This window comes from Poecilia reticulata, chromosome 18 (genome assembly GCF_904066995.2).
Source record: "Poecilia reticulata chromosome 18, P_reticulata-male-v2, whole genome shotgun sequence".
NCBI classification, from domain to species: domain Eukaryota; kingdom Metazoa; phylum Chordata; class Actinopteri; order Cyprinodontiformes; family Poeciliidae; genus Poecilia; species Poecilia reticulata.
The window spans coordinates 12,244,299-12,316,387 of record NC_088847.1 but is presented as its reverse complement, the minus strand read 5'-3'; the positions used below and the strand labels follow the sequence as shown (position 1 = coordinate 12,316,387).

The following is a 72,089-nucleotide window of genomic DNA, read 5'->3' as shown; positions in this document are numbered from 1 at the left end:
TGCCACCATGGTGCCACCAGTAACAGGTTTATCAGTAAAGTATTCCTACATTGTAAAATCTCACCAGGAACAAATAGAGGCAAGCAAAGAATAAGAAAAGAGGGCAAGAGTAAGTCTAAAACTTCTTGGTGTTATCTAAGCAGCTATAGTTACATGGACACAGCTGAACTTTCATCCTGGAATGAAAATTCCTCCATCTTTTCTGTGAACATGAGCACAGAATTAACTGCAAAAACAAACAAACTTTCACATAAAGTCTTCGTTTTAAAGCCTGATAGATTTAGAGGTGAAGTTGCCTCCACTGGTAGCCGAGGTGATGAGGTTCATCAGCCATCTGTCCCGGCACTTTTAACGTTCCGGCTGTAAGCCTGTTATCAGTTTCTCCTTTTTTATATTATTGAACTGTTTACTTAGATTTATGAGTTCAAATATATCCCATCGGGTGTTAGGAAAAGGCTAATCCTTGAAACTAATGTTTTAAGTATATTCACAACATGAAAATTTATATTTTTTTGATCATCGCGTTAAAGCACGATCAAAATAAAACAAAGTAAAACTCCTTTGAAGTATTTTAGATGCTTTCAAATTCAAGACAAATTCCACATGTTCACTAGATTTAAACTGACGTGTGATCATTTGACCCTACAGTTGAGCCTAATCTAACAGTTAATATGTATTTTACTGTACATTGGACTTATTGTTACCCTTTCGCTGACCATCAGATTCATGCCATGAAAAAAAAAGAGATGGAAAGAGAAAATGACTGCAAACGCAGAAAGTTTTTTTTTTAACGTCAGAATATTTAAATGACATTAAACGAACCATTTGGTCATTCAAGTGAGACATCGTCTATGTGACTGTGGGCTTTGCAATAAATGCAACCATGTTTGCTCTACGCATTTAGAACATTGCAACAGTGAGTGCAACTTCAAAAAGCTTAATGGCTCTTTCATATTGGTGATCTATCGAAATGCTCGGTCAATTACCCAAGCTTGTAGGACAGCTGACAAGCAGCATTTTACATTTGCCCAAAACAACGCTGCGCTGGGTTTTATCGCACCACCAATGAGCTTCCACTGACCCCACTTTCCAAAGTGCAGCTCATCTTAATTGCCTGGAAAATTATCATCTGTGCCGAGAAACACGAGGCTCAGAGATTGTCCTAATTCATTCTGTCCCGGCTCCGTGACAACTCTGTCCAAGGCAAAAAGTGCCAAGCGAGAGTAAATGTTTGCTAATTAGTGCACTGTGCTACAGTCTCCTTAGAGTCGTCTTTGGCAACATTTCCTCTTCTTGAAATTGCCCAAAACATTAGGAGAGAAATGATCTCTAAAAAAAAACTCAAATAAATGTTAAGTATTTTCAGATAAGGCAACACAAGACGTGTCTTAACTATATATTTTTTTTCTAATTTTGAATTTTTAAAGGTCATTTTAGACATCTTCTCAACTGAGGTGAAACAAAAGATGTGTTCTCCTTTTCTAATTATCTTACTGTACATATTATATTAAGTTCATCATTCCATCATAAAAAATAATTTAAAAAAAAATGGTATAAAGAGTTAAATAAGAAAGTTTTACAAGGAAAGAGACATTATTTTTCACCTTCTTGGGAGCCTCTGCAAACATTAATCTTCTTCATTTTGATTTGATTTGTTTTGATTTATTCCAAACAGGTTTTTAAAAACAAGGCAAAAACAAAGCAATCAGCAGGACAGAGTTTCAGTTTGTTCAGTTTGCTCGATGGTTAGTAATGTAATCATTTGCCGGGAACCACTGATACCATTAGACCCGTGGAAAATTGGCATTGACTACATCTGCAAGAAAATCACTTCTGTGTCCAGATATGAAATTAATCAACATATAAAGACATCAAATCATTTGTCATGGATTCCACATCATTATATCTCATTAGAGAAAGACAACATGCTTCTGATTTGAGGATTTTTTTTTTCTCTAAAAAATGAGAGTTATTTGTGTATGGCTAATGAGATTAGCTCGCACCAACGTCCTAATTTTATGAGATTTACTGACTAAACATTAAGGCTGGATGAAAAAATTCCTTTAGCAATTAGCTTAATACCATGTATAGAAAACTCATCTTTTTAGAGTTCTGTATACAAACTTCATAATGAAATCAAAGGAAGGCCAGTATACGATGCACTAATAATGTGTCAGCACATTTCAAAGTTGCTAACAAATTGATTTGCAGGTCGTTGGCGGGACCAACTATTGCTCCAGTGCACACGCCTGTAATCCACTCGCCTTCAGAGAAACACTCTTGTTAGGAGCCTTTCAGCAACTTTGACTCTACATCGGATCGTTCTGTGCCTCATGGGACGAGAGTTTAACCCTTGTATATCGAAATTGGGTCCAACCAACCCCACACACGTAAAACTTGTATCATTTTCCATAGTCCTCTACGTTTGCCTCAGTCCTCGCACGCACAAGGGTTAAAGCATTTCCTCTGGACAGAGTCAAAAAAAAATCTCTGAATTAAATAGCTGTTGAGACGCAGGTAGGTGAAATCCATTTTATAGAATTTTCACAACTTTTGTGTGGATCTCCCCAAAGAGCTTTGTAGATAAGATTGTATAGGATTTCCCCCCCAACAAAACCTGAACTTTTTATGTTTTGCTGCCTGGCATACACCCTTCTAATTATTAAATAAGTATTTTAAAAGCCCTTCAGATGTGTCAGGTGTCATCTTAGTTTTGGTTACAGATAACTTAAAGTAGTGTATGTGCACCAACAGTGCAGACTATTACTACTACCATTTGCTATACACATAGGCACCAGGAACAAGTAATTACTACCGCATTGGGTTACAACTAGTTGCTTAAGGTTCTCAAATATTAACTTGGCTCTATGCAACGAACCGGAGAACAGATTGTAACATACTTCCAATGTCCGTCTGGTGCCACAAAAAAAAAAAAAAAAAAAAAAGCTAGTGTAACCCATTCCATTGTAAATATATTTGTCATTTCAAATAATCTTGGACGCTAATTTTCATGCAGCTCAAAGTCGATCACCAACATATGCTCCTAAATGAGCTGGAGACCACTAACAATCCTCCTGCAAACACCAAATGTAGCCAACTGGTGGCCACCTGCCCAACAAGTGGTCGCCCAACTCGTTTTAATCAATTTGCCAGCCACCTAATTAAAGACACGCTGCATTTCCACTCTATAATAATAGCTGGGATTTGATGATTTAAAAATCTTGACAAAATAATGCATCTGTTTGCTTAATGGCCTGAAAACTGTACACTAAGGGCCTTCAGCTTAGTGTTTCCCTAGTAAACATCTTTCTGCTAGGAATGAGTTTTAATCATTACACCAGCGCTTTAAATCTTAATGATCAAATCCACCACATTAAGAATGGGCAATTGGCTCTTTAGGGACATAAACGCTGTACAGTTGGAGGTTCATGAGTTAGAATTGGCCGGTCCCTACCGAAATCCGATTGAGAATCTGTGGCAAAAAACACGAAACGTGATCTTCTCAATCCGTTTGAGAGCTTAAGCTGCTTCGCAAAAAGGAATGGGCCGAACATTGAGCTTCAATATCCGGATGTGGAAAGTTTGGAGTTGCATACTACATTCAAAGTGAAAGTCCGTTTGACAAAAGTGTCGTCTCAGGGTATTGACTATATATGCTCATGATGATTGAGGTTTATTAAAGACAAGTAATTCCTTCCATATGCAAAATAAGAAAAGAAAAGGTTAGATTAATAATTTTAACTTGTTTGCCCACATTTATGATTTGAAGTATAAGACTTTAAAAGGGCAAACATGATGCATCGGTTCAACTTGGTATAAACATTTGACTGGTCGTTCACTATTTCTGCACTTGAACAATGTAGGCATAAATAAATGCTGAATGTTTTTTTATGCGTCTGTATGCTCACCGTTACTCAGTTTTAATTCACTTCCATTTACCTCATGTGGAGCCCAGCTCAATAAAGCTTGTAATTTCCCAACCGCCCACTGTCTCACGCCCGCCCCCCCCCTCTCCCTCCCACCACCACCCCCAACCACTCAGCGACAATAACCATCTACCAGGGGAGTGACGTTGGGGCGACCGATTGCAGGTCTGCTCAATAGGTCTGCCAGCAAATAGCTTTTTAATGCTTTGTACAATAGCCCAAAACAAAGCGGATTGTTGTCCATAGGCCATCTGAGGCCATTTAAGTGAATTTGATACATGGCTCACAGAGGTATCCAGGTGTCAAAGTCACAGAGGGAAGAAAAGAGGAACAGAGTTATGGTGGAGCAGAGCTTGTTTTAAGCACACGTGGTCTGCGGCTTGAATTGGCTTATCCAAGGGTAAGTGCGCAGGGAGTATTTATGCTGATGCAAAACCCTTCAACATTAGCTTGGCTAACACAGTTGGACCTTAATTAGTTTCATTGTCCAATTTTACTACACGAGACAAAGCATTCTCCCAGCATGTGCGAGATGCACGGGTAATAATTTGGTCTATCCGGAGAGAAAGGTTTTGCTCGCCGCATAAAACTTGCTTGTCAATTTGAAAGAAACCAAAATAAAAATAGACTTTTGTATTATAAAGCTTTGTCGCGAATAAACGTTGTTGAAAGATATCTCTAGGGGGTGTCAACCCTCCCTAAGATATGAATACTGTAAGATACAGTAAATGGATCAGAGTGTGGAAAAACTCCTGGAAATACAGCGCAATGAGAAAATGTCTAATTTTGCTTCACATCTAAATATTTCAGATTAACAAACACATTTTGAATGAATAATAAACAATTACTTTTTCACTTTGGGCCATACTCCAACTAATTCAGATTACTCCATTTTCATTCAGCAACATCAAATAACGTAGGGAATAGTATATAGTAATTTTATGTTTAAAGACCAAGGTTTGCATTGAAGTTTTGTTTGTGAGACCACATTAGTACAAAACTAATCAAAATAATCTCAAACTAGTTAAAATTTAGTACGTCTAAACTCCCAAAGAAAGCAGAAGTGAAAACAAAACGTTATTTTGAAAGCTATGCTTCATTAATTTACCGAATTTAAAATCAATAACCTTTGAGACAATTGATTCTTACGTCTATAAATTATGTTGCTTATTTGTTTCTTGCTAACAAATGAACATGCATCTAGTAAATGCAGGAACACTTTTTCCATCACTGGATCAATGGCTGCAGTGATGGATCTAATTTAGTAGCTTTGAATAGTAAGATGGCTCCTTCATGGCCGTTTGGCGGCTACAAAGTTTTACTGTGTTAAACACTTTTAATCCCAAAGCAACATAAATAATAACAGTAACTGTTTGTCACTACAAACGGTTTACTGCAGCCGACCAAGTGAGCAGGGAAAAGCTAAGTTCTGGAAAGCTAGTTTAGCTAGCATGTAGCTTTTACATGCTAGCTTAAAAAAATGTCATTTTTTAAGAAAATGACAAATTATAAACAGTGAGCTAAGGTAACATGCTGAAAGGCAGGCAGCCCAAGTTGTCAGAACATAATTCCACACGACACCAACACCGTATCAATGGTCAGGTCAACTTTATTAACAACGAAGGCTCGATTTTCAGCCATGAATTGTGGCTTGACCATCGGCCCAGACCCATCAACATCTGTTGCGTCTGTACAAAAACCGAGAGCCAGCCCTCGTGTAGGGTGCATCCAGGACTCCGCTCGAATATTAATTAAACCTTCCTAACTAATTGTGTGTTACTTTTTGCTGTCAACCAATTATGTTTTACACTCTTGGGGAGAAGCAAGAGCCCCCCTGCTCACTGTGAAATTCCAGCTGTCACTGAATTTCAATAAGCATGTATTTAATTAACATACCAGGCCACCAGAGCGTATCGGTATTTATTCCTCTTACAGACGAGACAGCAGCGGGTTCGTTCTTTGCGGCAGCTAAAGATGCCTGGGACGCGTTTGATTGAGGATCTATAAAACTTGTTTGTCTTTCAGATGCGGCAGTGAGCAGTGTGCTTAAAGCAACAGATCGCTTTAAAGTATCTGGCATGGTGACATTCTAAATAAACTTCCTCTTATAAGGAGCGGCGGTGCCCTGTGCTGCGAGCGCTGATTCAAATAGGATCAGTTGGTTGGAAGCGGATATTGATGGGAGTTTTGCTTTCTCCCCACCATTCGTTTGTTTCGGCATCAGTCGTGGGTTGTCCTTTTATCAAGCCCTAGTTCTGACTGCACAACAGAAATCATCCATCAACTAGATTTACCCCTGCTACTCTAATATCTAGCAGACAGTCTAATGCCATAACTCCACAGGCGACAAATGCATTTTAGAGAGAAGGGTGTGTGTGTGTGTGTGCGTGTGTGAGAGGGAGTGTACGCACTGATTTTTATTTTTATTTTTGGTGAGAGTGCTCACAGTAGCAAGGAGCATAAGGATGGGAGCGAGGCAAGTGGGGGGATTTAATAGTGACAGAGCGAGCTAAACTCAAACTCTAGCTGTCATGCCACAGGCAACTGGCCGAATTTTTTATTTTTTTTTTTCTCTCCCCATCTTGTCGGGTCAGCAGAAAAAGTGCACAAAGCAGCATCAATTGATTCATCCATGATATCAGGAGGAGGAGAAGGCCCATCTCTGTTCAGCAAGCCCTCCTCCCTTCCCTCCTTTTATTCCACCTGCCTCCTCAAAGCGCTGTCACACATAATGAGGCCAGAGCTGCAGAGACGGCGCGCGCCCCGCAGAAGCCAAGACGGGCTCTGCGGCACGAAAAGCAGCCGCTCAGGCACGGTGGGCCACAATGGAAGAGGGATACATATTTTAGCATAATGCTCCTCCGTTGTCTCCACCCTTCCCCGCCGCTTTCGCGGGCAACCCCGATGCTTCACGGAGCAAAAGAGGTGCGCATTGATTCAATGATGCGTCTACCGAGCCGGAGGTCCCCCGTGGCCTGCAAGGTCGCCGATCCAAATGATGTCACATGTGTCCCGGCTAATGGTTGCCCACAGGGAGAGGCTTTAGGGATAGTCGTCTTCCTGCTTAGGGCGCAGCGGGTCTGCTCAGAAGAAAATTCAAGGACTTTTTGTATGTCAGCAGGTAATATTAAAAAAAAAAAAAGAAAAAAGATTCCCTTCAAACATCTGAGGGGCAACAAAAATCTGGAAACTCGAATCGTTTTTCTCTCTCTCTCTAAACAAAAGGGGATCCGGTTCAATCTGGTGTGAATATGGAGACATGCTTGAATCTGTTTGCAGGATGAGACGGGATGTAGGTGGGTTTTTCCAGGCCCTGTGTTCAGGAACCAAGTTTACCATCAGCCAGCTGTTTAATAAATGCCCCCTTTTTTTAAATTTCACATATAACCAGCTCAGTTGGTAGAGGTTTCTGATGAAGGCATCAACTGAGGCCAGCAGACTGATGAGCACTCACCTGCCAGTGCCAACACTCCTTTAGCCCCCCCCAAAAAATTATTCCTCTAAGAAAAAGGTATTCATATTAATTGAACGTCTCCATATTTTGCCGTGTTACATTTATAACTTAAGTTTATTTCACTTGTTTATTGACTAACCCAATGTCCTTCTAGTAAGAAAAATATATTGTATAAATAAAAATCTGAAGACTTTTCGTGTACAATTGTATTTATCTACCTGAGTTAATACCTTATAGAACAAACTTTCACTTCATATATGGCTTCAAGTCTTTTGGGATACATCTCCACCAGCTTTGCACATAATGTTTCACCACTATTTCTAATTTAGATTTAGGTATGGATGTCCATCCATCCATCCATCCATCCATTTTCTTACACCCTTGTCCCTTAGTGGGGTCGGGAGGGTTTCTGGCGCCCATCTCCATCTAACGTTCCGGGCGAGAGGCGGGGTTCACCCTGGACAGGTCGCCAGCCTGTCGCAGGGCAACACAGAGACACACAGGACAAACAACCATGCACACACACACACTCACACCTAGGGACAATTTAGACAGACCAATTAACCTGACAGTCATGTTTTTGGACTGTGGGAGGAAACCGGAGTACCTGGAGAAAACCCACGCATGCACAGGGAGAACATGGAGACTCCATGCAGAAAGACCGGGGCTGGGAATTGAACCCAGAACCTTCTTGCTGCAAGGCAGCAACTCTACCCACTGTGGAGCTGTTGGTAAAGCTCTACAGTGCAGCCCGGTATGGATGTCGAATAGTATATTGTGCCTCATGAATACACTTTGATCTCAACCATTGCATTATAGCTCTGCCTGTACGGTTAGGGTAATTGTCCTGTTACAGTTTCTTCCTGATACTCCCCATGAAGTTGAAATTTGTGGTGTCATTCCTAACATAAACCTTACTTTAAACTTCTCCACAATCTTATCCGGGACCTTTCTGCTGCATTCCTTCATCTTCATATTTGTATTTGTTCACGAGTTATAAAAAAACAAAACAAAAAAAAAAAACCGTTTGAGGCCTTTAAAGGGCAGCTGGATTCACACAATAAAAATTCCCTCATTTTTGCACTCGATTTTATTCGAGTGGAGTTTCCCGCGTTCCCGTCTCCCCAACCTCTTCTCCGGGTTTATCCAGCGAGCTCAACGTAGATCTAAAAGGTTCATTTTAGTGACAAGTGTTATCATGTCAACCTAAGATAAGTAGGGAGATTGTAAAAGTGAAGTAATTACCAGAAACACGTGATTAGAATGTCATCTGGATGACAAGGGCTAATTAGCGCCGTCTCTTCTCGTCATCCCTGCACCGATGACAGTCCGTAATGGCAGGGGACCAAAACCCTGTTGTGAACTATGCCTACAATGGAACGCACAGATGAGATGGCCCTCTTACTAATTTGTGTCACTTCCCTCATAATAAGTTTTCAACAGACCTTATATTAAGCTCTATTCCCACAACGGCTCGCCTTTCCCTTGACCTTCCACTCCCTTTTTTTTTTCTTTTTTTTGTCAAACTTGCTTCAGTGAGCAATGAATCCGCGGCTCGGCGACAGCAGTGACAAAGTCACTTTATGTGTCTGCCAAAGAGCGCTGAAACTTTGCTTCTTAAGACGCCCGAGTTCAGACAAACGGCACAACGCAGCGATGAGCCACGGAGCACAGCCAGAGACACAGCGGGATGCTAGCTTTTTTTTTTTGTACACATGGAAAACTTTCTCAAACGAATTACGCTCGACTCCGCAGCAAAGCAAACAATGCAAAAATCAGTGATTTTCAGACAGCGCCGTCTGCAATCACTCGGAGCTTTCTACATGTTTCTTGTTTTACTTTTGTTTGCTGAAGTCTCGGTTAATATGTAGCTTATTCTTCAGCGGGGGATCTTTTGTGAGCTTCTCTCGGTCCCCATCTGTCTTTTTACAGTCAAACCTGCACAATATTTGGAATTGTGCAACTGTTTGTGTAACTTGATTAAAAATGATAGTCTGTTTTTATTTCAGGTGAAACTGTGTATAGTTGTTGGAACATGAGCACTGAATACTGAAATTGAAGGAAAAATGTGGTTAAACAGAGCCTGTTAGGATGTGAATAATACTGAAGTATTTAAAAAAAAAAAAAAAAAAAAACAAGGGAAGAAGCAAACGGTAGAAAAACATGTGCATATGTAAGCGAGACTAAAATAATTTGTTTACTACCGTTTTTCTGTTTGAAAAGTAGTAGGAAGAAGTGAACACTTAACACTTTTGTTAAGTGAGTTGTACAATATATGTCACATTAGAGGTGAGAAAAAGTTTTTTTTTTTTTTTTTTTAACTACACAAAACGTCTTTTGTGACCCGAGGACGCAAACAAGAATAAGTGCTTCAGAGAAAAGCGAGACAATGAACGGAACAGCGCAGCGCTCAATAACTCGACAAATCCCACAAAGAAAAGCGACGGTCTTTGGGTGTGTTTACCTGCAACAAGGAGATGCGTTTCTCCTGCAAAGCACTGCAACTCCACAAACCAGCAAGCTGTTCAGAAAACGGAGCTTCAACCAAACGGAGCTGTGAAGTCTGAAGGACATTCCAAGTGTATTCAATACAGAAGCCATACATGATGTGCTAAAACTGCCTGAACACGGCAGTCAAGGTGAAGCTTCCACCTGTTTCCAATTAAACTTGGCTCCAAATGGATTTTTTATTTTTTTTTTGGATAACTTTCACACCTGCTATGTCAAACATGATGTAAGTGTGTGGCAACACTGAGAGGTTAAGTTATAATAAAGTATTCGCGTCCCTTGAATGTCTTAATGTTTTTCAGGTTACAGCCGCAAACTTGTTTCGAGAGATTTTACATGACAGATCAAACACAAAGCAGTGCACGATTGTGAACTGGAAGAAAAATGTGACCTGGGAGACTTTTAGATCTCCATTTAAAACACACCTGAAGAAAAAATATTTAGGTCATCTGCAAGGATCTCTAGAATTTGAATATTTGATGAGGAGGTCATTCTTGGTCAGACTAACGGAAGCCGGGCTACGACTCAATCGGCGCCGCCGAACCCTCTGACCACCACCAACAGGCAGGGAGGGTGAAGTGTCTTGCCCAAGGAGACGAGTGACGGAGACGGGTGGAGTGGAGTGGAGTGGGGGTTTGTGAACCGGCAACTCACTAGTTGCAAGACGAACCCCTGCATCGTGAGTGATTGCTGCCCCCAAAAGGCTTCTGAAGATGGCTTGCACTGGACTTTAGTTGAGGTCATCAATGTGGAAGATGGCAAATAAAAAAAATTAAAAAAAATTTTAATGTAAAAAAAAAAAAAAAGGAAAAAAATTAAAATATATTGACGTTTTAGAAATTGCAATGTAAAAATAAAAAAAAACAATGCAAAAAAGTTTAAATTGTATAAAAAAGTTTGCTTTTTTTCTGTGAGAAGATTTGAACAAATCTTAAGGTCACATTAGATGGAAAACAAACATCCGTCTCTCCTTACATGTCTGCCTTAACACAACAAGAGCACAAACATTTCACTAACGAGACCTGCTGTCAGAAAGAGTTGCGGTGCATTGCAACAGGCGTTCTGTTTGTTAATTCCAGGAATTCTTTTTTTGTTTTTTGTTTTTTTCCAGGAGTGATCTGTGTGGTCATGTCAGATGACAGCAACATCTGTTCCCAATTTCGGCACGGCACCCCGCACATCACGGAACAGCAACGGCCCCCGAAAGTCGCACAAAGGAGTCAGTGAACTATTGTACACCGAGCAGCAAAACAATTAATTACAGCTGCTGTGGTATGATGTGTAAACGAAATAAATCCTCCGTCAAATTATCTTGGGATATTTCGGGCAACTGAACTGCGGAGAGGAGCGCCGAGCACCAGTAAGCAAGCGGGAGAGAGAGAGAAGGGGAGCCGGGGGGGGGGTTGGAGGGGATGCATTGATTAATTGCACTGATGTTGGCGGCATTCAAAAGAGAACGCAAAAGCATAAATAAAGAGCAGTGTAAACGTTTCATTGACGATACTCTGATCTTTTTTATTAGCAATTGCATAAAGGATCCGAAAAATCAGTTTGCGGAGATAAAATAAGTCCACAACAACGAGACAAATCGAGTCCTAGAGAATCATTGCCGAACCCCGCAGTTTCCCCCCATACCTCTCAGTGAAGCTTTATAGCTTGTTTTCCCACTTATTGCTTTTGTTTTAAAGCCTGCTTTTCTGTTTTAGTGAGCACGACTTGCTTTCACCGAGCCGTTTTCAGCCGCAGCAGGCAGCTGTTTTCAGCTAAGAAACTCTTAAAAAAAAAAAACAGAGCAACACCTGTTTAGCACAGAAGAAAAAATAAATAAATAAATAAATAAATAAATAAGGGACAAGTTTGTGAGAGTTCTGAAAGAGACGACTTACAAAAGGTACTTTCAAGTGAAAGTTTTGCAACCTGGTTTAGGGTTTGGAAGTTTTGAAAACCGAAGCTAGATCTAAAAGGTGACAGTATTGAGCTGGAATGTGCAAGTGTGCACATACGTGTAAATATAAAAGAGTGGAAATGGAATTTGTTACAAAAAAAGGGTTCAGCAGAGTAAACAGTCAGAAAAAATATTTTACAAGGAGCAAATGTGTTTTTTTCCTTTCTTTCATTTGTTTGAAAAGAATACCGTCAAATTCTTTACTGCATGTCAACAAACCATATTTCTCAAAATATAAATTAACTTCCGTCTTTCAGCACTTTCTAGTCGTCTGGACAGCCTCGCCGGAGTCAAGGGGAGCAGCGTCCACTCCAGGGTCCAGCTCAGTTCCTGGAGCACACAGCAGGCCCAGAACAACCCAAAGAACTAAAAGGCGTAAGCCAAAAAAAAAAACCCACCATGATGTTCCATCTCGTTTAAAATATGCATAAATATAGCTGTCCTTCACATTTAAACCTTAAATAATGAGAACATGTCCTCTGTAGGGCGATAGTGGAAAACTGACTGAATAACACAAGATTCAGGTTGTCATTTTTCTTTCTTCTACATAGATGCAGTCAAGCAAAAGAAAAACCGAGTGTTTCTTCCCACAGATGGGGCCCCTCACAGGCTCACATCCCAGAGGGCCACTGCAAGTAGCGTTTTGAGACGAGAGACGCTGGAATTTGTCCCCAGAGAAAAAGGTAGCTGGCAGCCCAGAGGACCAGCCGTACAGCACCAGCGCACTCCCTGGAGTGGAGGAAGTAAATGAAGAAACTATGCAATAGGTGCAACTTAATAAAGAGCATATTTACGACAAGTGGCTAAAAAAAGAAAAGGGACAAAAGGGATTGCTTGTCATCTATCATTTGGATGCGGTACAATTTGTGGAAGCTGACAAATTTGCCAAATCTCATAGGATCCTACGTTCTCCATTAGGAAAACAAGTTTCGTCTTCTTCATTGATATCTTTAGATGCCAGGTCAAGACCTAGTTTTGCTTGAAGCCTCATGTCAGATTGATGAATCTTAAAGCAGTCAAATAAAATCCATAAAGTTGTATGACCTACCTAGATGCAGTTTTCCACTGGTTTGTGCCCTAGGAGAGGAAAAAAAAAACACCCCAGGTACTTTAATCTCTCGCAGAATGCTGCCGAGTACTGGCAAAAAAATACTCACATTTAAAGAAAAGTGTTTTGGGAGTTAAAATAAAAACACAAAACAGATCATTCTACAAGAACTTAAATATAAGTGGACCGACAGGAAAATATATATATTCTGTCATTTAGCAAATGACAGGGTCAGTTATATTAAAAATTTTTATGTCAGAAGTTTTTATACTTGGCTTTTGGTAATATTCTACCAACTACAATTACAAAAAAAAAGGTTTGTGAAAAGAGTGCCACAACCTTTTCACAAAAGTCTGCTTGAAATTTGGCACATTTCTCCTGACTGAGCCGTTGTAACTCAGCCAACTTTTTAAGCTATCCCCTGTAGTTCGCAAGCCACTTTTCAGCTCCGCATGCAGATGTTGTATGGGACCCACATTAAAGTCGCAGTATACGACCTCTATGAAGAATGCGATTTGATTTTTTTTTTCGTATTTGTTGAAACTGTCACTATGTTGGGAGAGCATAGCATGAGACGGATGTGACTACTACAATTGTGGTGGGTTAAATATGAACCTTTTCTCCTAAAGTTATAAAACTTAGAACTAGAGACTTGTGCAGAAAATGCATTGTTGCTCCAGTTCGTATCTACAAAATGCCGACTGAAATACATTTGTCACGAGACCTCAAATCTAATTCCACAATTTGCAGTCATCGTCTTTTCCAATCCTCTCCGAGTTTCAGCCTTTATGACCAAGGCTAAATAGTAATGAAAAATAGTTTATTATCATAATAAAGGACAGAAATTACTTTTACGTTGAGGATTTTGCACCGTCTGACCTCATCAGCCACGACAATAAAGTAAGAGCTTGATAAGTTGCTTTTCATCTCTCCAGCCACCTTTTTCAGTCGAGTTCAAGGCCAGTAATATACGCGAATAAGCTGAGCGGCAGCTTCTCTCCAGTTACAGAAGCTTACAACAAAGTTTTTAATAAGACAAGAAATGTCCATTCAATCCGAATTTCCCATTATTTTAACATATGTATACAATTCCGATGTGTATGTGCAAATGAAGCAATAGACTAAACTAAGATATCCTGCAAATTAATGCACTTTGAATTCCTTGTTGCTGAGAATTTGCTCTACAGTTAAACTCGCCTTGCCTGTCAGAAGTGGAAGCAGGTCCTCTACTCAGTTGAGATCAAATGTAAATTTCTGGGCCAAAATGCAAAAATGATGCATGGACACGATCCACATAGCAGCATTATGCTGCGGGAGCCAAGGAAGTTGGTCAGAGTTGATTGTCAATAAGGATGAACGTAAAAAAAAACTGCTGATCCTAGTGGGGGAAGGGTGGAGACTGTCGTCGTGCATCTCTAAAAATGTATCCAGCTCATGCACCGCTCATGGCAGCAGCATGTAGAAAAAATGCTGCTATGCTAATTCTGATTTGTTCATTTTGTAGACTTTTGTTCATATTTTTATTTTTTTTTTAGTTGAGGCATTGCCTTTTTGGACAATTATTCCCTTTTGAAATATTTTTGCTCCAATTTTTTTTTTTTTTTACTTTTACACAGTTTCTGTGATGCATAACCATGGCAACAAGGTCTCTTTTTTTTTTTTACAACCAGGAGCAGGTGATTAGCATCTCAAAAGCTCAAGTAATACCTGAACTATGACCCCGAAACCCAGAGAAGTTGAAAAGGAGGCTTCATGGTGCAGAGACAGAGAGAGGAATGAAGTTCAAACTGTGTCCTGCATCGATCACAGCGATCAAGGCTCACACAGGCAGACTGAGGTGTAAAGTGAACGGCAAAAGCAAAGAGGAGTGAATTTGCAGCGCTTGCCAACAACTGATGATGTCACTCAGGACATGTGACCATGGAATAATGTCTTTGCTTGCCCAGATACAAACCATCACTGTGCCCAACAAATGTCATACAGCAATATTGTCTTTAGTCAGAGGCCTCTTCAAATTTGTTGCAACACCTGAGATTCCACCTGGCCACAGTGCCACCATCCATCTATTGTATTGGATGAAATTACCGTATTTTCCACACTATAAGGCGCACCAGATTATAAGGCGCACCTATTTTAATTATAAGAGTAGACGCTACAGTTTGGGTTGCCACCCGTACCGTATTGAACCTCTACAGGACGCGATTTGTTCCGTACTCTACAAATGTGGATGCGTAATAATTAAGAAGTGGTCCCCGAGTGCTTTATATAGTAGGCTGCCCCAGTCATTGTTTCACTCACGGTGTTGGTGTTGCGATATTGTGCCCAACTGCTTTCTGGGTAACCCAGACCAACCGAGACGCTGCCGCCACAGTCTCTGTCTCTCTTCACCTGAACCCCCCAGCTTTAAATGTAGTCGAAGCACCCCGGATGAATGTCTAAAACCACTTTGTTGACATAAAGAATGTCAACAAAACAGTCCGACTCGGGTCGGCGAGGAGAGCCTTCCGCGACTGGGCCGGGGCGTGGCCGGACGATGGTCACCCTTCTCCGTTCGTGCACAGCATGTTCGTGGAGAACGTGGTGCTAAATGACCTGTAGATGACCTGATTATCAGGTCGGTAGGTAAATAGGTCAGTCCAACCTTTTTAACAAACCAGCGTTCTGACAACTATCCCAGCATGCACTGCACGCTTCTTCTTCTACGGGGGAAAATTAAGGCAGCGGCTGCTTAACCTCTTGTGGCTCAATATTGGTCCATATATAAGGCGCACTGGATTATAAGGCGCACTGAGGAAATTGAAGGTTTTTAGCTGCGCCTTATAGTGCAGAAAATACGGTAATAAAGACTTTTATTGTGCCTTTGGTATAAAGAATTTTCAAATTGTATTAAAAATAAATTGGTCAATTAACTTCTCTTCTGTGTTTTTCAACGTCTTGACAGAACAGCTCGATTTAGAATGAGATTAAATTACACACGAAGATTACTACTTTTTACAAGTGAATTTTGTGAAGATAAATAGTGCATGCCTACGTTCCAGACTTTTTTTTTTTTTGTTTAGTAGAACATTTGCACAGCCACGTGTAGTTTTAATTCCTCCGTATAAAATTATGTGCTACTCAGTGCTGACCTATCGCATAAATCCATAGCGCCAAACTTTGAAATTTCTGATTGAAACACGACATGTGAGACACTCAAGGAACGGGGAATGCTGTTGCAGAGCGTAGTGTGCGATTGTCAATCCCAGTGAATATTTTGCGGTTGACATTCAAATTCCATGATGATTCTTGGGTAAGGGATGAGCTGCTTATTCTCCGAGCTCGACAGCATAACGCCCGGAGCCATTCGCTATGCAAACAAACTGTTGACATGGCCGCTCGACAAGGTGCCATTGGGAATTCCCCTTCAGCAACGCGCAGTGAGAGCTGGTATGATGGCAGCTTCGCCCCGTACCTTTAAAAATACACCCGAGCAGATAGACATCACAAAAAAAAAAACAGATTTCCCTGCAGGCCTGTCACAAGGCACCAACTCTGAATTTAAATAAAATAAAGTAAAATATAATGGAAAAAGGGAGGGGGAAAAAAACAAAAAAAAAAAAAAAAACGTGTCTGTGTGTTGACAGTGCTTCAACAGATATCGAAGGAAGGAGTGGATAATACCAAATGATGCTTGCTTGACATACCGTTGTCTGTCTGTCGTTGATAAAAGTTGCGAGTGCAGATATTTAAATACAAACCTGGGATGTTTGTTTCCTCCTATCGGGATAGCTGTCTGATCGGGATTTGCAGCTTGGAATCACATAAAATAAAAAAAAAGCAAAAAAAAAAAAAAAAAAAAACAAATCCGAGGGGGCCTTCAGTTCCCCACGAATTACAAGCAGCGCTACTTGCAGAGACGCAACAGATCACACGCTAATCCCCGTGCGCCGTCTATGCAAATCGCATGTCGCCGGGTTGATATCCATTATCCTGCTCGGCTCTGGCTGGACATGAAGCTGTCTTGTTGTTTACATCAACTCTGACTCAGAGGACTATCGGCTTTATGCAGCAACGCTGTGTGGGAGTGAAGGAGATACAGTAGCAAAGCCATGCAACTAAACCGGGGGCCTCAGTCAGACGTTACTGTAGTCGCGTCCTCGGCGATGCAGACGCTCGTATCGCGCCGCTGCGTTAATCGAAGCCGGGAAATCACTCGCACGCTCGTCTGCTGAAAACTCTCCGCCAAACCGTGCCGTTGGACGGTCCTCATCCTCACAGGGTTGTCAGTTCAAATATGTACATGTGAGCTGCCGAGGTCTGAAAGGAGACGCGTCAACAAATAGCACTCGACGAGTTTTGTTCTCGGCCCCGCAGGGACGCGGAGGATACTTTTAAAAGAGAAATGAAATGGATCAAATGCAGATGTTCATCTCCTCCGAGGCGTTATGGCTCAGAACTTTCTTCTCTCATGTCAAACACAATTTATTTCCACTTTGATGTGATTCACTCTCAGGAATGCAAGCAAGCTGGCCCTCATGTTAGCTATTGCAGAACTGTTTGTCGCCATTTTTGCACTAATGATATTTTTCACGTATATAGCCATAAAATACAGTGTTTTGTTTTTGATAAGAGTTTCAGTGCCTCTAATGATGACACACGAACATAAAACACAGCCATTATTAAATTACTGCTGCTTCAATAAGACGATAAAAGGCTTTTTAAAGCAGCAATAATGTCTGAGACATGTATTCATTGTGCTTTGACTCAGATACATAAACGGAGTGAAAAAGATCACAGGTGGAGAGTCTGAACACACCATTTAAAATCGATCACCTGCTGAATGTTGATTGGCTTCTTTTCAGAATGATTTATAACATATGAACATGTCAACACATAAATAGTTAAACTATTTCACACAAAAATATTACATTGCTTTGAGGAACCTTGGGATTTTCTCTCTCTCTCTTTTCCACATATTTCAAAACTTTAAGCATAGAATCTTTAGAAACCCCCATACAGCAGATTATTTTTTTAAAGCATATACGTCAGCTGAGTAAAAACAGCTTTTTTTGTTACTGTGCAAGAGTGTCGTGGCTCAGCAAGGTAAGCAAACAGAAAAACACATTTTTGCCACCAACACTGCAGTATCCTGTTTTACAGTAGTGTCAAGGCTCTACCCAGGCATAAACGAAACCGTTCTTGCGTGAAAAAAGGTTTCTCTGAGCCACACAGTAACCTCTGATACCGAGCAGGCGCCGAATTGCTTCACTGAATGCCAACTCATTCCTGTACTTACTGCAAGAGAAACAACTGCAATCAATTAGCTCACTGCGAAAGGAGAAATAAAAAAAAAAAAAAGAAGCTTTTTTACTTATGACATGCTTATAATATCATGACTAACTAATGTGAGATAATGGAAGAAATAGCAACAAGCTTGTCTACCAGGGAAGCATTGCTCATTGAATGTTATTTAAATGCAAGGGATTTTACTCGCGGCTGTTCATTCGGATTCGGTCGGTGTTTAGATGCTTCAGTAAAATGGAGATAAAAGTACCCACAGTTTGTCTCAGTTATGTTTTTGCTTTGTTGCATCCTCATCTGGTAAGCAACGGAAGCTTGTAATAATTTATTATATCCGAGTATGGATTTATGCCAAAGATAACCTGAGTGAATACAAAAAGCAATTTTTTTAAAATTATGATCACAGCTGTTAAGGGATATCTAAGCAACTTTGTCCATTGGAAAAATTAATTCCCCTTCCACCCTAATAACTAGTTGAGCCATCTTTGATAGCAACAGCTGCGACCAAATACTTTGGATGACTGGCTATCAGTCTTTTACGTCATTATAGAGGAATTGGCCAGCTCTTTATTGGAAAAAAAAAAAAAAAAAAAGTTTTATTTTAGCCACACTGGAAAGGATTCAAGAAGAAATGGTGTGAAAAAACTTGCCGTGACCCTTTTAGCACTATGCTAACATCTAGCATTTATGAAGAGCAGTGAAGACATATTTCTCACGATTTCTAGTATTGGTTGGACTTGAGATGCAGAGCGGTCGAAGAGGGAAGTAGTTGATGAAATGTTTAATGAAAAACTAAGGGAGGGAGTAACTTTCAAACCAGAACCAAGGCTCGTCACAGATAAACAAGGAAGTAAAAATGCAAACAGAAAAAGCAAAACAACCCAAACGCCCCCGGGATGAGACAGTATTAGCATCTATCGCCGCCTCCGGAATCATCGCTCCATGTGTGCAATTTGTCAGAGAGCCATTAGGTTTTAATCATATTTATGCGTTTATCTGTTTGTTTATTAAAATGATGACCTCGTAGCAGGAAACAAACTAAATCTGAATTAAATTTTCACTTCTCCTTTGCTGCTGTGAAATGGCCAATGAGTTTTGGTGCGACTTGGTGGCGTCAAAAGACGTGAGGGAAAATCCAGCTGTCGCATTGTAGAACTCGACAAAAAGTACTGGAAAACCCACTTTGGCACCGTATGTCGAAAATGTATAAAAAGTACGACCACGGAGGTCGTCGTTATCGCAACGTTCTGCAGCTGTCAAGCCTTCGTCAGCCTTCAGAGTGCAGCCTGTTATTAATCGCTAATGGATCAGTCATATCCTCCCGGTGAATCATGATGATTGGGTAAAAAAAAAAAAAGAAAAAAAGCTGCAGATCGATCAAACTGGCACCTCAATTACATGTTTGAGAAGTGTGATTTTACAACGTGATTGTCTTGTTCAACGTACGGCGCTCGTCAGGCAGTCGTAGCTGCAAATGAACACGGTTTCCTTTTGTGGAGAACTTCTGGTTCGCCGTAAATGCAACTGATGTTTATTTCGCTGGAGATGAGTTATTGGCATATTCGCAAATCCGAGCTTTCTCGGCCCTCATTTCCACAGCTCAGCTCTGCAGCTCGGCGATCAATCACTGGCAGCTCTTCTCCTTCCTCCTGCCGCTCGATGTTTATAGTGTGTGTGTGTGTGTGTGTGTGTGTGTGTGTGTGTGTGCGTGCGAGTCAGCCCACATTTTGAGGAATTAGGAACTCATATTATCTGGCCTGTCAACACATAGAAAATGTTTACTTGGCTTCTGCTTCAACACCTTGAGAAAGTGGTCAGCTCTATTAGAGCAGATCGCTAAATCCCGCGTCTGCAGTTTGGAAGTTTCCCTCGGAATGATAATTAGTAATGTGGAGGAATCTGCATGCTGATGGGAGAATCTTCATTGGGCTGTTTATTATCTCAGATGCATGGCTAGAGAAAAAAAAAAAAAAAACTGCGCTGGATGTCTGCTTTAAGTGAAAAGTGATGAAAAATGATGCAAGGATTTGGATTACTTTGCCTGATTCCGGAGACCGTTGGGGATTTCTCTGGGGAGGCTGATGAGAAGCTATGCTAAAATCTAATATAAAAACCCTCCAGTCTAACACCCATTTGCTCTAAAATTGCTGAATATGAATGAAAATCATTTGTAAGATTGCGTATCCCTCGGCCCCTTCCCACTTCTCTTCCTTCCAAATGGTCAGCATTTTTTCCTTAAGCATGTAAAATCTGACTAAGGACATAATTTGTCCTTCTGAGTCTACTTTCTTTCCAAAGGCAGCAGAAGGAGTTTTAATGCCTGGTTAGGCAGCGGAATTTCTCAAAAGATAGCCATAATGTTGGCGTAGGAGTGTGTCTTTTGTGTGAGCCGTCTTATGAACAGTTATTAATCTCCCTGGTCAATGGCAATATATTCTGTAATAATGAAGAAAGAAGCAAATATGCTTTCTGTTTAGGGAAACCGGCCAATCATTATTCTACACATGTGGCAGAAACGAGACCCGTCTGATCCAATAACTATACTAGATCAGATAGTGATGTCACTTTTTTATTTTTAGATGTCAGAGTGAAGCTATTGATCCATCCACCATTCCAGACTGTGTGATCCTTGTATTCCTAGAGGTCATACGTTGGCTGCTTTTGCTCTGGAAGTAGTTAAATGTTTCAGGTAATCAAGCTAGTTGGTTTGTATTTTTTTTTTTTTCCAGAATATTTTCCTATATTTACTGCATTTCAAACAGGGTTGGGCTGAGAGAGATGTGGGAAACAGAGCAAAAAGTTCAAAATGTTTGGACTTGTGCCTCGGACATCTTCGTCAAGAAAAGACTGCATCAGTACGGGGGGCCGCCGTTGTACCGCTACTCCTCGCGCCGCCCCAATGAAACAAATTTCAACATCAAAGATAATTGAGTAAATATGAAATGTACTTTTCAAATAATTACTTTATCTTGAGAAAAAAAAAAAGCTATCCAAACCAATCTTCCTCCATGTGACTCATAAGAAATCCTTTAAACAGAGCCAGTCTGACAACATGAAGTAAGCTAAACAAACCCCTTCTCTCTCTTCCGTATTCCCTGTCCAGTTACTGTTATATAAAGCCTACAAGTGCCTAAAAAAATCTTAGAAAAAGAAAAAAAAGAAAAGAGTTTTGATTTGAAAGAATTCCAAAGTGAAGATCTGCCAGAGCATCTCTGAAGGGCAAACCAAGGACAGAGAAGCAGGCGCCAGCAGTGAGGGCGATCCTCAAACAAGTGCCTTCACCCAGTGAGGGGATTAAGCCTCAGGCTCTGAGAATAAGAGTGGGGATTGAATTGTGTAGAACTTTTCAAAATACAATGAGGCCCCCCTCTTTCCTTTTTTTTTTTGTTTGTTCCCAATGCCTCAAATTGGACTGGGTGTGTGCAGGAGGGAAAAAACAAAGGCCATCGTGTTTGTGAAGAAGCTGTTTGCATGCAACTTGCCCTCCATCCACTGAGGTGCAAGTACTTGTATCAAGGGGTCCGGGGGGAGAGGGGTAGTCCTTACAGGGTTTCATTGATCTCAGTGGTTGCAGCACATACCTGAGAGCAAGAGCATCCCATAAGCAGAAGTGTAAAATCATCATACGTGAGTAACGAAGGCACTCCGTGGGGAAACGTTTCATTCCCTTTGAACAGATTGTCTGTAAAGATGGTGGATACCGAATCACCTTATTTTCAAGAAACAAATCTCACCACAGAAACAGATTAACAGCAGTCTCTCATATATATAAATTTTTTTTTCTCCCCCACTTGTTTCAGCCTCACACAGAGGAACCGTGAAACAGCACAATGTTCTAGGGAAAACCAAATGAACAGCTTGCCCAGGGAGACTTATAATATCATGGATCCTGAGTGCCTGCTCTCTGTGATGAGCCCTGAGAGAAGGCTTGACAAGAGAAAATGATGTGTTGTTCTCTGCTGGGATAACAGTCCGGGTCCCCCCGCAGACGATCGCGCGGCGGAAGATATGAAGTGCAGCACAAACCACAGGTTCTTTTAGCTCCTCTAGAGTCCACGAGGGAAGAGAAACTCCTAAAGCAAAGGAAATGAGTGACAGCGAGAGGCGAAAGCTGCTGTTGAGAGACCCTCAAGTACTGCGTGTGTGCATGTGTGTGTGTGCGTGTGTGTGCGTGCGTGCGTGCGTGCTCAATCACTCCGTCTACACATAAAAACTGTGGAGGAGAAAAAAGAAAAAAAAAAACACTTCAAAGCTTGACAGTTTCAATACCTACTTGGAATGAAGTACAGAAAATTAGTTCCTAAGTTGATTTTCTTTTTTTTTTCATATTTATATGAATATTTTGTTGGGGAGTAAAGTTTTTCTTGCCAGGAATGCTGGAGTTGAGGATTGCTGACATGCCGTAATGATATATATTCCTGAGTCACAACTAGGCCTGTCACGATAAATTTTGCTGGACGATTAATTGTCTAAACAAACGATAATAAACGATATTGTTTCAAGACCTTTTGACACTGATTTAATGGAAATGACTAATACATGCGATTTCTTGATAGATACACATTATTTTCAAAAGAACACGCAACACTGGAACTGATTAAATAAAACAACCAAAAACAAAAATAAAATGGATTCTGTCTCCATTAACAAAAAAACGCACTTGAATAAAAACTAAACAACATAAAGCCAAAGTGGAAATAAATACTGCATTCAACCAAAAGAGTGCAGATTATGAAGTCTGTAGACTATATTGCCCTTCAGTAATCACTAGATTTAAATAGAGAAAAAGGGCACATCCAACTACCTAATGCAATAGTTCACACTACACCATGTTTTGCCCCTTATGACAATCTTAGATCGTTGGCCGATCTAACCGATCATCCTGTAGTGTGTGGTGTGTTACGGTAGATCGTCGTGGCCCCTCCGATCTAAATCAGGGATTTCCCCCGACTGGGAGCTTAACGCTAAATGTGACGGGTAGCCAATCAGAAAGCGCGGATTCTTCTCTGCTTTCTGAGGGAAATTATGAGGGGAACCCCTCATAATTTGTTGTTGCGTGTTGCGCAGCTGACACGGCGCAACACATATCATCATTGGAGATGATATGTGGAAAGAACATTAATGTTTATTCAACATTTCGTCCAAAGAATATAGAAATGACAAGGGGAAGAGTTGGAGCCAAATTGCTACCGCAGTTGATAAACCCGGTAAGTTTCCAGCTGTTCTTCGTTAACGTGACATCAATAGATTATAATGATTTTCATTCAGTCAGGACTTTACGCTGACTCTAGCCATATGCATCACAGGTAGATTCTAGTAAAGCATTGATTAATGACTGGTTTTAAAATTAGTTAACTGGACTTGTAGCCATTATTTTGTGCCCATGTGGCTGGACACCACACGGCACGACGAACCCGATCGAATGGGCCGACAACTCGTGTAATGTGCTGTAATGGTGCGCTGCACATTAGACTAAGGAAATGAGTTAGGGAAGGTCAGTGGAGAGCACCGGAGCTGAGCCTATTCTCATTCAGTGTCATCAACAGAAAGAAAAATGGCCGGAAGAGACGATAATTAAAATGAGGCCGATAGGTTTAATTTATCGTCCGATTAATTGATTTATCGTTTATCGCGACAGGACTAGTCACAACTGTATTTTTTTATTCTGCGTTCCTTGGTCTTATGATGCCGATTGTTCGCTACTGGTTTCTGACGAACCTCTGGGATTAAAAGTGATCACAAGTGGGCTCTGTTCGGAAATTATCTCATATCTAAAAGCAAGTTTTTGGGGGAGATTTTATATAGGTTTTTTTTTTTTTTGGGGGGGGGGGGGGTGGATTTCAATTTGTAGAAAACATTGAAAGTTTTGTATTTTCTGTAAACTTTAAAATTGCACACCACTTAATGTTTGTGACATAAAATTCAAGATTAATACAATAAAGGAGGTTGTTGTACACCTAATACAAATAAACAGACGGGTATTTTTCAGTATTTAACAACTAGAGATCAACAACTAGAGCCAACTCCAGTCAAATTTGCCCAATTTTAGTAATCAGTTCATTGACTGATGCATTACTACAGAGATGTATTCAGCATCCCGTGATGGACCGGCGACCTGTCCAGGCCGTGCCCAGTGTCTTGGAGGTAGGCACCGATCACCCCGCTCGTTATCCTGAAAGGACAAGCAGGTGCAGGTGGATGGATGTCATCAGTCTGTTGACTGGTTCTGGTGCATATAAAGATACTATCCTTGCCCAAAGGTAAAATAGACCAATATGAGTCAACAACATTGATCTGCATAGCATAAAAATGGATGATTTAGTCCATTTAAACAATAATGCAATCTGGATGATGCACAAAGTCCACACACCTGAGAGCAAAATGTACAAGAGGAAGCCTTTGTGTGTGAACACAATCTTTGGCCATTTTTTATTTTTTTTCTAAATTGTTCAACCAAGGGACAAATTTACTGCACAGGCAATTTAGCACCTGCTTGTAGAAAAAGTGCTTGTGGGAGAGTCAAATTCTGCGAGTTCAGTTCCAGACTCGGGCCTATAGCTCCAATCACAGGTGCAACCGGCTCGTTTCAGTAATGACCAGAGGGTTCTCTCAGGAGCGGCGCAAATTAGTGCAGAGTCGGAAGCAAGCGGACCTGTTGATATCAGGAGCCCCGTAATTTCCAACAAAACACTTGTTTGTTATGGCCAATAAACAAGCCATGTGAAGCAACGTTCCCATTGGTTACAAAAAAAAAGAAAAGAAAAACAGGCAAAAATGCATTGTAACTATACCTGCCAATCGAAACGCTCAGTGTTTGAGCAACAGAGGCTTTCAAAACGTACCGACAATGCACAAAATCCAGAAAAACTGCTAATTTAAAGAAAACCAACTCTACCCCTGATAGACTACATAAATTATTTCAAGTCCAGTTGGTCCGTTGTCGCAGTTTTAACTGTTAAAATATGCAAAATATCTTATTTTAGCTCATCTGTGCTGCTACTGTGAATAAGTCACTAAGAGTCATGAATAACTGCAGCAGATGCGCACACAGAATAAATGAGAACTAAATGAAGCACCGCAGATGCTTATTTTCTTACTCATAAGACTTCTGTCAATAAAACGAGCCCTGAAGCTCGTTGCTGTACGCTTCACGCGTACAGCTCTTGACTGAAAGCGTGGTGGGTGGGATCACGATGGGTCTCCCAGATCATCTTGTAAAAATAGTAAAGAGTTACAGCTGCCGCGGCTACCGACCCAAAAGTGGAGAAACGAGCAGCCGAGCATCGTCGTCAAACTTTGAGCTACCCTGAGACTGCTCACAGGAGAAGGGAAGAGATTAGGGGAGAAATCGCCTTTATGGCCCATCAAGTGGGGAAATTCAGTTGCTGCAGCAACAAAGTGACAGGGAAGTGCAAGCACGCAAATTCACATAAAGATAAAAGAAGTTAGACTAAAAAAAAAATGTGACTTTACAGTGAACATCAAAAGTTCACTGATGTTCTTTCATCACCAGTGATGAAAATAGCACTTGTAGACCAAGAATTCATTTGTATGAAAAAAAAAAAATCTACAAGAGCAGTAAATAATCTACAATATTTGTCGGGAGCAAAGATGTTACAGCTGCAGCGCCATACCTTGGGTGGGATACGCCGTCTTAGGATGATGTTATTTTTGCTAACGTTATTCCATCTACCATGGATCAAGGGTTCACCCTGGGGTGAAGCTGGAAGGGAAACTTGCTCAAATTCATTTTGGCAAAAGTAAGACAAGTTTGTAGTTTGTGCTGCTCTTTTCGTTTCTGATAACTTTTAAATCCTAGCCTTTACACCAGGCTAGGTCAAGGGGAGGTGCCACTTTGGTTTTGACTTCTGGTTCATGGTAGCCAAAGGTTACGTAAAAGGAAAGTCAGTATAGGAGCTCTTTCCTTTTGAAAGTGTGAGTTGTTTAGAAAAAAAAAAGCGTCTTTGTTCCTACTTAATTTAAATTTAAAATTATACCTCTGAACAACAAATGAGTTGTTGAGTTTCTCTTCTTGCTATTCCAAAAGATGCAGTTCAGTTACATTTTCAAAAGGATAAATTACAGTCCCTGAAGTGAAAGTTGGAGGGAGTAATTAACCCCCTACTGCCAGATTGTGTGTGCTTTGGCTGTCAAGACTATGCTGAACTAATTACCCTGAATGTGGCACACATAATATAGATAAATGTAGGCATTTAGTAAGAAATTTAGTGAAAAATGCAAAGAATCTGGATTTGCTCTGAACACTAGATGGTGGCAAAGTACCCAATGAAACCCTCTATGTGTAAAAAAAAAAAAATGCATCTACTGGCTTTATTCAGCATTGAGACGTGAACCATTCTGGGGTGCGTTTGTGACAATCGTTATTTTAAATGCATCTGCGCCAAAAAGAAATGTCCACAATTTTTATAGTATATTGTATATCACCTCATTGTGTGTTAGATTTCTATTTTCACAAGTGAACCTCGAGTTGTTTTTTTTGTTCTACAAAACTATAACATCTGGACCTGAATTTACTTAAAATAATCCACATTTCAAGAAATAATCTCTAGTGTGAAAGTGGACAGCAGAAACTGCTTGCATTTTTTTTTGACAACACAGCATGATGGCAGCTTCGTTAGGACGCATTCAGGGTTCCCTTTTGCATTCTGTGCTAAATAACGTCTGTTAAAGAGCTCGACATATAGAACGAAACCAAAGAACGTCCCCCTTTGGGCAAACACTCGAGGCCAGATTTGGACTCCAGTCGTGTTCGAGAATCCGGCTGCTGCTGCTGCTGCTGGTGGTGGGTGGCCGTCTGTCTCAACGGGGTAAAATGAGAGAAGAAAAGACGTTGGTGGGTTTTCGCGTCTTGCCATAAATACAGTGAATGTGTTCGCACATAAGCCAATTACACATCCATGACAGATTAGCAAACATTTGCATCACACAGACGCTCGTGTTTAAAGACTGCGTTTGCAGTCGGTCATGTTCTATTAAGGCCCGTTTTGGGAAGCGCGAGAGCTAAAAGAGGAGAGAGAAAAGTTTTAGCTTGGCGTTATTGGCATATACAAATCTCCCAACTTGTAAATTGGGCGACATGGGAAAACCCTTGGCAATACATTAGAAGGATGTTCAAAGCCAAAGCATCCCATCGATTTGACCCGTGTGGGCCTTGCAAGGATGAGCCATTAGTATATTCTCAGATGCTGTTTTCAGATTTGTTTGTGTAAACGAGCTCCCATGATGATAGCGTGGTAAACAGATCCAGGAATTTACAGCTATCAATCTTCCAGACGGCATGGAAGCGATAACCTGTCCTTGGGCATTTAGACTCAATCTTTATGCCTTTATTTATTTTTATTTTTTGAACTTTTGCAGTATTTTTGATGTCCAGATGCATCATCTGAAACATGTTCTACGAGTCTAAATGGAAAAGAAATTAAAATAAAAAACATGCACTTAAATCAGTACTTGAAAAATATGTGGCATTTTGTTTCTGAAAAGTAGGCTGAATTGAACAGGATCGAATGTGAAATCACAGAGTTAAAAAACAAGTGTTAATAAAAAAGAAGCCTGGTTTTTAACTCAAGAAGCTTTGGGGCTTTTTAGTTTTGATTTCAGGGAATTTGTTTCTATAATTCTAAAAGTCATTATGACTTCTTAAGAGCTCTGAAAACAGTTCTAATAAGCTGTCGGATTTTAGTATTTATATTGCTGTAAGTGCTGGAACATGTTCCAATAACAAGGTACGCAAAAGGTGCTGAGAGATTTGTTTAAATGTCTAAAGTAGTATATGTAAAGCTTAAAAGAAGTAAATGTTACACAAAGAAAAGAGGCTGTGAGATCATGTTGGAGTAGACGTCGCACGATTACCGAGAGAAAAGCCGCATGTTTGTTTTTCCAGATCATTCTTCATGAATATTGCAATTAAAGTTATTTGCTTCCTCCTAGATTTCTTTGGCTTTTGCTTTTTCTGTCACACTTAAGACATTTCAGATAATCATTTCTATTTTCAATGTCAGAGATAACTGCAGTAAACGCAAAATTCAGTTTTGCATGTAGAGATAAAGATGTATGGTTTTATCAATAATAGCAAACAATCCAGGTTCTGAAGCAGCAGCTAGATTTAATTTTTTTCCTGAAATGCCGTGGTAGATCCATTCCAGGTGTACAGAGATGCACATCTTGTAAAACGTTCCCATTTTGTCTTATGAGTCGACAGGTTCTGTTTAAGCAAATTCTGGATTCTACTGCAAATGTGGCAAAAAAAACAAACAAAAAAAAACTTAGCTTTTTAATCACATCTCAATCATAGTTCGCTGATGACTTAGCAAGTGTTGATAACTTTTTCCGCTTGATCCCCATTAGTTTGGATAGCTTGGTTCCATTACTAAAATTAAATTAAATTAAATAGGGACAAATACTGTTTTTACAGCTCCGTGCTCATATTGTAGACAAAGTTATCTGTGTGAATTTAGTATATTTTGAAAGCCAGATCCATCGGCAAAAATGTGCAATGAATTGGTACGTATCGGAACGCAACGTACACCACAAACACGTTTTTGTTTTCCCTACAAAAGCCTGTAAATTCGATTCCCGTCATTGCTATGGCTTGAATTTCATCAGTTTCACACCCAAAATCTATGGATTTTCATGGTTCTACAACATTAGGATACAGAATTAGAGGAATCAAGTAGAGCACCTCCCTACGCACCGTCTCGAAAATATAAACCCTTTTAATTTCGCTCACTGTAGAAAACCTGTTTATTTGTGTGCATCTCTTCACGCTCTGCTAGGTTTTGAAACTGAAGGCTGGATAACAAGGTGAAGCAACACCAACTGGATTGCGACGTGGTACCTAACAAACCTGTGAAAAACACAAGTCAAGAGATTACATTTTAATTTCCATTTTGTTCTCATTACACTTACTTGGTGTGTCTTTGATATGCAGACAGACTTGTTATATACACAGCTTCAGATGTTTGCCTAAGTCATTTCCAAGCCAATTTTCAAAAACAGTTGGCATCCATCAGCTTTCTAACAATGTTCCTTGGCATTGGAAAGTCATTTACAACTATGTGGGAGCTGAAAAAACACAAAAGAAAACAAAGAAAGAAAAAAAACAAGTGTGTGTGTGCGTGTGCGTGTTCGTGCGCGTGTGTGTGTGTGTGTGTGTTTCATTCTGTAGTCAGACGAAGCATCTGGAGTTCTTTAGGCATCCAAAAGCAAAATATTAGGACCATTCCAGAAATTGTGCAAGTTTCACAGAGCCAATTTAGATTCTCTTTTTGCAGTTCTGGTTGAAAATTGTGCTGAATGTATCAAACATTCAGCACAACGCTTAGCATTGCTAAAAAGTCTTTATATAAAACCAAACAACAAAAAAAACTTTGTGTAAAGCGTTTAACTTTGCTGGAGTATTCATTCCCAATTACATTTTCATATCGTAATCGAAACTTTCACTGTATCGCTCAAGATTTTATGTGATAATCCCACAGTAAATGGCATTGATGTCTTTCGATATGTTTTATGAAATAAAAATCCATCTTCATTCAAGTTGTAGACAAGAAATGTAACCGATCCCTGAATGAAGAATAAGAGAAACACACTGAGCTCACATTTAAAGAATTAAAAATAACCCCGACTGCAAAAGGACAGGAAAGACTATAGACTCGGGTGGAAGTTCACATTCCAGAAAGACGGCAACCTTGAACGCAGACACTTTTGTTTACTTGAAGCCAAGTAACGCATCAAAAAAGGCTAAAACCTACAGTGGGAAACGGAGAAGTAAGTCACCAGGATATCGTCTTGCAATACAGCTCGACCTATTAGCAATGCAAATGAGGCCCCGAGCGACGTCTGAGAGAAAAAAACTTTCGCTTGAAATTTACACTCCTGCTCCCGTTCGCCCACCTAATCCTCTGTGAATTTTCATAAAGAGAGCACTTGTACAGAAATTTACCCCCATGAGGGGGGCGTGGGGGGGTGTTGCCGGTACGACGACACACCTGTGAAACCTGGAAGTCTTGATCTTCAGCAGCCTCATCGGCAAAGAGATTTACATAAGAGAGTGCAAACTTCACAGTTAAGTTTCTAAAAACTATTAACCTCAGTTTAAAAAAAAGAAAAAAAAAGTTCCTCATAAATTCGAGGGGGAAAAAAAACGCTTGCCAACGAGAGACAACATTTGCAGAGTTTAATGGAGATACATGCAAAGCTCCTGAAAGGACGAGGTGCTGATTGCTATTCCTTTTAGGAAGGGAACATTTTTAAAGTTTCACTTTGACTCCCAAGATAAAACAAAATAAAAAAATGTTTTTTTCCTAATTCTCAACAACACGATTGCTTATTTTCATTTTTAGTTCCGCTTCTTGTGGGGGGCAGGGGGGCGTGAGGGGCCGACTCAACTCCTCGCTTTATCGCCCCAAACCAATCACACTGTGACCTGATAAAAAGGATATAATTAGAAACTGGAAAAATAAAACTCCTGCTCAGAGTGTGAAATGCCTTGTGATGGTTCTTTTTAGGAGAGGAAGAAAGCAAGTTGTCTGCTTTTTTTCCTCTGTGACTTGAGTGTGTCACCAAAGATGGTCTTCAGCTAACCAGGTAAGAAAGGCCTTTACCCTTTTCTGTTGATGCTTTATGGATGCTACTGTAATCCAGCAACACTAATGGTGTGGAGGATATTTTCTTGCCACACCTTTGGTCCTCGGTAGTAAATGGGCATCATTTCAACAGCACATCCTACCTGCATTTGGTTGCTAAGCATATCTATCCCTTTATAAACATGTCCCATCTTGTTATCGTTGCTTCTAGGAGGATCATGTGCCATTACGTTGCAACGCTCGTGTCATTTCAAGCCGGTTTTGGAACATGCACATAAATCCACTGTACTCCAAAAACATCCACAGTCACCAGATGGTTCACCATCTAGCACTTTTTCCTAGACTTGTGCACTCCTAATGCATAATTCTGCTTCGCGTCAGAATCGTGCACTCCTTTGTCTTTGTTTCAGATTAATAGAATTAAGTTTATCAGAGCAATGTGACACATTTCAAAAAGTTCAAGAGTTATGAATCATTTATGAGGCTCCATAAATAAAAATATCCCCTCTCTGACATTTATGGGTTTCCATCATGCTATGAAAGCTAACCCCTTGAATTAGGGGCTGAAGACCACTTTATAAATCCCCCTACAAGGCTTGTGAACCACTGCAGTTCATGCATTATGAAAAACAACAAACAACCGGATTAAAGAGAGAACTGAAATTACTTGGAGTTATAGAAACTGCGTAGGACTGAACTTTGTTTTCCTGCAGCTATTGATAACTAAACTCCAGGGTTTGATTCCTAATCTCTACATAATCTTCCCCTCATTTCATCTTTTATGTACAATGAAGATCTCAAAGTTGGATACTCGTCATTTATGTACGTACTTGTTTTATTTACTCGTTTTGTTTGTTTTTTTTTACTAACTTGTTATTCTTGATTTCTTAACACTAAAAAAAAAAACAGTACAGGTGCTGCTTCAAGGAGCTCATTTTCTCATTATTAAAAGAAAATCAATAGTTGATAGCAAGCAAAAAAGCCATTACTAGGAAATGGCGGAAGGCAGAAGCTCCTAAAAGGGAAGACTGGGTTGACGTAATGCGTAATATTTATATTATGGAAAGGCTGACGTTTTCCATCAGATTAGAATCTGGAAAATTTAAGAATTATTGGAAAAATTGGCAGGGTTTTATTTCACCATGGAGGTCAGACTTTATTGATTAATAGTATGGTTACAAGAGCCCTTATAGAGCTACAGACTGTAAATAGTTTGCTTACAGTTCATTTCCGATGAGAAGAGAGTTAAAATTGTGATGACTTGGAAGAGAGGAGTGAGGAGAAAGAGGGAAAAGACAAACAAATATTGAATGTTCTCTTTGTTTGCTCTGTTTTGTCTTTTGTTTTTTCTCTTTTCTTTTTTGTAAATCAACAAGTGAATGGATAGACTGGATATTATCTAGAATGGCAAAGTTATGACTAAGGCAGGTATAGATTGTATATGCATCTTCTCTTGAATAATATGTATGGAACACTTGGAAAAAGAAAAGTGTAAAGTCTGTATGTACACTTGTATGGAAAAATTGACAATAAAAAAAAAATAAATAAAAAAAAATCAATAATCAACAGGTAAAATTATTCACATTCTAGTTCACTGACACACCAAGTGTAGCAGTCATGTAACAACAAGCATAAGCCAAAAGGTTACTGGGGCCAATTTGCTGACTCAAACTTCATTTTGCTAACTAGAAAGGCAGCCTGAGTGCACAGTCTCTGCCAAGACCAATGCCCTACTCTGCAGTGTGTCTAAAACCAGACCTGCCAGCATCTAATTGGTTTTTCTTTTGCCTCCGCTCCACTTCTGCACCACTTTTCATTAGATTTGGCTGGTACTTTCACACGGGTCTCGAACACACAGACATACAAATGGAAATGGTCAGCCACCTCTCGTGCAAGGCGAGACCTGAATAATTTGTCTCTCAAAGCAGATTTTGTTTGTTAGGCTTTCTTGTAATTTGCTGGGTTTTTTTTTTAATTTTTTATTGCTGCCATAGTACTTTTATTTAAATAGAAAGAACATTTTGAAAATACTGGGACTTCTACATAGTGCATTGGCTCCAGGCAGATTTCCTTACTTTCTGCATTTTGTAACTTTTTAAAATGTTTAAAATCAAATATAGGTCAAACCTAAGTAAATGCAAAAAGTCATTTTAAAACCTATTTTATTATGGAGAGAAATGTATCTAAACTAACCTTGTGGAGTTTTTAGCAAAATGTGGGGTGTTCTTTATGGTCAGCAGCGGTTTTGGCCTTGGACTCTCCTATAGATGCCATATTTGAGTCTAACTAACTGAACTACTGTGGCCGGCAGTCCTTCAGATGTAGGTCTGGGGTTTTTGCGACCTCCTGGATGAGTTGTTGATGCATGTACAGTCATTTCTGAAGTTCGGTCACTGATGACGAGGTGTTCTGCTTTTATGAAATATCAGTCTTATTGCGGTTCCCTGGTGTCCCAAAGTCTTAGAAACGGATTCAAACATTTCCAGACTGATGCATTGGATTTACTGATGTCTGTAATTTTGAATTTCTTTAGATTATGAGACGGAGTGTTGCTTTTTGTCTAGCTCCATTTATGAGATGCCACGATGGTACAGGTGTGGTGTTTATCAGGTTTGGCTTGTAAACTGGAACCGATATGATTTTACAAACTGTTCGTTTCCGATGTAACTGTAGGTACCATTACAGTTAGACACTAAGGTAGGCTAGATGGACAGATAGTTTCTCTAAAATAAAAGAAGCAATATTTTGAAAACTGCAACTTTTACTCACTCTGGCTGTCTTTGATATTATAAAGAACCAAAGACGCAAGAAATAAGCAAGGAGACAAATACTACCTCACGGCGCCAATTTAAATGTAGGATTGAGTTTTTCACATTGTCAAGCACAAAAAAAAAAAAAGTCCCTTTGAGGCTTTAACTGCTCCTCCGAACAACTCGACCTTATGAATAAATCACATCCATAGTTTTATGTATGGAAATAAGTGCACACAGGGTGGCTATGGCTCACTGCCAAGTGAAATAGGCTGTACAGTCCTTAAGCATGATCGATGTGTAGCACTAGCTTGGCATAATGTCCGGTCCCCGAAGTAGGCCGGACCCCTATGCATCGAACAAGCTTATACATCATGCTACTGCAGGCATCTGCAGGCGCTGCACTCCCTTCCCTGCTGCAGAGAAACCGGTTCCCACATCCACAAACTTGATGGATTAAGAGAAACAGGTTATTTATGGACCAAGCAAAGTGTCAGGAGCTTGTTTGCGCCTTGCCCACACATCTGTTAGCTGGAGGGGAAAAAAAAAAAAAAGGCTGGACACTGAGCACCTCTGAATCCAACATTACTCAAAAAAAAAGAAAAAAAAGGGGCTGGCACGAAATGAATCCAAATCAAACAGCAAACCAGAGTTATGTAAAGTGAGTTGATGTGGAGCAGCAGGTTCTCTGTTCCGATTTCTTTTTTTTTTAAACTTAAGATCTTTGTCTTCAGAGAGAATGTGTAGGTTGGATGAGAGCCGTTATTAGTGAACTTGTTTCAGCACTGAGAGTTAAAGGGGAAACAAATATGTGTGTTCTCTCTTATTTCAAAAAACGTTAATATTGTGAACTATGCACCGATCGATGTACTCTTCCTTTAAAGGTAAAACAATCAATCTTTTGTTTTCCGACTCCAGCTAGTTTTGCACACGGAGGCGAGAAAAGAGCAACCCTAAATACATCCTAACACCATAGGTGTTTATGGATTTGGCAATGTTTGTTGAGAAAATGAGAACTTTTTTCTTTTTATCTTCTCTTTGTTTTTGATCTGCAGTTTTACTTTAAGCATGCTAAACTGACAGACCGATGTTTACTGTGGGAACCGGTTAGCCATCTGTCGAGCTAAAAGCCACAGACCGCACAAGCATCGGCACAATATCTCTTTGAGAAATTTAATTACTACTTCTTTATTTTTTGCTGTCTGTCTGTCAGTGCTTTTGAAGTGTGAAACGTTTCACAAGGAAAAAAAAAAACAGTAGCAGTTTCAGCAATTTAAAGCTACAACGGAGCATCTGGTAGAAAGAATATGAGGAGAAAACATGCAGAAGTATGAAAACTTTCTTAGGTACTTTCATAGAACTCCCTCCCTTTGTCCCTTTTATTGGTGGTATAGCTTCAACAAGGTGATGTGTGCTGCACATTTTGTCTGCAGCACACTCCTGATGCGAGCCTCCCATTCATTAATAAAGTTTGGTCTATTTCAGGGGTGGGCACCTCCAGGCCTTGAGGGCCAGTGGTACTGCAACTTTTAGATGTGTCTCTACTTCAACACACCTGAGTCGGTTAATGAGGTCATTTGCAGGACTCTACAGAACTGCGCCTAACCTAGGAGGTGATTCGGCTATTTGACTGAAGTGTGTTGAGCCAGGGAGACATCTAAGACTTGCAGGACGCCGGCCTTTGGGGACCAGGATTGAACACCCCCTGGTCTATTTGATTGAGATCTGGTGGCTGTGGAGGCCGTGGAGTGCAGTGAACTCAACTGCAAATTCAAGAAATCAGTTTGAGATTATTTAATCTACATGAAATGGTGCATTATCCTTCTGAAAGAAGAAGAAGAAGATGGACAAACTGTGGTCCTAAATGGTGGGGCATGATCAGGATCATGTGAGGTTTGGTTGGTACGAAAGTGTGCCAGGAATCCATCCTCCAGACCAGTGCAGAGTTTACCAGCATGCTTCTCTGTTTACGAATCGCAGCTGAAATCGAAATTCATGAAACCAGACAATCTGTTACAACTAACTGTTGTTTCCCAGTTTGAATAACTTGTAAGAATTGCAGCCTAAGTCTCAAGTTCCAAGCTGACAACATCTGCATGTACTGTACACCAGATATATTTGTACTTGAAAATCCCAGTAGAAAGTCACATGTGTGTGTAAAAGGGCTGAGATCAACCCTTGACATGCCAGAACCTCTGTAATCTTGCAAAAAAAAAAAAAATGTTTATGGGTGTTTGGTAGAAATAGTAGAGACAGAGGAGAGACACATGTGAGCCCTACTGTATAAACTTGCATTGTTATGTTTTACACCTGCTAATACTGCTTTGTAAAATAAGTCAATATTTAGGACTTATATCCCTGGTTTGCCAAAGATGAGCCCTCGTCAGTAAGTTGAAAGCTTTTTCTATGACCAATAACAATTTTGAGGATTAGCAGAATAAGATGCAGATATTCACAATTTTTATGGCCTGAACTCCACTGAGCCCTCTTTGTCAGTGAAAGTCTACCCACTTCCTTTTGGGCTTTGTCAGCTGGAATTCTAAAGTGCTGCACTTCACTGTACCTTTATTTGAGTTGGCAATGAACATGACACACACACACACACACATTCCATTTTTTCGTTCATCCTCTGCGCTGCAATGATATCGTCAAATTAATAACGGTTACTCCCCAAACACTTCAGATGTTTCGCATGTGCTTAGAAAAACTGCATCGATCAAATTAAAGTAGCCTGCTGCTATGCAGGGAATGCTCACATTGCATGTGCGAAGGAAGTTAGTCAATGTAACAGGGAAAAAAAAGGCAAATAATGAATTTCACTTTTAGCAATGTATAAATTGCATTTAAAAGTGGTGCAAATCTTCAAAACGGTAAGCAGATATTTATACATAAAACAATTTTTAGACAAATTTCAGCTGATTAATTCAGCATTAGAGGCCTGAATAACAACACTTGTACTTTGCCTCAGTTGTTTTAGCTACATCTTTAAGTTATATGAGCGTTGTGATTGTAAATTCACTGGATGCAATCCTCGGTCACAGATCCCGGATCATTTCTGTCGCATTTAGAGCACAATCACTTTTGGTCCTTTGATTAGATGGGGTGAGGTCGCCTCGGTAAACATCCTAAACACCTTTTAATGATGTTCTTAACGTTGATTGTTTCTGTCAAATTATCCAAGGCTCCAAATCCCATAAACCCATGAACACTAAACTGTCAAACTAATGCGGAGGTAGACTGAACCGGTAATATTTTTGGATGCGCTTGAGTTCTTTTCCTAAAAATTGCTCTGCAAAAATGATTAGAAATTACGCAGCATCACAAATTTCAGCGGCGTTTGGATCAAAGCGAGAAGGAAAATCTTCAGTTCAGTTTAAGCCTCCTTTGTTTCCTAATAATTTCCAGAACAAAGTAGGTGGGTTGGATACTTTAATCTCATAAGCTGCTTAATTCAGATGCTGTGACTTCATTACATTCGGTGTTGTTTGTGAACTATTTCTGTGATTACTGGAAGCTGCTGGAGTTGACTGGAGGGTCGGGTGCAGAAGAAAAACTTGTGAAAAAGCCTTTTGTTTCTTTGACAATGCAGGGTGTGTGGGAGCACTGTTCTCCAGAGACCCAAGGTATATTAAAAGTTTGACCAGGGCAGTAATAAAAAAAAAAAAATAAAAAAAAACCCTTTGGCTCCCGATGTGCAATTAAGCAGCAGTTGAAACTATTGATTTGATCTTTTGTTTTGTCTATCCACCCACCTGTTACATTACTCATGGGAGAACCATCACCAGCCACAAACAAAGAGGCTCGAAAAGAACCTCTGTGGATTAAAAAAAGGAAAAAAAAAAAAAAAGCATGTACATAGTTTTATACTTTTGCTTTTAGCTTCGGTCAAGTTCTTCTGTACTCTCCTTTTCTTCCTCAAGCCAATTTTTTTTAATGCTCTGGCGCAATATCCAATCATTAGAAAATGTATGTCTATCAGTACAGTCATACGATAAACTGCATACACTTTTACTGATTGGGAGTTGAAAGAAAAAATAGATGCCAGGTGCCATTAATGAAGTGCACTTTATTAATTAGTGATCAATTTGACCGTTTGCTGGTCTGAATTTTAGAGATGCTATTGTGGCTGTCGCTCAATTTGAGAAGATTAAAAGGCCCTCTTCCAGACAATCTCATTTGCGATACCAAAAGATTAATCGCAAGGGAGAAACATTTAGGACAGTTCTCAGAAGTGGACGTTTCAGCAATGTAACGGTTTTTGGCAGTACGACTAGAAAAGCACTTGGTAGGTATTTGTTTGGGACCATTACCAAGTAAATCCCTCCTCTCTCTAAAGAGCGTATGGGAGCACAAGCGAGTTGTCTGAACGACACTTCTTTTGGAGCCATGTCTTTCAGGGACATGATGTCATGCGGGCAAAACCAAATATGACCCATCAGCTCAATCACCATGTACCCGATTATTGGGATGATTTGGGTTTGTTTCAGAACCAAAGGGATTTGGACGTGGACTTTTCTGAAATGAGAGACGGTGGCAACGAGGCAACTACTCCAACTCCGAGTCCAAGTTTGAGTCTTGGTCAAACCTTGATATATAGAAAAGATTTGCTCATTATTCTTGGCTAAAACTTTAAAAGGACAAAACAGTAATGTCCCCTCAAAGTTGACGTTTATAATGTGCTATATTTGTATAGAACGTAGCAACATAGCACATGAAAATTATATTTGTACGCACCACAGATCTGTGTAGATACATAGCATGAAAAAACAAAAACAAAAAAAAAACAATTGGTGTAGTGTGGAGAAAAAGAATACAGGCACAAAATAGGTATATTCAAAACACACACACACACACACACACACACACAAAATAGGACAGTGATTAATAAAACAGCAGAAAAAAAACATTAAAACAGCAGAAAATTCAACATTAAACCCCTGATCTTGCAGATGATTTTTGCATGTGACAGAAGCAGGTGCTCCGGCTGATAAAACAGAAGCAGAGCTGTGATGCTGCTCTTTGTTGTTTCCGTTTGAAGCCTAATGTTCAGAAGTGCTGAATAAGAGCTTCACAGCCCTGTGTTTACAAGGCGCATAATAATCCTAACTTTCACCCACCGAGATGTAAATGTTTTGTTTCTCAAAGCCCACCAGCCTTTTTTTTTTATCTGCCAGGAATTACATCAGATAAAAGAGATTGCTACCCAGGCAACACTGTACTCCTGTATAAAAATAAATAAATAAATAAATATGAAAGTGTCTGCAAAAAGCATCCAAACAATCATAAGGCAGTCTCCGAGCAGCTGTGCCTGATGAGGACAGATGTCTGCGTTGGGTTGTAAAAAAAAGGCTTCTTTAGTGTTTACAGCGTGAGCCCGCTGCCTGCCTTCCTCGCTCTTCTCCCCAGCCATGCATTTTTTGATTAACTCTGAATGCGGACTGAGCCCTGCCAGGACGGTTGTGACAACCCTGGCGGAGACCTCATGAAGAAGCCACGCTGACAGTACTCTTCCAATCACTCCACTTTAATTTGTCGTGTGGCAAAGGTCATCGCTTCAACAAATACGCCTCGCGCTACGGAGGCTTGCCTCTGGCTAGATCTCCCACACACACACGCACACACACACACACACACACACACACACACACACACACACACACACACACACACACACACACACACACACACACACACACACACACACACACACACACACACACACAGGCCCCACTGAGCTACCAAGGCTACTAAAACATGATATAAGGAGATTCCAAGATGCATAATTGAACAGTTTGCACCCAGCTTGATAGCTGGAAATCTGCTTCATTAATCAACTCCCACAGAGTTATGAAGGCATGAGGAGGAGAGGGTTTTTTTTTTGCTGGCACAGAGCAAAATAATGGGATGGGGCTGGATAAGCTTAAGCCCTCTGAAAAGGTTAAAAGTATGTTGTGCATGTTTTATGTTCACATACAGCTCGGCGAGAAATACCATGCACACGATTACACTTCCTGAATCTTGGTTTACATCTCATCACTCGCGACATCTTCATTCGTTTCATTAGTAAACTTTGATTTCTGAGCTAGATTCTCTAAATATGTGGTGCCTTGCTAAGGTACCCCAGAAATATTGGTCTAACCGGATCACAGCTCTCACTCTTCCACATCTTTCTGTGCGCTCCTCACGTAGGTTTCGAGAAATAGTAAATTGAAGTTCTCATAGGTTTCTTTCTCCTTCCTGCCTACAGACCAGTTTGAGATGTTCAAAGTTTGGAATGTTATTAGAAACTTCTCCACGTTTCTCCTTCACCCCGTCTGCTTTGTGAAGGCGTTTCTTCACTAATGTCCTCTAACAAGATGCCTTCTAACCGCATACTTCACTGAACAGATGGATTTATACTGAGGTTAAATTACACCACAGGTGGACTAATTAGATGACTTCTAAAAGGCACCTGGTTGCACTGGAATTATGTAAGGGTTTTTTTTTCTTCTTTTTTTTCTCCAGATTAAAAGAAACTGAATGCAAATGCGGAGCATTTCAAAACATTTTGAATGTCAGGCATCACTTCCCTTACACTTCATGCAGTACTTTGTGTTGGTCCATCTCAGTGATGTCCAAATGTTTGACACGTCAATCTTTTTTTTTTTTTTTCCCGTTCAATTATTTTCCAATTTCCACTCTAAGCAACAAGAACAGAATGAGGGTCACTCGGTCTTCAAAAGAAACGTGATCCATTTGTTTTATGCTGCTATTTAATATTACATTAAAATGAAAGTAAAAAATAATGAATGAAAACGCAAACCCTAAGGCGTACGTATGGCATATTTCCTATTTTTAAGATCATTATTTGTCTACATCAACAAACATATTACAATGTTTGTTCTTTTCTTCTCAGGGCCAGTTTTATGTATTTCAATGCCACATTTAGTTCTCATTAAAATGGCATAAGTAATCTGACTTCGCAATTTAACACCTTGAAATTGAGGCTATATCTCTTTAAGAAGCTCCTGCTCTTTCTGACACTGATTTCAGCACGCAATCGCAACAATGTTTTTGATGAGGGATTAACATTATAACATAATTTAAAACTGTCCATCTGCATCAATCACTTGCGCTGTATGGCCACATTTGTACCACTGGTTTAACTGTACAAATTAAAGAGACAAAATGAGTCTGAATGGACTCTGGGACCCATTTTATACACTTCTAGTCTGTGGTAGAAATGACCAATTACTAAACTAATGCATCGACTAGAATCGGACAATTGTGGGAAAGTTAAAGAGGTATGAATACTCATGTAAGACGTTAAAATGCTTGTTTTTACTCTGGAATGACTGATCCTGTCTAATTAAAAAGTTTCTGGTATTCTACATATCTCCTTAAATTAACCATGTTGAAGTATGTATGCAAAAAAATAAAAACAAATATCCTATCGTCTCCAATGAAGCCAATTAAGATAGGTCATCTGCTACATATCTCCATATCTGCCAGGAGTGGACTTTTAAAGGAAAGAAAGTTTGGATCCACTTCTGCTCCATAAGGGTTTCCGATACCACTGCGATGACATTTGGATATATATATATTTTTTCCCCCCCTTAGTTCTTGGCACTTATATGAAGTCAGCAAATTGTTTGACCTGGCTGCCGAAGCCTGAGCATATATTTCAGCTGGCTGCTTGTAGCCACGGACAGGCATCGTGAAAAATGAAAGTTCCCGTTGCCAAGTGGTAATAGATGTCAGCAAAGAAACAAACAAGCAGGAACAGATTTTTGAGCAAGAGTTGAGATGCCACGTGAAGAATATCAAACAACGGGTAACGCCGGCCGAGGCTGGACATGACGCTCTTACAAAGGAAGAGAAGTGCTAAAGAAATTCTGGATCGTTATATTCAGTCAAGGCTGAAGGGAGATTTTAGCTGTACGTTTCAGCAAACTTAGGTAAGCAAAAGCCACCGTGCTAAGCGAAAGGCAGACGCAAAAACACCCAACAGCAGAGCCTGCTGCGTGTGCGCAAGCTAGCAAGTATAGCCACCGATAATGGGGGCAGTAAATAAGATTACCTGAATCAGTTGTTTCTACGCCGTCAGCACATGCAGAAAAGCAGCAATTTGAGCAGTGTGAACAGGAGCATCAAGGCTTCTGATTGGTTGCTTCTGACCAGGAGAGGTTCATTTTTTATTATTATTATTATTTTGCAGATGACAGTAGGACCACAGGAACAAGACAGAGGAGCTCAGATTTTTTTTCTCCACAATGTATATACAGTCTCGACATTCTGACATTTTTAGCAAATATGTAAAAAAACAGATTTTTTTACAAAAGCTTCATCTCAGATGCGTCTCAACTGTCTCGTTTCCTGTCGGCAACAAACTTCTCGGTTGATTTAGATTTATTTTCAAATATAAACCCGTCGAGGATATGATTCATCTCGGGGTGGATTCCACTTCTGTTAAGGCTCAAGGATTTGTTTGCACATGATGAGACATCATCAGCCTCTTGTACAGGTGTCATATTTTAAAGTGATATATATTTATGCGCCTGAATCCATCCATTTAGTGGCTGCAGTAGCAAGTATTGTTCCCTTCATGACGATGCCGTTAATGGGACCGGGCTTCGGCTGCTTCATTCCTGTGGAAGCCTGCGAGGACTGCAGAGCAATCTCCCTGCTGAAATTAGGAGGAGCAATTAATAGGTAGACTTGGCACATTTTTAGAGTGTGTGTATTTTCTTTGAATAAACGAAGCTCGCTAATTGCCTTTCGCTATAAAAAGATTGTGCGGTGAAATGCGAGTTATTCAGAGCTCGGGATGTTCTTTTACAACCAAACTCTGCTTGAAACCTCACCACTTCCTTGACTCTGCTTGATTTTACTTAGAGGTACCAGAGTAGAGGGGGGTGGGGGTGGATATGAATGATTTTCACTTTTGAGACGTGTAACTTGTTTCTAAATTTGAAAAATGATTCATTTTTCCAATGTGCAGGCATGTTTTGCTTCGATCAGAATCAAATACATTGAAGTATGTAGTTATAATGTGACCAAATCCCAGATGATTCAAAATTCAAATTAGAATGTAAAATAAAGATTCATTTATGTCTAACTCACTTAATATATTAAGTACGTTACATAGACCATTTACACACAGACCAATTTTTCCCCAAGTTTTCAACTTGCCGTCTTATGCTTCATATTTGAATATTCTTTAGTTTTTCTGCAACTCACAGGGGGAACCAACAAAAATTCAGGCGTCTTCAAAATGCTTTCCGCCGCATCCATGGCGCAAAAGTTAAGACGTTTAAGTCTGCGATCCAGTTTGGTGGCTACATGCAGCTCTAATAGCACATACCGCCCTCTTCTTTACATAAAAGCCGTTTTCCTGGGGGAACTTTTATCTTTCACCCTCCAGTTGAGATTTATAATTTGGATCAGAGAACAGGAGATGTTGAGAACTGAGGAGAGAAACAGAGAAAGGAGTGTGGGTGTTTAAAGACAGATAATCCATTTCAAGGCTTCCCCACAGGGAGGTTGTGAAGTGTTGTGCAGCTTATTTGTTTTTGAGAAAGAAGTTGCTTTGCATCTCATGTGGTTTCCTGCAACAGGCTTGGAGTGAAAATGACACCGACAGCCTCAGATTTTGATTTGCGAGAGGACTGAGGGTATTAATTCTGCCGGAGAAGTGGAGGAGTTACCGGGCGGATGTTCCGTCGTTATTAGGAACAGCTCTTTGGTGAAAATGGCCACGCTTCTTACACTAATACCTGTGCCACAAAATACATGTCTGATGACTTGAGAGCAATGTTGAAAAGTTGATTCGACAGGCAAGCTTGAAATTATGTTATGCCAATAACATTATTTCAAATCGATTTTGAAACATTGATTATTTGAAATTTGTTGTTTTTCCTCTGGGTGTCCATCTTACTAAAGTATTATAGTGTATAACTTTATTCATTTTAGATATTCGTTTCTAGCTCTCCTGGTTCTGTTAGAATTTGCCTCAAGTTTATTTTTTTTGTCACGGCTGTCGTGTTTCCTGGTCCTTCTATGGAAATGGCTCCCTCAGTATGAATTTGCCTCAGTTTTCTTTAAGGCCCATCACATTAGATTACAAAGAGTGTGTTTGCAGGTCATATTTTCTCAGATGGTCAGTTTTGTCATGGATTTTCGCTGGGTACTTCAGGTATTGGAAGTGACGCCCAACCAATGCTCTGCCTAATCTTCTGTAGAAATTTCTCGTGTAAATCATCTTTACTACATTTCAACTACCAAGTAATCTGGATATAAACACCAAATGTGTTGTCTGCTGCAGGCCAGATATTCACTACGTAAAACGTTCGACCCTTTACGACCAAAGGAAGCACTCAGGCTCTTATCAGCACATCTAATTTTGGGTTCTACGACGGTTGCTGTGGCGAAGTTTCTCTTTAAAATTCTTTCCTCCCTTAAAAAAAATACATCTTTTAATCTGTTCTATAGCCGTTTTCAATTATCTAGAACATTTAAGCAAACCTATAAAAATAAGATGCGAAGAAATTAAGATACAGAAATGTAAAAGTGGAAAAGATCAATCAGACGAGCTCTGCCTTCACTCACTGAAATCACCCTGAAGAGCATATTGTAGATACCTAACCTCAGTTAAGTCGGCCGGTTTTTAAAATCAAACATTTATCTACTAAATTAAACAGGAGTATGATTTTCGGCTGAACGATTCTATATGGTGTCGGTTTCTTTTTCTGCTGTAGCTAATAAACAGGTTCAGTTTATTCAGTGAAGTTTCTGTGAAGTTCTGTGTTGTTGTTGGCCGAGTCTTCCTTACAGCGGATGGCTCTGCTGCACACAATGGACTCGCACAGAATAACCAAGAAAAAAAAAAAAGGTTGGAATTCATTCACACTGACTGGCAAATACACACATTGCATGTAATTTATCCTCATGTGCATACTTAATAATGTACAGCCTTTCCAAATGAGCAGAACAGTCGGTGCTGGACCTCAAAAATTTGTATTCATGGCTGGCTGAATTTCTACTGGCTCCCCGCATACATGAATGTGATAAAATGATTTAATCATATTGCTCATCTCCATGTTCCAAAAGGCGTTTTTTGCCAAATGAATCAAATTCTGCTTTATCTGTCACTCACAGCCTCTCCTTTTATACGACTGTGTATTTGTCCAGGGAAGAAATGCTATTTGTTCATTTAGCTTCAAATTCAGGAGAGAAATTGTTCATGCTACAAATACCAAACTGGAATTAAAAAAGCTTGGTTAAGCGTACAGTGCCAGCCACACTTATTGGTGGAGATATGTGAAACACCCCTAAAATAAATCCATCTGTTTTGGTAGAAGCATAATCTCACTGTGGAAATCTTCAGAAAAACCCAAGTTTTAATTTTACTGCATTCATTCAACGTGGGAAAAGAAAGAAGAAGAAGAAAAAAAAGGACGAAATCTCCAGTATTCCCACTGATAGGTTAGGTTAAGGTTTGATGACAAATTTTCAAAGCTTTTATGCCAAAACGCATTTAAAAAAAAAAAAAAACATCTAGAAATAATTTAAAAAAAAGATTCTTAATGAAAACCGCAAATTGAAAAAGGCAGCATGATTCTTAGCTAAAGTTCTTCCAGTTTTTTTTTCTTTTTTCCCACATGCCTTTTAACATTATTATTCAACAAAATTTCAAGGAACTTTCTCAACTCTGAGCACAAAGCAAGCATAATCTATAATCTCTTGTTAATAATTGCTTGTTGCGTGAAAAGGTGACCGTCAACGGGATCCCAAATTACACGAGCGTTCTTTGTTTGTTTTTGCCGTCTGGGAATTTTGTTTTTGTGCAGCGGCGGTCGGGGCGGGCGGCGCCCATGAATGGCTGCAAACGAGTCGAGAGTGGAATGATTGCAGAGCTGTCACTTGGTTTCGATTTGTAAATTGTCTCCCCGCACCTGTCATTTCAGGTTCAGTCAGATTGTTAAAAAAAAAACCCAATCAGCTGTTTTGACTAAACAGTAATTTGTCAGCAATAAGGACACGGCACTTTTGTTTGACACCACGAGCCGTTCTAATTGTTCGGCTTGACCGAAACCGGCAATTTTGCAGAACAAACACTTGCAAAGCGCGCTTTTCGGCGGGGGGACGTGAGCATTTCGCAATGGTGCATTCTGCTTTTTGTTTTGTTTGAATTATGAGAAAAAATATGGTGTTTAAATAAACGAAAAAATAAAAGAAAATGCTGGACGTATATATATATTAAAAAAAAAAAATTATAAATGACCCTTAAATATTACAACTGTACCAGCCTTGCTGCGAAGCTTTACCCCAACTTAAAAGGAAAACTGACAACATCTCCTCGGCGTGTCACATTTACATGATGGATTTGGAGACGGTTGCAAGGACAAGTGCAGTGAAAATGAAAGGGACACGCATACAGCCTCATTCCAGCGGAGTTGTCATAATCCACCACCAGAGGTTTTCGTTCTCATAAGTCTCCCCGAGATAAAGTTATTACTTTCGGCAACAACAAACCAACGCGGGGGCCCTCAGGCAGTTAAAGGCTGTTTGTCTCATCTGTGATTTGTCTAAATTCCTTTTATTTGTTTCGTCTAAATGTGGCCCTGACCGTGAGGAGATGATGACGCGAGCTGTGCAGACAGATTTATCTGAAAGGCTGAAGAAGGGAGAGGGAGAAGTACCACCGGGGTGATCTTGGGAGTACTTGCAATCACACAGCCGACCAAGGTAAAATTGTTTCACAAGATAATAAGCAATAGACTGGGGGAGGATTAGGAAATCTTTCACCACCGAACCACATTTCCCAATTAGGAATCTAACAGCAGTTTTCCGTAAGGCCTCCATATTCAACTTTATGGTCTCGTTTCCAGTCTGATCTACCAGTCGTCTGGTTTTACATGCCATTACCGCACGGCTGAAATCTCACTTCCGAAGCTGAAATTTTAGCTCTCTTATACAGCACATATTCAAAACAGGAATTGTAGATATCAACAATGGCAATAGCTTGTGGCAAAATAGAGAGACTCAATCTTAAATTAAAGGTCTGATTGCTTGATATGCTCCAAACATGGAACAATGCTCTCTGAGTTTTTAAAATGTAAAATAGGTGGTTTATGTTTAGTAGGTGTCGTTTTTGGGGTTAGAAACCAAGCTCTGCTGTCGTTCAATGGAAAGCTCATTGCAACATTCCTGGATTTCACAACTGCCGCGGTCCAGGCTCGAGCAGACTTTACAGAAGTCTGGAAACTTCTCTGCAACCAGGAAGGTATCAGTTTCTCAGGCGATTTTGAATCACGCGGAGAAGGAGGAATTTCTGGATGCTTTAAAAGCAATGGACAACATGAAAAAAAACAAAAAAAAACTCAACACTTAAAGATGCTGCACTTGATGTTGGACATAGCAAATATATTAGAATTTTTAAAAATGTAAATGTTTTCTGTTAAAACAGCAACTAAAGCATCCACGACCTCATCAGAGAGAACAGCTATATTCTTAAGACGTCTTTATATAAACCGGACCGTCAGACAGATTTTTGTTCGGAATGAAAGCAGATGGAAGGGACACGTTAAAGAGGAAAGCAGTTTCTTGATCATTTTCAAAGGAGCCACACACTGAAACAATTTAAAAACGAGACGAACCTGCTTCTCAGGTTTTCCCTGATAAAGTTCTGATCCTGCTTCAAACAGAAACGTGATTGAAAACTTTTTTTTTTCCATCCGTTCACTTCCCAGGAGAGACTGTGAGAACGCCAGGTCCGCAGGCCCCGCAGGCCCCGCAGGCTCACACGACCTGGTAGCTAATGAAAATGAAACATCGGTTCTAGGGGGGCACCTTACAGGCCCATGGCTCAGCCTGCTGTTTTGGCTCGCACTGAACACTGCACACCCTTTTGATAGATTGGCAGGACGGGGCTAGAGCTAACTTTAGCCCTTAATGGCTTGAGATATGCTTGCACTACAGTTTTTTGTTTTTTTTTTTCTTGGTGAGGCCAAATGATATCCCCCTCGTGATGATTTATTAAGCCCATTTCGAGGATTCTCGTCAGGGATAAATTGGCTCCTGCCTCTTGTAATGCCCTTGATGGATAATCGGCTCATTTTTCTTGATTATTCTATCTATATGGCTGTTGCCTAAAATCAAAATGAATATCACAAACATAATGCCCTGGCCATTCCTGCCTCATACATCTTAGCTCATGTGATAAAGTTAATAATGGTTAGTGATAACGACGTTTCGCATTTTAAATTAAGTGGCAGCTTACAGAGGCTGTGGGACTATTTGGCTTTTAACTGCAGCGGATTTCACAGAAATGTGACGAGAGCTCAGATTTGAGTGCAGTCGGCTTTGGTACTGGAATCTGTTGCTTAAATGAAGAGGACATGCGGTTCCATCTCTGAGTTCATTTAGTTAAGGGGTATTGGAGAAGGAATGCAAAACTTGCAGGACAGTATCCTGCAATATACAGTATCTTGCAATCAAAGAATGAAATCTGATTTTTGCAAGTTACCTGAAGCTCACCTACACTGGAGAGCGCTGTAGAAATCAGTTTTCCGAGTCATAACTGGATTTTGACTGCCTCTGGATTTTCTTCACTCGTAAGATTTTGCATTCTGGCCAAAAAGTTGCGTTTTGGTCTCATCTCAACAGAGCGCCTTCTTCTACATGTTTGTTGGGTCCCATGGCAACGGCAAGCTTTAAACGTGACTTCTTATCCCTTTTCTATAAAAGCCTTTAGTTTTCGTTTAAAACGTAGTCCTTGGTTTGAACTCGCTCAAAATGAATTTCAGTGAGTGAAAGTGACAGTGTTAATGTGCTAGAAAAAGACTCATAGTATAAATAGCTCAACTTTAAATAATACACCACCATTTTTATATGCAACAACATTTTGACTGTTCTATTGATTTTTTTATTATTTTTTTTCTATCAGCTGCTGGAATGTTTTGTGAACTTGAATTGTATCCATCTGGCAAACTGAATTGACTGGAGAGAGATGAGAAGGACACACACCTCTGAATATCTTCTATTCAAACTGTAAATCAAGGCCAAAAACAAGACAAGCAACGCAATTCAATGATCTGTCTCTGTGCACATCAGTACTAAATATATGGGAAGGAATAAATAAGGACACGGGTATGAATTACTTTTAAAACTGAGTGCTCTCGGGACACTCAGGAAAACCTTTAGACCAACAGGAATCTTAATAGATTATGCCTAATAAATAAAAACCAGTGCTTGAAGAAATATGTAGCAATAGAACCAAGCAGTTACCCAAATGGTTGTCCAACTTTTCAATGCAAGGTCCACTTTAGATAAACAAAATCTGGAGGCCACCTTAGATTTACAATACTTAAAAAAAGTTTCAAGTTTCCTTTCAGTTAAAGAAAAAAAAAAACCAATCCGTTTATTACTCAAGTGTTGGTTTCATTATTCCTCTTTTGTCAGAAAGTTCTTCTGTTTTTGGGTCATGTTGTCCTTGGGTTGTTCTTGAACAAATCAAGTAGAAAACGCAGAAAGCTAGGTAGTGTATAAAACTAATTGAGACTAAAAAAAAAAAAATTATAATAAACTTAGTCACACAATAGTGAAGAATCACATACACAAACACACACACCCTCAAGCATGCTCCATACAACAAAATTAGCTAGCAAGAGATGATTTTTCACTCAAACTTTGAGATCTCAGAAATTTTCTAGGAAACAAATTGGACATTTATCTTTCAAAAGTCAAAAATGTACAACTTAACAGATCAGAAATTCTGTTTGTCTAGAAAATGATCCTCAAATTTTCATTTTTTTTTAGCAAAGATTTACCCTGTGCTTTTATTTTCTACCTGCAATGTCCCCAATACGCTGTTGTAGTACAGCAGGGCGGTTTTCAATCTTTTTTTTTTTTTAATTGTAATATATTTGCCATTAAAGATTAGATTAGAGAAGAAGCATGTCAGTCGACATTAAACACCGTCACTGCAACTTAAATTGGTACATGGAGAAATGAGCAAAAAATAAATGACATATATAGAATAGGCATATAATTGGAAAAGAACAATGTTCATAAAAACAATACTTAATGTGCTGAGAGACTATGACTGGGCAAAAAAGCTGAGCGGTTTAAAGCCAACTCACAATGAACATCTACAATACTGCTTCCTTTCGTTCATCTCTCCAATATGGGTTACCTAATTACCATAACATACACAGCACAAAAGGAAGACATTTTGTTTGATTGTTTTGACATAAACTTGCCTCTACATTAATGTCTCTGACTTCTGAACACGATTGACCCGGATCTGCAGCACATCTAAACAACAAAATGGTGATAGGAGGTGTGAGAAAAGGTCAGACGCAAACAAACGATAGCATTGCTAAACAAAGCAAGTTCCCCTACTTGGGTTTCAAGAGATACGATGAATGTCTCTCCCCTTCCAAGCGTTTTTAATCTCCTGACTCGTGATGGAAGATAATTGCTTCATCAACTTGTCTGGGCAACTGCAGTATCATCTTGTTTTGTTATAGATTTAATGAAATGACAAATAAAATTACTCGGTCCTTAAAGCTTCAATCAACCGGAATGAGCCTTCTTGATTCTTGAGGATCCATTCAGCATAATGATTTTACTACCGTGCATAGCCGAAGTAAGTCTTTGCCAAGTGCTCACCAGAAACGGTTGCTTGAAGACTTTGTTATTAGCAATAAAGGAAAACGTATTAAGCTGCGTCAATCTTTCCTAATGGCAGGTGTCCAGGCTACTGTCTAAATAACGTCCGTCACAAAATCCAGACCCACGTCTGTCCTAAGCTAACCAGAGATCTACCTTTAGTCTGAATGCAAATATACATCGGCTCTCTCTGGCCGTTACTGTGAAGTCTCAAGTGTTATCGAAACTTCAATTTTACGTTGATACATTTACCCATGTCGTCAAGGGGAATGTGAAATTTGATGACATGCATACGAGTATAAAATGACTGTTTGTTCATGTTGCCATATTAAAGAAGTTGTTGAGAGTTCCTGGAGATGACTGACAAGATGCTTTCAGCACACTGTAACTTTAATATTCCTGGATGTTTTCTGCAATTTCTCTGATGTTTATGCAATAGTCACTCAGTAAATGATCTATATGTAGCACCGCTAACCGAGTCCACCACGAAGAAAGTTCATCGTACCAAGGATTTATGTCGTTTCGATCAACAAAACAAAATGACGGTTACTGAATAGAAAAATAGACCTTTTATGTTACATCGTACTGTTCCCCTCAGGCTTTCTGCACAATATTTAAAGCCAATATCACAAAAATACATTAGAACAGTTCACCAGTAAGAAAAGCTGGTTGTTTCTATAAAGAGGCATATAGTACCATTGAATATCTATGTCACTGAATTTTGAAGTATTTTTAATTGTAATCAATTTTTAAAAAAAATTCATAAAATAGTATCTCAAATAGCTAAATATTTGCAACAGACAGTTCTTACCTAAATGTGTTAATAGGCCAATTTCAGGAATTATGCTACAGAGCTGTACATCACTTCAGAGACTAATATTACTAATTCCTCAGCTAGAACAGAAAATGTAACAATTTACAGAATTTCTCCACTACGTAGAAAAAGTAAGTTAATGAAAAACGAACAAATTAATAAACAAATGTGGCTTTTTTAAATACTTTTAAGGCCAAAAAGTGAGATAACAAAATGTAAAACATTTCAACACTCTGAGGTATTCTCCTCAAACAAAAATATTCCATTTTCATAAGCCTTAACATTGGTGATAATCGTGTTTTTTTTCCCCCTCCAACACATCAGTTTCTGACAGAACTCTTTCAAGAGAACACTGTGACCTCTATGAATAAAGAACGTTATTACGGACGCCACCCAGGAAAGGAACAATCAACAATAACTGCATTTATATTAAAAGCTGATGAAACTGACATGAGTTTACTCGATTTGCAAAATCACAATGCGGTGTCTTTCAATTTACATTCACATTAATATCTTATTTCATGCTTTCTCCGTCTGTTCCACTGGGCTGCTTTGTCCTTCCATATGTTTGTGTTTTTGTCCTGGGCATATTCCTATTCATAATAGGCAATTATGTTTTGACAGCTATTTCTATGTAAAGTGTGTTGGAAGGGGGTGACTTGTCAAGGCCCCTGTACTTTGCTGTTTGCTGAAGCAGCTTTTTTCCCTCCCTTCACAGTAGTCCAAGACATCCTCTCAGTGGATTAAATGTTATACCTTGCAATACATTCTCAGCATGGCAATGTCAGGAAACCGAAAACAACCGAGAAGACAACATTCTGGCAGCTGACTCGCTTTCGAAATTTATTTTCCCCTCGCATTGTGTCATTGCCTACTTTTCCCTTTTTTATTATTATGCATGTAGCTTAATGCAAACCGCATCTACATTCACTTTTGCCGTTTATCATTTTCACTAGAGATATTTACGATGGCATTACACCGACAAGTACAAGCTACTCTGCATAGTGTTTAGCATGCATCGCATTCAGTGGCCGGAAGCTTTTACCACGGTTGCAAAATGCTCCAATTCGGGGAATAATTTAGCCCTGCAGTGCAGCAGCCAGTCTGTCAGTGGGTCTGAGTCAATCAGCTGCTGAATGAGGAGTTATATTAGACAGCTGACAGGGTGGATGGAGACAAAAAGTAGGAAAAGATTGACTGGGGAACTCTGGGCTGTATGCTCCGGTATGCAGCTTGGGTATATTGGCATCTTTGCTTAACGGAAAAGTTTTAAAGAGTAAAGGAGCCATCATTTTAACTAGTTTTATTAGGAATGCATACAATTCATTGGTTTCATCTTTAACCTGCATTCATACACTTGTTTGATGATGAAAAGTACATCAATGTCTCAAACAAAAAAACCAAAAAGAATAAGAGGCATCTGCGATAATTTGGAGCGATAAATACGTGACCTAACTTAGGTAAACTGATCTAGTTAGACCTCTTAATGAACTGGAATGGACCTGCGGCTCCTAGTGTTTCAACTGCCATGATAATCTTGCATCCTTGCCTGGAGGGAGTTTGTGCTCAAGGTCTGAGACGTGCGCAAAAGTATTTTAATCAGGAAAACCCAAGAGTGCATTCATTCCAAATGCTCGCAGAGTTCTAAACTAGCAGAATAAGATCGCTCCCTTTAAGAAATACTTGGATGTGAGCTCAGAAGCGTCTAAAAAAGAAACCGTTTTGATCATAGCACTTCAAAATGTTTTGTGGCTTCAACAATCTCAGGAACACAATCTGTGGAATGAATCCTTGTTTCAGTTCAATTTAATGAAACGATGCAGGTTGTAAAGACTGTAACCAACACCAGGGAAACAGACAATAAATGGAAACTAAAAACGAAGGTTACAACAAAACTTAGTCTTACAGACTATAATAATACGAATCTAGCTCAGTGTGAGAATATAGTGTTGCAATAAAAGATTAATTTATTTGAAGACCTTTTACTTGTCTTCACCAGGGGTGCCAAAAAGTGTGAGCCATGCTGTAATTAATTAAAAAGGATCATCTCCTGCACTCACATTTGGAGCTGCTCTTTCGTCCCTGCCACTCTAAAAACACTGACATTACTTGTTCCCTGCGGCAATTTAAATTGGCCTTGAATCTCAAGTAAACCCCCGTCCTCTACACGTTGCAGTGCTTTGATGTGCACTAAAACGGAGAGGTAAGGGTGATTTTTACACAAAAGCTACAGGAAATGTTTTGCTGTGTGTTTTGTTTAAAAAAATAAAAAAAGAAATTGCAAAAATGCTTTGAAAAAGGATCAAATTACATAACAAAATACTTTGCTGGCAACAGTGAGATACTGAAAAAATCTTCCTCTGGTGCTTGATCATTCATTGATCATGCATAAAAAGAATGCCTAAGTGTTTGAGTGTTTAGAAAGGAAATGCAACCAGATCGTCACAGCAGCTGAGCTACCAAATGCAAAACAATTCCTTTGTAGTTCTTCCCAGTTATGTCTGCAGACAATGCTGCTGCTGAACCAGGGTTGGAAATGGAAAATGCAGCTATAATGAAAAGAACGGAGGGATATCTGTATTTTCCTTTTGCACCCGTCACCCACACTGATCTTGGAGCAACCATTAATCAGAATTTTATTGATAAAAACATGAGCTTGAGTAGCAAAACTCAAAAAATATCGTCTCTCTGTTTGACCACTTGTTTGAACAAAGTGTAAATCCTGAACATAAGTAGCTACTTAGCTAAATAGCTACTGAAATCTTAAATTAAACTTTCTCTCTATTCTACTACATTGACTGAAACAACACACTGGCATCAAAACTATTATGCAGTTCAAGTTTACCTCTTACAGTTTCTCTTTTCTTGGAAGAAATTCAGTTAAGTCATTGTATTGCATATTTTAAATGCTGGGCTGTGAAGAGTGAAGAAGCACCTCAGAGACCCAACAAACTGTTTTTGATCCAACGACTAAATTCAAATTCAAAAATACTTTATTGATCCCAAAGAGAAATTAATTGTTGTTGTAAATCAAATCAATTCAAATTATCCAAAGAGAGCAACGTCTATAGCCACATGCAGAGCACAAACACAATTTAAGCAAAGCCAAATGCATGGACCGCAACAACAAATGGAGAAGCGTCCCAAAAAATCTTTCGATTTTTTTTTTTTATTTCTTTTTAAACTAGGTTAAAGCGTTAAGTGTTCTCCAGTTACACAACTTTAATCAGCCAATCCGTCATCATCGTGCCTGCTATGCTGGTGATCAGATGGATGTCTTGGTGGTTACTGAGCAGATGGCATCCGTCTCTCGGTGCAAACAACCTTCTTCTCAAGAAGGCAAATCCACCAAACAGAGAGAGGGGGGTAAAAAATAATAATAAACTGGTGGACAGTCTAGGATAGGATTATGTAATCACTGGCACATGGTTTATTTTGCCTGCAATATTTAAGCAGCAACTACATGTCATTAATATTGCAGAGGAACAAACAGTGAGTCAGATGTGGATTCAGCCTGTGTGGCATCATTCCTTTTGTTTATCACCATTTGTTGGAGCTGCAGTTGTTAAATTCACAATGGAAAAAAATAAAGACCAACATTTTGACAGCTATGGATAGTCGTTATCTTTACAGCAGTTACTTGCGTCTCAGAGTCTGTATACAGTAGCTGCCTTAAAACTGAAACCAGGCAAAGGTTCTTGCTTTTTCCCTTTTTTAAATCTCTGCATTTAAAACTGAGCTAATAATTCAGTAAACACACCGTTTCTCAGGAAGTGCCAAACAAGCTGAGAAGACTAAAATATTATCCGATGTATAGTTTGGAACCAACTCCACGAAAGCATTAGTTTATATAGTGTGTAATAAATATGCAATATGTCAACTTACCCATTTTAGGGAAGTAACAGATGGCATCTTTATCACTTTTCAACACACCTATCTTCAGGTAGCAAATTACTGATGCGGGCTGTGAGATGCACAGTGAGGGTAACTTCATCTGCCTATTAAAGCAGCCCCAGCAATGTTTGTCCATTTCTAATCAAGACACATCTGCAAGGAAAGCAATTACCATGGAATCAGTTTGCTGGAATACGTTTCATACCGAGGTTCCGTTGGTGATCAGATGGACACGTGCTCTTTATCACTTGTGAGGTTGATGCACCGATATTACAATCCTCGTCAAACTTGGAAGGTAGTCATAAACCCATAGCCAACAATGAGCTGTAAGGGATAATATAGGACTGTGGAATGCGTGAGATGTAGAAATATAACACTGACAACAGCTGCAGCTGCAAAGTCTACAGGGCGCAGAGTGAAGTTGTCATATAACCCTCCAGTGTTTTCTAACCCTCCAGTAAGAAATATGTTGATCTGCAGACAATGTTAGCATGGTGAGGATAGCAAACAATAACTTGGTGTCATTATGTAGTAGTAATGATGGAACTAAATCCAGAACAAGCAGAGGTTGCGAGTAGACGGTGGGATTTTAATAAAGTAACACTAAAACAAGACAGAGAGAGACAGAAAGACAGGTTGCTAGATTACAGTCGAAAGAAAACACTTAAAACCTGAACTGCATTATTCTATGCTACAACTTGAGATTAGGGTTTGTGAAACAGTTGTATTTGTAAAAAAAAATCACACGTATAGCATTTGTAAAACCAGACATATTTTTTAAAAAATGCAATTTGTGTGCATTTTTTACACAAATAAAATTGATAAAATTGAGTTGGTCTGTCCACTGTCTTTTGCTTACAAGAGATTGAGCTGCACAGGCAAGAAGTTTTCAATCAAAATGCTGAGATTTCTTTCCCTGCTGATCCTCTATAGTTCATTCTGGGGGGATTCCAAGACATTCCCTGACCGCTAGGTCAGGGAATGTCCGCTACATTCCCTGACCTAGCGGGTCCGCTTGGGTCCACTTGTTTAAAGTGGACCCAAATGCAGAGTGGTAGAGATGCAGGTGATTTCATGACAAAATGTTGAAACTTACAAAAGCCAGATTCTAATAAAAGACACGGGGAGAATGCGGGGAAATAATGGGAAAGTAACGGAAGAAACCAGCAAGGAGTGACCGAGAAAAAGGTGCCAAAGAACTGGGAGGTTGAATGCCGAAACAATAGACCTGGGCAGATTGCAGGTGTGAGGTGAGAGAGAAATACTGTCTGCAATCTGGATCTTTCGCCCAGATGTTCCGGGAAAACGTCCTAAAGAAGAGGCCGAAGATGGCAAGAAAAAATCTGCGAATTCACACACCATATTGCAACCAATTGAAAGACTAGATATGTTAATTCCCCTCAAATCGTAATAATTGTGTTTTGCTGATTTCTTTGGACAGAATTAGTATGCATAGTTACTTTGGTTTTGTATGCATCCTTTGCTGTTAATTTTAACATGCTTTGTTCTCAGCAGGCCTGCGTTTGCAGCAAAAAAACACAAGTGGTGATACCGATACAGATACACACACTGCCTCGGTTTAATGATGTCATTGCTTCTCAGCCGTCTGAGGTGTAAGTAGACTAGTGCACGGCATTAGGGCGTAACATAATCATAGCGTTTGTCACAGTTTTGTTCACAGCTCCTTGCATGTTGGGGAATTGCAAATCACCTGATTCATGGGTGTTAGAGGTTGAATACAAATTAGTAAGCTTATAAGACGATGTGAATTAATCAAAGTATTACACAAAGTTTTCTGCCTTGTTTACACTGAAATCCTGTTAGACATTTATGTAATTTTCTCCACTCTACTTACTACGTTCGCACTATTAAATTAGCATTTTGCTGATATATTTGTTTACTTTTTGCTTTATGTTCAGTGACTTTGAGACTTCAAAAAACTGAGCAGTCCAGCCTACTTCCAACAAAGTGAATGTGCAACCAGAAAATGCATAAAAAAAGAAAAAAAAACATCTTTTTTGTGCAGTCATTCAGCGAGGCAAAATGGCATCTGCTGATTAATTTTTCATAGCAGGCTTTTCCGGGTTCCCACTTTGTTCATTTTCTTGTTTATTTTCGAGACAGGAAAAGGAAGTGCCTAGACCTAGCCGTGTTAATATGTTTTTTTGTCCTTCTGCCTGTTCACTGTGGCAGTTTCAATTATGCATGTGGTTCTTATCAGTGAATGTTTGACTGTGCAGAAAGCACTCATCGACTGTTTGTGGAGACACGGTTCGAGGTTTAGGAGCGCACAGCTGCTGACTGTGTGTTGTTGCATGTTCACGATATGGTCCACAAGTTGGAAAGTAAAAACTATTTTCGTTCGCAACCGAGATTTATTAATCATACCATCAGAAGGGAAACTTATAAATATTTGCAGGAGAATACTAAAGTGTTCAACTAATGCAGTAGTACTCTCAGCATTTGGGATCTGAAGTTTGCTTTTGTAGGTCTTGAAGGCGTGGCTGTAAATGTGCTAGTATGTGCATGCCATGGGGAAATCATGAGCTGGTGCTTTTAAAATATGATTATTTTCACAGTTGAAGATGTGCAAAGTTAGAAGGTCGAAGGCATATAATGGCCATATCGGTCAACATGAAGTGATGACACCACGGCCATAGCGTTCATGAATAGTTCATTGAAAAAACAAAGGTCCTTTCCTTCTAAAGCACTTCTGTGTATTATGCAACGAGGAGGATGGACAAAGCAAGTCATGCTGGAGTATTTATGTTCAATTAATTTGGATGTTAGGCACCAGCAACCTTTGTGTCCACCACCAGCTGTGGCTGAAACATATAACCTCAACGGTATACCAAGCAAAGAACATTGTATTTAAATTTTTTTTTTTCATTAGACAAACATGCTGACAAAACTGTTACTTCTGTTGCTAAGGACTGCTGGAGAGGCCCAGCCTTACTGCTGCCCTGAAAGGACAGCAATGGATGAATAGAGGAATAGATAAAGGAGGCATTGCGCTTTGTAAAGTTACTGTATGGTAAATGATAGCAATTTTTGGAAGAGTTAAATAGTAAGCAAATTAATGGAATGCTTTTGTAACAGTGTATTCATACCTGACACATTCCCCCCGTTGGTGTGGACCTTATGTGGAGGTGCGAATACACTCAAGCGAACCCTAGTGTGGACCAAGCAACCTGACAGAGACCCACTTTTGAGGTGGTCTCCGTCACTTCGCTTAAACAGATCTGTTTTCAGCAAAGCTTTGGATGTAGAAAGAGAATGAACTTTGTGAATGTGATGTGGGAAAAAGTTCCAGAGATGAGGGGCCTGTTGACTGAAAACTCAAAAGTCCACGTTAGCCAGGTGCACAGATGGCGAGAGGAGGGGTGGTGGATCTTAGAGTGTGTGAAGGAATGTCCATGCACTGAAGATCAGAGAGATATGGAGGTACGAGGTTATGGAAATTTTCCAAATTAAGCAGAGGAATCTTGAAATCAATTCAGAATTTTGCCAGGGAAGTTGCTCGAGTACCGAAGTAATATAATCAACAAATTCAGTGCTGGTAATTACCTGGACTGCTGTGATCTTCTTTTTACAATTGTAGATGGTTTAGAAAGTGACACCTAAACTTGTAGTTTGGTGGGGAAAAAAAACCCCAGAGAGATTAGAGAATTAACACCACAGAGAGAATGTATGATCCCCGAATTACACTGTTTGCGTCTCCGTTCCGCTGCGCTCTGCTCATTCACTGAATGGACTCTGCAGTAAATAAGCACTCAAGAGTCAAAGAGAGCTTTTACACTTCCTCTGCAGGATGGCGTACTGTACATCGGCATCCATCAAAACTAGAACCAATTCTATTTTTTGCCAGACGCCCGATAAGTAAGAGCGGAGTCGACTTTCAAAGATCACCGCTCCAATAGGAAAATGCACCGGCGCAACATCCATACTTTCAAAATAATTCAGCAAGATTCACTACATTTGCTAAAATACTAGCTATAAAGACTGTTTATGCCATGACCAGACAGCAATGGGCAGAAAAAAAATATTTTGGAAGTTGAAAACTACATACTTTTTATATTAAACCACTTATCCTTGTCCATAACTAATTAATCTGAACAGATTTGACTCTAGTTTGTCACTGTTGAACTTCAGAAAATTAAGACAACCTGGATTTAGTTTTCGACATTGGAAACCCAGCAGCACTTTTTACATAAGTAGTGTTGGGTGTCGTCCTCCATGTTTAACGCATGGTGCATTTTGTAAAAAACTGGCCAAGGTGTACAACACAGAAAGCAAACAGAAGCCCTGAGGAACACCAATGACAGCTGATTGAGCCATCATTGTCGTTTTAATAGTACATTAAAATGTACTGTAAAACAATTTGAATGTTTTTACAGTATACACTGATTACCATCTGAGGAGTTCCATTTAAACCAGGCATGTCAAAAAGCCCATTAGTACCATTTGATCTTACTCTCCTTAGAGGAACATTATGATATATTATATCAAAGGCAAAATTCTGGTCAAGAAGCGCACATAATTAAAAATTTTTAAAAGTTTAGACTCAAGTGCTCTCAGCAAACAATTTCTGATTTGTAAACTGTGTAGAGGCAACAAAAAAAAACTGATAACCAGATTTTTTCGTGTTGGAATTATTACACACTTGAGATTATCAAGATCCTGATTAGAAGGTTTATACGTCTTAGTAAACCCAAGATATTTCTGCAATTGTATTGAATTGTCCTTAACAAAAAAAAACTCATCATTCTCCCCAGAAGCAAAACTATAAATGTTTGAGATTATTCAAACATTAAAACCTAGATTGCACCAAAATCATCACTCCTCATCAGCTTTGCTTTTAAAGACACCGTGTAAATAAATGCGGATTGTAACAAAATGCACAATGCTGTGTGACACGTAATGCTGCACATGCTCTGGGGAGATCACAAGCTGGTGTTTTAGAATAAATCTGAATATTTTCAGAGAGAACTGGGGTTACAAAAATTTGCTGGGGAGGGGGCATGTTTATGTGTGAGCGCATGATGTCGGAGCGGTGTACATAATGTCGTTATCGCAAGTTTGACGCAGGAAGGAGGGCCCTTTTTCTCCCGAAGCGTTGCGATGTTTTATTTAGCGAGGGTGCCGCAGGCGCGTTTAACTCAACGGCATCAAAAATCTCTGCTTCTTTTCTTCTTCTTTTTTTTTTTTTAATGTTGCCTCCCCGGTGAAAGAGGTGCTGGGAAAATGACTGTCATGTGATTTGTTTTTCCTCAATAAGCCGCTAACAGCTTAGCGGTGCCTGCTGTGCTGAGCACTCCACCTGAGAGCAAACTCAAAGGAAGGGACGATGTTTTAGAAAATGCAATGTCCCCCGACAAGATCCAAGGTAACAGATGATTGATTTAGGTTTAATCATGCAAACACTTTGGTATAATTGTTAAGAAGATTGCAGAGGACGTTACACAACGTAATTATGTTTTCGTGGGTATAATTCAATTTCTGAAAACTTATTGGGATCTAATGAGAATTACAGCACTGAATGTGATCATTAACCCCAACATCCAGAGTATTATCTGATCTTCTCTTGATAGCCCCCTCAAAACAGATAATCCAACTTTGATAGCTGAAACAAGCCATTTATTCCACAATTAAAGACAATTAGGCAATCTATTACAGCTTGATCAAACCTGATGGAAGAGAAAACAAACGAGCCCGAGTCGCGAGTGACTCTGTTTGCAGATACAGTCCTGACCAAACGCAAAAAAAACCCAGTAATTGAACCTGGGGTTAAAGAAAAAATAAATCAATTTCTAATCATGAATTGCCATATCCCCTGTGTTCGAGCCGGCATCAGACTTATTTATCAAAATTTACCCCCGCCATGGAGGGCACGACTCCGTCTTAAATTAAACTTGTAAATATTTGTCACTCTCAGCCCTCTGAACGTCATACGGCAGCGCTGCCAAGAGAGATGTATGACATCCAATAGATATGAGCCCATTTTTCTAGGACCCATTACAAATACACCCAATCGTGAAAAATAACATAAAACCCCTCAAGTATTTGGTATGTTGATGCATAACCTTTTACTTCAAAGCTAAACCCGCTCCCTTCTTCTTCCATTCAATCAGAATAATTTTCTGATTAAATGAATTTGATCCCTCGTGGTATATGACATTTTAATTATGTGTCTTTTTAATGCCTTTAGAACCTGTTTATTCACTTCTTTAATGCAAATTCTCCCTTTTGATACGAGTGTCATTAAAAGTGAGAGTAAACGCCTACTAATCTGACCAATTTTCTTCCATGCGAGCTAATAAAAAGTCTTTCTACTCTGACTGAGAGCCTAAATGTGTTGTAAATATGATAAATTCAATGACAGAACGTTAATCCCCCCTTCTAGTTAAGATTTCATAATCTACTTATTGATTCACTTTATAGATATATTACAAATTCACAACCACTGTGATCAAGAGACTTAAGACAAACAGATCCACTTCATATTCAATTATATAGAAAGACAGTCATAACCAGACATTTACATACACCGTTTAAAGAGGCACTCAACTCTTTTCTCTTCATTCTTCGACATAAATTAGATTTTACATTCAGTAAATGTAGGGCTACCAATATATGCGTGTTTGCCTAGTGTCAAGTAGTTCTGTTCACATTCATTTTTCTCGGTATTTTTCAGACTTGCCTTCTAAACTGCATGATGTGGATCGTTGAAGTATCCTTCAATGATTGTCTCACAACAGATTGCCCAAAATCTAGCCCATTCCTTCTGATATCGTTTAAAAATTTTTTTTTTTTTTTTTTTTTTTAAACACAAAAACACTTTTTGGCTGCGTTCAATCTGTCACAGTAACCACTAGCAATCTATCAAGCTACTCCTGCAAAAGTACCGTCGATGAAGCGCTAACAAATGGAAGTGGGAAGGAACAAGAGTCAGTTCAGCCCTGATTAGCAGAGAAAGGCATCCCATCTTACTTTTATCAGTATCTACAGTACTAAGATCTATGAAAGCTGCACAGGCATGGGTTGAGAGAAATTGTCTGAAGTGCAATAATCTGACTATTTGGGAAATTCCTATTTTTTCAGAGCACATGCATTGCCCTCTAACATCTGCAGTACCATTGTTAATTTTTTTTTTTTTGCAGGGCTCACCTATTTAGCTCTGCTTTAGTAACTGCAGTGTGAAGGTTCCCCGACAGCAGCAGCACTTTCAGATAAACTTGCCATTTCAATCGACCCCACAAATGTGGTTTTCAAACTTTATCCCAGTAACGTGAAGTGAAATACTTCAACTGGTGTCTTTACAAGAGCAATCTAATTATCTAATCTCACCCTTTTATTATAATAATGCAAGTTTCTTCCCTTTATTTGCTTTATTTCCTTAAATGTACTCCTTCTGAAAACTAATTAATCGACTTCTCTAAATTTCAGTTATTCAAAGTGAGACGAAAACTTCAAAAACTAACAGTGGTGGGAAGTAATGAAGTACAAGTGCTTCGTTACTGTACTTAAGTACAATTTTCGTGTATCAGTACTTTACTTGAGTAGATTTAATAATGGGTGCTTTCTACTTTTACTCCACTACATTTTACAGTAAGTATGTATACTTTCTACAAAACCGTCGCGCTACTCGTTACATCCAAGTCTCGTTGCGCTTTTTGTCCGTTAAAATGTGAAGTTCAGGGACTTAAGGTGGCGCCGTAAAATCCAAGCAATAACGTGACTTGCGTGTCTGTTGTCACCCATCGCATGCAGAGCTCCAAGACATGCGCAGTGGTTTCCTCTGAGCGAGAGAAGATGTCTGTTTAATCGTCAGTAATATAATAGCGCTGCATAAATCATAGATATGGCGACCTGTAAAATCAGCAGCGCTTTGCTTTCACAGACGGTGGGGACTTCGTCCAACTTTTAGCGACACGTTGCATCTGCGATGAAAAAAAGTTGTCACTCATGCGCTGAATTATTGTGTGGAGATGTTGACTGAGGTGTCGCACATATGGGACAACGCTGTGACCAAAGTGCAATATAGTGATATGACATTCAGGAACGATCCGATTCTTCTGGACAGATCTTTACTAAGGTTGATAGAACTGAAGCCTCACTGAGAGCCGTTCTGTGTTCTTGTAATGCTCTGCGTGCGTACACTGCAGTAGCCATTATTTTATTTCATTAAAAATATATATATATGTGTGTGTGTGTATATATATTTAATTGGCGAAAAAATAAAACAACAACATAAGAACACAGAGCATGCTCATTGCTTTTTGTTTTCGTCACCTGTCATGGTGGCAGACGTTGCAGCAGGAGGGAGGATGAAAACAGTCACGTGCTCCTTCTGCTTGGTTATTTCTTGCTTATTGCGCCTTGGACAGTGTTCATAGTTGAGCGTTGTTTACCGTTAACTGCTATGTTTAATGGTGCAGACAGTTGTGGTTTCTGACATTGGCAATATGGGCAACCTCCCAGGGCGTTTTTTTTTTTTTTTTAGGGATGGCAGGAGACCTCTGCGGATTGTGGCACTGAGATGGAAACAAAACGGAATGAAGAGTTTGAATTGATACTGGTAAAATTTATTTCAGCTCTAAGTATTTAATATCTAGGTGTTTTTATGGGAATGTGGATCTTTAAGATCAATTTGAGAAGCAATTTTGATAGGTAAAAGTTAATTTTTTTGTGTCATGTAGTACTGGGAGCTGGTCTTGGTCTTGATTTGGTCTCAGGTTCAGTGGTCTAGACTACAACTCTGCTACGTGGCTCCTTGGTTCCATGTCCTCCCCCTCCTGCCCTTTCAGTTGGATTTCTTTCAAAATAAATGCTATTAGTGGCAAAAAAAAAGTGAAGTTCATGCTATGTTAGGACAGGAGACAAGATGTTTCCATCCCTGAAATTATGGTGCATAGAATCACATATCTAAGTTTAAACTATGTTACAGAGAGTAAACACAACATGCTTTATCTGTGGCATTGTTCAATAAAATGGCACATTTCTGATGTATTAAAATAAAATACGATCGGTACATTTAATGATATTAGCGATTAGGTAATGCATTTAGCAAGTACTTTTACTTTTAATACTTAAGTTTTTTTAAAAGCCAGTACTTTTTTACTCAAGTAAAATGTGAATGTGGTACTTTGACTTTTACTTGAGTGAATTTTTGTCTGTATATTTGTACTTTTACTTAAGTACATTTTTTGAGTACTTTCTCCACCACTGGAAACTAACACATTCCACAATAGAAAGGCAATAAAACCAGCCCATGTTCCTTTCAGTACACTTGACATTTAAGTGCCAAGGCCAATATTAGCACCATCTACATAATGTCAGTTGCACAGTAATGTCTGTCCCTGATATGACTTTTGAATGTTTGTGCTTCTTACGATGAGTGATGAGGCAGAGACCCAGAAGCGGAAGATACATAAATACTCCCAAAGATGGGGTTAATTAAACAATTCTGAGGTTACAAGCGGGTAATCAGTCAGCCGTGGAAACTTACAGACAGGGAGGATCCAGAAATACTTCAGACTGTCAATATCTCCAAAATAATAAGGTTGGCAGTGCTAGGACCAAGAGATCACACACCAATGGGAAGACACGTGGAACCCAATGAGTCTTTCCTTGCTCTCGCTCGTAGAGGACTAGAGAGGAAGTTAGGATGTAGATGTTCAAGAAATGCTACACAATATTCCCTTCATTTAACCCACACGCCACTTATTTCTTTAAAAAAAAAAAGCGACTTGTTTTTTGCTTGAAGAGCCTTTGTCTTTTTTGTTTGACAGTGGTTTTAGCCTTGGAATTCTCCAATTGATGTGATTGTTTACCTTGGCCCAGTGAAGTCTGCAGCTCTATAGATCCTCTCGGTTCTTTTGTGATCTCCCGAATGAGTCGTTAGTGCTCCCCTGGAAAAATTGCAGTAAGCCGGCCAATCCATGGATAGCGCAATCACTTCAATGTTTTCTTTATTCAGTACACTGGAGTACAAAAGTCTTACAAATAGCTCTGTATCCCGTTACGTTTCCCTTTTCTTCTCAAATTCCTTTAGTCCAGGGTATGATGCTTGCTTTCTGACATTATCAGAAAGGCTCCATTTAAGATATTTCAATCAGCTTATTTGCCTGGGAAATTTTCCCGAAATGTCTGGTCAAGTTATTTGCTCATTTCAGAAGCAGGTAGTTTTATTTTCACATGTTCTGAAATGCTTTTTCCTTAATGCAAATCAGGATGCAGGAAAACTGCGTAAAGTCAGGAGGCATATAGCCAATTTATGATTTGGCCAATCTTACTTCAGATTTTTGACGACTTAAGGCCCAGCTAAGATTTATACGGAGTTCCCGATTGGTTGTACTGATATGCGTTGCATTTAATCAACCAGAGTGAATTCCACATGAAAAGCCCTTTGTGAGTCCAGACCGGCTTAGCATTGCTTTGAAGCAAAAATCCATATGTAGCCCACATATGTTGTCTGGGACCAAATATCTATCCATTTATACATTTTCCACAGCCTCCAGGAGCTTGCACAGACACGAGGGGCTGATGTGTGTCTCCACGGGTAAATCAGCAAGAGGCAGAAGACACTCTGGACTAGTCAGCAGTCCTTCAGATTCCCACAGTCACACAGAACAAACAACCCTGCTCACATACAGCTAAGACAAATTAAAAGTGACCACATATTATAGTTATTTATGCATCAATGTAGATATTAGAATGGTTGCTGTGACACAAAATAGTTTTTACAAACAGAGCAGGCAGGTTTGTGACTTTTTTCATTTGAAGACTCAATTAGCCTCGTTACATCACCCTGTCCCTATACGTCACAAAAAAAACGTCAGGACGGCCCGATTAGCTGGCACGAATTTGCAATTTACAGGTTAGGGATCATTAGCCCCAAAAAAAGGGTTCTATGCAGCTCTAGTCGGAAATGTTTAGGATCCAGTTACAAGGTTTTTCCCCTGGCAACCTTTCAGTCATATAATTAGCCTATACTGCAGAGTGTTTTTAGTGGCTTTCAACACTGTTGAGGATGTTGCTTTTATATAGAAGATTGGAATTCTAATGTCGCTAGTAATTCTGCGATAGAGGAGTCTTTGAAGCTGAATCACAACATCATCTTTCTCATATTGTTTGCAAAGGCCGTACGTTCTGCTGAACCCACATGAGGTCGTTCACAAATGTGTGGAGAAAAAAAAATATCTACACTGGAAGCACACGGTTCTCTATATTTAAAACAAAACAGACATCTGCTTTTCTGTTAAAAAGTCTAGCGTTTTTTTTTTAAAGAGCCAGTGCTAAAATCCACAACACTGAAAGTATTTATTTTTGAAAGTTTTTCTCTTCTCATCTGTCTAAGTTTGTCCTGGCTTGGTCGATACAAAGGTTGCTGGTGCCTTTGTCTCGGTTTGGTCATGCACAGACTGTTCTTTGGAATTGTATTGATGTTAATATTGTAGGTTTTTTTGCCTCTGGCTGGCACGGTATGAGTAATTTAGTTTTCTCCAATAACAAAGAGGAAAAAAATATCAGGTTAAAAAATATCCAAAGTAATCCTGATGGGGGCCTAAAATTAGGCGGTTAAGAGGGTTAGAGGAAAGTTTAGACCAATTTCATTTGATGTATGTTATGTATATAATTCGTAAGATAATTTTTTTTGTTGAGGGGGAACAAAACAGCAAACTCTGGTCTGACTAAAAACCTAGGTCTCTGGTTAAAGTGATCTCTGATACAGTTTGAATGGACAATGCCAACCGAACCGGTGACTGCTCCAAAAGCAGGAAGTGAACTATAACACTGGGCATGTTGGGTAAATTTAACCAAAACAAATGCGAGTATCTAGTGATGGGGAGAAATGGCCTGTTTTATGCCAAAGAAAAACAAGAAATCCTACAATTGCTAAAATCTTACGGCATGAAGGAAATTTTGCTCGGGGTCTTCTTCAGAGGTTTTCATAGTTTTTTCCAGTGGTTCTTGGTGCAGTGCCACCACAGACGAGGAGGGAAACTGGTTGATCAAAGGTTTTGGTTTGTTTGACACCATCTAGTGTAAAAGTGAACGGCATACTTTCACCGATCACAGAAGTTAGACTCTTACTTCTGTGAAGTATCTTTACAGTCAATATCTATTGCTAATCTAAAGTTAAAATGATCTCATTAAGTTATTTTAGCATCATTCTCTCTCGTTTATTTCTCACCATTGCCGTTTGATTTTTCAGACATCTTGCAGACATTTTATTTTCCTAAATATAGCCTATTAACGTGTGTCACCACAAAAACTGCAATTATTATGTTTGTTTCCATTTCCATCATGTAAAAGACATGAATGAAAGGCTTCTATTACAGTAAACACGTTCCTATTTTACTAAATAGTGTTGTGCCACCATTTCTCTGTCGAAAAAGCATCAATAGCCAGGATACATCATTAATTGTTGCTTGATCAAATTCTAGCTCTGCAGCAGATGTCTTCTCATTAGTTATGTATAGTGCCCGTCTCATGTTTTTTGGCTGACATGAATTTATTCATATAACTAAAATCCAGATATCAATGGCTTTTTGATGGTGCTTGTGAAGCCAACATAGGAAACAACCTGCTTAAAGTTGAGCTGGGTGGAGCTCAACCATTAGCTTATGAAAACAGCTTGTGCTGACATGCCAAATTTCTTTATTTTTTTTAATGGTACTTTAAACTAAAACATACAGACAGCGTCTGTGGCCACTGGCCACCATATGCTGCCTAGCTGAGTGTGATACTTCAGTTAACTTGTCATGTTTAGATGTTCTGCCTTTGCACTCAGTCTAGGATGATTCACGTTGCAAGGCAACAACAGCTTTTCAAGAGCTCTTTATAATTCCTATAATTTACAGTGCAGGTCCAGCTGATGCAGGTTCACACACTTGGTGTCTCTCTTTTCCTGCGGGAGTAATATATCGGATGATTCTGGGAATAAGAGGAATACTAACAGTGTGCCAGAAGAAGCCAGAGTGTACTTTTGTGGGTTTCCTCATTATCATTTCTTCACCTTGTTAGCCTTAACAGGTGGACGAAGCTCTCTTAGCAAGGCTGCTCTGCTCTGATCAATGTGTACGGATAGCTGAGGAGGAAGCCAAGCATGGCGGCTGGAGCGAGACAGAGGAGGAGTGAGTGCCGAGTTTGGGGGTGGGATGGGCGTACTTTTTGGGTATTTTACCCATCACAGGGATGTGAAATAATTGGCATGGGGGACGACGGATGCTACAATTTCAGCTGCTCAACATCCCACCCTGCTAGATCTCTCACAGCATCCGAGGGGATAAGGATCACTTTGTCACTAAGCAATTGTGATGCAACGGTTTCTATTTATAATTATCAATAGAAACCGTAACATAAAAATTTTAGATTTAACATCAAAATTTTGGTATTTCATTGCATTTTTATAGCAACTGAAGGTAGCATTGTTACTTTATCTTGCTGTAACAGAATGGTACTAAAATTGTTCTGACTCGCCATGTTATAAAAACAAAAAAATTACCATATTTTCTGCACTGTAAGGCGCACCGGATTATAAGGCGCACCTACACTGAATGGCCTATTTTAAAACTTTTTTCATATAAGGCGCACCGTATTATAAGGCGCATAGAATAGACGCTACAGTAGAGGCTGGAGTTACATTATGCATCCACTAGATGGAGCTGCACTAAAGTGAATATCAACAAAACAGTCCGACTCCGGTCGGCGAAGAGAGCCTTCTGCAACTGGGCCGGTGCGTGGCCGGACGATGGTCAGCCTTCTCCGTTCGCGCACAGCATGTTGGTGGAGAACGTGGTGCTAAACGACCTGCAGACGACCTGATTCTATAATAGCGGTTCTCAACGTGGGTGGTCAGAGGACGGCAGTGGGTGCTGGCGGAAATTTTTACAAAAGGGGGGCGCTGGGAGTCCTTTGGGGGGCATTTGGTCGAAGGTAAACTTTACACCTTAAATGCACAACAATACCCGTTTAGACTTTGAGCAACTTGCTAAAACTGTATTGTGTAACATTAAAACATTTGTTAGCTTTTGGCGCATCTCCGCTCCAGCTACTGGTAGCTTCACCGCATCAGTTCAGCGTTACACCAGCTGATAACGTTGCTGTGATTCACTTTCTCTGGTATTTTTGTACATATGTTTTGGCAGTTCTGTGATCATGTCAAAGCAGCATCTTATATTAAAAAGTGTTTTATTTCCGTCTGGATGCTGCCCGCTTCCATGGAAGGCTAACAGAAAATCGCTCTTATACACATTGTAATTACTAAAATGACGATACCCTCACTGTGTGTCGCTCTGAAAAATAAACCCATTTAAATAAAGAAATCCCTCCATGGGTGATACCTCGATAGAGAGCGTTCATTTCATACCGTTAACACCGGTGCTGTAAGTGGTCCGGTATGAAACGGGTGCGATAGAACAACGGTACCACAGCACTTTTAAATTTCAATAATCAGAATACCGAAATTGTTTCCGTTGTTTTAAAAGGTTTATGTCAGTCTGCCTTTTCCCCATCGATAAGTTTCCTGAACACATAGGGGGTTAAAAAAAAGAAAACGAGGCGCACATTGCGCAAAACTCTGAAACAGGAGAAGCGGGACATAAAATGGAGCGACGAACCAGATGCGAATTATGGCATAAAAACAGAGAATCCGGCGCTGAACAGTGAAAAATCAACACATGATGTGAAACACATGACGATTAGGCGGCGCAGCAGGTGATGAAGATTACTGGTGGTGAGCGTCAATAAATTATATAATAAATCTAGCAACAGGAAAAAAACTAAAGTGGACAATAAACCAAGAGATAAACCAAAGGAAATTAAATGGAAATGAAAGAAGGACAAAATGCAAGAATAAACTAAGAAACTAAAGTAAATACAGAGGAATAAGCTGGTATGGTAAGACCTTTCGAGCAATAATTAATACAGAGAAATGTATGGCAAGAACAGACCCCATTTCCAGAAAAAAGGTAAAATAATATTGTTGAAGCGTCATGGTTTTGTCGAGACCATATCTAGTACTGATAAGTATATCTTACAGACCATAACAGTAAAGAACTGATCACTTATGTTTTTAATTAGATTTGATATATTTATTCCTTCAATATTATTTTTCATGTCAGTGTTAATGTCATGAGGCTGATGACTCCATGACACTTTCAATTTGACTCATTAGGATTTGATTAAGAACCAGATTTGCTGTTTGTCATTTCTGTCCAGTAAAACTATTAATCTATAAATCAATAGTCAGGTCTATATATATAGATATAACCCATGTTTCTGTCTCATATTTGAATGGCACTAAAAGTAACTTTTGTTTCTCCTCTGAAAGCTCTAGTTTGCACAATAAATGCCATGTGGGTGAAGTTTTATGGATGATACTCTGAAAGCAAATAAACAAAAAAGAAAAGAGGTAGGGGGTGTCATTACTTCTGATGTCCATTCTGTCAAAAAATGAAAGCTTAAATATGACAATATTGGTTTACTGCAATCAACAGCTATTGCGGGGACAGATGGCAACTTGAAGAAATTGTTGCATTTCTAAAATATTTGAAAAAGTACAATAGTAACACAGCAAAACATATAGTATAGATTAGCAAAAGCAGAAATGAGTATAAAACATGAAATAGTTGAAAAGTGGAAAATAGCATAAATTAGCATAAGAATAAATTAGTACAAAACCAGAAATTGTTGAAAGGAAACATAACAAAAAAGCACAAATAGCACAGAAAGTTGATAATTTTGATATATGAATTGCTAAAATTGATTAAAGTTTACAGAAGACCTTTGTAGGCAGTAAAGGTTTACAAAAATGTTTACTTTACTTTATTTTTTAGAAGTTAAACATTTTATAAATACAAAAAAAATTTGAAAACCATTTTAGAAAAAAAAAATACTTGAAACTGTCATTAAGAATTATATAATCTGTTGTTAGAAAATCTGTGCCTGACCAAGACAAAAATGTGTGTTATAATGTTCTGTACATTTTAACACATTGTGTGTTAAAACGAACATAAAATGTGCATTAAAGGTAATACATTTTTGTGTTATTTTTTAACATGTCTTTTTTAAGAGAGTTGGTCCTCGCACCCTGCTGTGCCAGGCCATTATCCTCAAGAGCCGCTGACTCCCAAGTGCGGATTACAGCCTTGGTAATTAATATATTACCAGTTTAACTGTCTGAAATGGCCATCAGCTAAGCCAAGTTGCATTTAGCTGTAAAGTTTGTTTTTATTCAAACTTCAGCAGTTTTCTAGTTCTGTTGAGGTAGTGACATCCATTTGTGACATCACACAAATTGATGTCACAGAGAGTGATGCATTGATGTCACAAGGCTGCAGTCTTGAATTCTACGGTCATTACCACTGCAGAAGTCGAAGAGTAAGGATAAGTATTGTCTCAAGTGATTGAATTTTTGGATTTATCTACAGAGTCAGCTCAGTATGTGGTTTTTTGAAATATTGAAAAAAGTCAGCATGTTGTTTGTCAACAGACAGACTCTGACGGAAGAAAATGAGAACATGAACAGGATTAAAATTAGAAATAAAAAGCTGGAGAAGGAGAAAAGCGCCGTCTTGCTGAAGATAAACACTGCCCTGGAGCTGGAAATCATTGCCCTCAAGCAGGATAACACTGACCTAGAGAAGGATAACACCGTTCTGGAGCAGAAAAGTGCCATCTTGGTGAAGATAATCACTGAACTGGAGCAAGAAAACACTGCCCTAGAAAAGGAGAAGACCGCTCTGGAGCAGAAAAGCACTGTGTTGGAGCAGATAAACACTGCCCTGGAGCAAGAAAACACTGCCCTAGAGAAGGAGAAGACCGCTCTGGAGCAGAAAAGCACCGTGTTGGAGCAAATGAACACTGCCCTGGATCAGGAAAATACTGCCCTAGAGAAGGAGAAGACAACTCTGGAGAAGAAAAGCACCATGTTGGAGCAGATAAACACGGCCCTGGAGCAAGAAAACACTGCCCTAGAGAAAGAGAAGACCACTCTGGAGCAGAAAAGCACCGTGTTGGAGCAGATAAACACTGCCTTGGAGCAGGAAAACACTGCCCTAGAGAAAGAGAAGACCGCTCTGGAGAAGAAAAGCACGGTGTTGGAGCAGATAAACACTGCCCTAGAGAAAGAGAAGACCGATTTGGAGCAGAAAAGCACTATTTTGGAGCAGATAAACACTGCCCTGGAGCAAGAAAACACTGCCCT

The 72,089-nt window shown here is 39.5% G+C and overlaps 1 long non-coding RNA gene across 1 annotated transcript; it reads right to left on the bottom strand.

The window, feature by feature from the left end:
- Positions 1–17,936: 17,936 nt before the first annotated feature.
- On the bottom strand, positions 17,937–49,328 carry LOC103480507 (uncharacterized). The gene is made up of 2 exons (XR_014084626.1): positions 48,023–49,328; positions 17,937–22,234 (listed from the first exon to the last, which is right to left on the bottom strand). It is a non-coding gene; the product is annotated as an uncharacterized LOC103480507 (long non-coding RNA).
- Positions 49,329–72,089: the final 22,761 nt, after the last annotated feature.